Source organism: Mustela nivalis (assembly GCF_964662115.1).
Source record: "Mustela nivalis genome assembly, chromosome: 10".
In the NCBI taxonomy this organism is placed as follows: Eukaryota; Metazoa; Chordata; class Mammalia; order Carnivora; family Mustelidae; genus Mustela; species Mustela nivalis.
This window is the reverse complement of record NC_139029.1, coordinates 75224077-75296165: the sequence shown is the minus strand read 5'-3', so window position 1 is coordinate 75296165 and position 72089 is coordinate 75224077. Positions and strand designations below refer to the sequence as shown.

General features: G+C 39.9%; 1 protein-coding gene across 4 annotated transcripts; it reads right to left on the bottom strand.

The window, feature by feature from the left end:
* Window positions 1-28400: 28400 nt before the first annotated feature.
* On the bottom strand, window positions 28401-56158 carry CDC7 (cell division cycle 7). Of its 4 annotated transcripts, none has more exons than XM_082688661.1 (12): window positions 56023-56158; window positions 55115-55309; window positions 45945-46028; window positions 43253-43388; window positions 39901-39994; window positions 39673-39815; window positions 38547-38799; window positions 37836-37931; window positions 36874-37052; window positions 35958-36040; window positions 33176-33325; window positions 28401-30149 (listed from the first exon to the last, which is right to left on the bottom strand). In XM_082688661.1, exons 2-12 carry the CDS (start codon window positions 55227-55229, stop codon window positions 29758-29760), a joined length of 1725 nt encoding a protein of 574 aa, XP_082544787.1. In that variant the 5' UTR covers window positions 55230-55309; window positions 56023-56158; the 3' UTR covers window positions 28401-29757. The 4 variants fall into 4 exon arrangements, with proteins under 4 accessions (XP_082544787.1, XP_082544788.1, XP_082544789.1 ...); XM_082688662.1 differs by having other exon boundaries at window positions 55115-55292; window positions 56023-56120; XM_082688663.1 differs by lacking the exon at window positions 37836-37931 and having other exon boundaries at window positions 56023-56142.
* Between the last annotated feature and the right edge of the window lie 15931 nt (window positions 56159-72089).

The window sequence follows — 72089 nt, the reverse complement described above, 5'->3', positions numbered from 1 at the left end:
ATTGGGGAGAGACGGCACAATTTGACAGTGGAGCTTCTAGAGAGAAAAGATTTTGTTAAAACACTTGGAATTTGAAAGCTCTTTTTGCCTTGTAATGAGTCCTTTGAAATATAATCTCTTTGAGGCCCTATGGGGTTTCGGAGGAAACATGCAGCTTTGAGGGGAAATGCTCTCTCTCTCCCCCCCTTGGTCCCACAAGCACACATTTCTCAACCCAGCACTCTGGCTGGATCGCTCTGCTTCCTGATGCAGTAATCAGATATTTTGGTGAAGGAAATGTTAAAGCCTAAACATGCTGTAGTGAAGAAGGTGGGATTTTTTTCCTCGCATGTAACTCAAGGGCACATTTTTCTCAAAAAACCAGGTATTACCTTTTGGCTTCTGACGAGATGTCCAACCCATAACTGTGAAAGAGCCCACAGTCTCTACCCTTGGGAGAGGTTACCATCGAGAGTGAAGGAGAGGCAGTCAGCCAAATAATTTACACATGTGGCAATTACAGTAAACTTTTATTACCGTTGTCAGTACATTCGACACATTTATTGCATTTGCTGAGCCCAGTGCCTGGGGACACAAAGGCAAATACTAAAATTTATCAAATCTATGCCATATAAATACAGTCACACCATTACTCTCCCCTATATGGGGACTCACCAAGAAAGAACAAAACACTGCCAATTGTAATATAAATGCATCTTGATTCCAGAGATGCTAAGAAGTTGAAAATCTACATTTCAGAATGAATGAGATGCAGGAATCCCTTCCAGATTCACTCAGTAGACAGCTTAGGAAACAATCTCAAGGCAAGGAAAGAAGTACCATCAGGTTGAAACAATGTGCTAAGTTAGTCCAGAGCCAGGAACTGAGAGGCAAGGTAGGTAGGCTTCACAGAGGAGGTGACATTTAAACAAAGTCTTAATGAAAGAGTAAGGATTTGCAAGTATAGAAGACAGGCCTATTTAGACTGAGGAAACTGTGTGTGGATTGCAAATATATGTCTCAATTTAAGGCTCACAGGAATATGTTAGGTTTTATTGTTACTTTTATGGAGGTGGAAACAGACACAGCTTTAGTAATTTGCCCATTTCTCAGCTGGTGATCAAGAAATGCCAGGTATTGCTCTTATTTTTTTTTTGTTTATTTGACAGAGAGAGCAAGAAAGAGAGAAAGAGAGAGCGAGCAAGCAGGGAGAGCAGCAGTCAGAGGGAGTGGTAGTCTCTCTGCTGAGCAGGGAGCCTGAGGCGGGGCTCAGCTATGACCTGAGCTGAAGGTAGACGTTTAACTGATTGAGCCACCCAGGTTCCACACTAGCTGTTGCTCTTATTTTGTTCCGGTCATGTGTGGATAGCTGTGCTATCCAATATGGTAACAACTAGCCATATGGTCTATTGAACCACATGTGGTCACATGAATTGTGACTGGTCCACATTGAGATGTACTATAGATATAAAATACATGCCAGATTTTAAAGACTTATATACCAAAAAAGATGTAAAATATCTCAGTAATATTTTTATATTAATTACATGTTAAAAATGACAACATTTTGGGATATTTGGTTAGTGAATATTAGTATCAACTTTTCACTTTTTTAAAAAAGATTTTATTTATTTATTTGACAAAGAGAGATCACAAGTAGGCAGAGAGGCAGGCAGAGAGAGAGGGGGAAGCAGGCTCCCTACTGAGCAGAGAGCCTGATTGGGGCTCAATCCCAGGACCCTGAGATCATGATTTGAGCCCAAGGCAGAGGCTTAACCCCCTGAACTACCCAGGCGCCCCATATTTTCACTTTCTTGAAATCAGCTTCTCAGAAAAAATTTTGAAATTCTATGTGTAGATCATATTACAGTTCTGTCAGTCAACACTGTTCTAGAGCAGTCTGCTCAAAGTGGTGTGGTGAGCAAAGGAACACAGCTGTGCCACGTTCACGAGCCCCCCACTGCTGGATTCTGCTCCCCATGCCTCACATACTGGTCAGGCAGCCAGTCCCGGGCTCCACAGCTGGAATGGCCGACCTAGGCTTTGAATCCAAACAGCCATGCCCAGAGCCTGCTTTTGAGCTTCAGAAATGTGAGCTGTTGGTGACTTTGAATGCAAGGGGGTGGGGTGGGATTGTTACCGTGTGAGTATGACTCTCTTGGGGGAGTAGGTACATGCATGTTTCGAGAAGGCCTCTGAGGATCGGGAGGAATGCTGGGAATTTCTGGCACCAGCCACAAGGTCTCCAGGAAATAGCTTCAGGTCTCTAGGAAACAGGCCTGACCCAGGCTTCTGGAAGAGCTGGACACCTGGTAAGACCCGGGTCTTACCTGGAGGGCAACCAGGCTTTGGCCAGTACTTGTGAGCCTCCGCCTGAGCTGAACAAGGATCCCAGCTCCACACCCAGGACCCTCACATCTCCATAGCCGTGGCCCTGCTCGGCCATCTCCCCACCTGGCAATGGCAGCATCCTACTTGTCCTGTCCGCCCCCCGCCCCCTCCCAGGGTCAAGGCAGTGTTGCACACATGCTCAGTGCCTTCTTGGAATGGAACAGAATCAAATCACGTTCAGCCAACAGAAGGAGACCGGTGACGACCTCCTCACAGTCCAACTCTACTCTGCAGGTCACCAGGGAGGCTGGTGGCTGCTGCTCTTGGCCTGTCTGTTAAAAGGCAGGACTACAAGAGGAAACAGGCAGCAGTTAACTGTTTAATCTCTGAAGTGATTGTTAAAGAAGCAAATCTGCAAGGAAAAAAAACAACAACAAAAACCTCAACAGCATGATTCAGTGACGGGGCACATTCCAAGGGACACACATACACGGGTTTTACTCACAGGCTCTTAATCCCTGAAACTCAATCCCTCTCCCTCACAGGTGTCACAGGCTCTGATGTCCTGGGGTCGGAGGCCCCATTAGGGGACCGTTTCTGTGACACCCGTTTCTGTGACCGTTTCTCCACCTGATTCATGTGCTTCTTAAAGTAGCCTCCTAGAGTGAAGCAAGTGTGGGGATATTTTCACTGGTCCTCAAGTCTTGTCTCATGAACTAACCATGTGTGACAACTTTTCCCACTTCCGCGTGGTTTGATGTTTCCCTTCAGACCAACTACTGATGGTCAGTACTTTGGATTAGACCTTGTAGTTAGTTCTTGGGCCTCCCCTATGGCTGCCAGAAGCTGACAGCAATGACCCAGTGCCAGGGGGCACTTTAAGATGCAGTAGGGCCTGCCCCGGCCCTGAAAAGGAGCCCTGAGTCAGGCCTGAGAGCCAGGGTGTGCTGCTGCATCTGTGGAATTGTCCACCGCAATTGTTCTTGCAACAGCCAAGTAGTATTGACCCTTATTCCAAAAAGGAAAAATTTGACCCTCAGGACCCCAAGCACCCTGTCCACCCCAGGAGCCTATCCCATCCATCACCTGAAAGATTGTTTTGCATTAGAATTTCAGTTCTTTTACTACAATGTCTGGCCAAGATTCAGCACCTTGAAGCCAGACAACTCAATGGGGTGAATCTCTCCATTTTCTTCCTGATTGTAAAGTTGTGCACTAAATTCTGGAGTATGTGCCATTTCAAGAAGGGAGTCTGTCTTCTGCTCAAAAAAAGCAGGGGATCTGCCCGTGCCGTCAGTGTGGAAGAGCTGTGTAGTGGAATGACTTGCTTCTCTGGTAGTGTTCTCTTTCCTCTCCTTCCTCCCCTCCTCTGGAGAAAACGTATCATAAGGTCTGGGAGGGTTCAGTGTCCTGCGGAGCTGCTGTGGCTCCTTCCTTCTGAGGGCAATAAGGCCCCCTGGAGACCCTCACCATGACCAATCTAAGAGATGTTGGGTAGCCCCGGATGCTGGACATGAGGAATGCCGAGGACCTTTTGTGTTGCAAACGTGGGCAAGGAAAATTTGCTGGACCTACAGTGGTGTGGTCTCTGGGGATGGAACATTGACTGAAGTTTGGGGTCCGCAGGATTGGACAGGCTGATACAATCTAACACAGCCCTTTGTGTGACTGGATCTTTGAGGAAAGTTCCATAAAGGACTGAAGGTTGGCAGTAAGAGCTGCGATTCTGGGAACTTATGCTGAGTTGAGCACGAGACAGAGAATCATCTTCTCCACTCTCTTCAGTGGCCCTTGTAAAGCCCTAGCCCAGCTTCACCTGAAGGCTCTGAGTGGGCATCTCACACAGGCAGGTGGCAGTGACCAGGAACGATCCCCCACTGGGCTGGAGAAGTCCGGCAGACCCTTCTGTTGGGATTCTGTGAGCCTTTGTGATTTTGGACAAGTTATGGGGTGGGAGACAACCCCAAGACAAAGATGCTAGACTTTCTGCTCATTCCACAGTCTGTTAAACCACGGGAATTTAAGTGTCTTGCTTTGTATGAAAAACTAACCATGACAGTATTTGCCCCCAGGTTTGTAAGCAGTCATCTGGTCGTCGCACAGAGGATATATGTATTCATGAACAGTGTGGAAGCAAAGAGGCTTTCAGCCCCAGTTCCAGATTGAAAGGTGGTGAACAGGCTGACCCCAAGCTTCTGTCTTGATGGTTCGGAGACTCACTGGGTCAAATGCAAAAGGCAGAAGCCACTTAATAGTTTGTGTTTATAATGAGAAGGAGAAATGATCAGTCTGGGGAAGATGGTGCTAAAACAAAACAAAATGAGAGCCCAAGTGCTGAGACAGGTTTGCCCATAGTCATTCTGCTTTTAGTAAAGATTGCCATAGTATCTATTCTTTGCCATGTCCTGTGCTAGGTACTAGAAAAAAAAAAGTGATAAAGCAGCCATTGTCCTTGCCTTCTGGTGCAGAGGTGGAGAAATACAGTAATCTGATAATCAACTTAAATAAGTAGCACTGGGGATGAATTATTGTCTATTTCCAGGCTGATTTATTTTCAGCTAAGAGATGGGATAGATGAGATTCCATATACACAGCTGGAGACTGGAAAGAGTTAAGCCCTACATGGGGCCTTGCTGAAGCTCTCCCAGGAGAAAAGAGGGGCCCATTTATCAGTCCTTGGGCAATGGGTTGGTTCTTCCTCTACTGTCATTTAAGAGAATGTGTGTTCCCTCCAGCATCCTGGCTGGCCTGGAAGGTCACTGCAGCCTCAGGGTGCCACAAATGCAGGATTGTTCACTTTCTTTGGCTGGGGAACTGGGCTGGGGACCAAACTGGCCTGCAAACTCAGGTTTTCCCATTTCATTTCAAGAGTGGCCAACTTCAGGGCCTTAAAAACAGGTTTATGGTAATACTAGGAGTGATGGTGAAGGGAGCCAAAGTCAAAGCCATCACCAGGCCATGATGCCTTCAGAATAATTTCCCAATTTTGAAACAACTAGAGTGATTGCCAGAGTAATTCAGACGGGAGGAGAGATGGAATGATTTTGGCTTGCGAGGTTGTATGTTGAAATAATATGAAATAGTAAAAAGAATTTTCTAAGGTCCCTTAAAACTACTCTATTTTTGAATAGTGTGGTTTTGGTTTCTTGTTATAATTCTTGACCATACTGTGAATTAATTTTCTGTTAATTAGGTAATCGATTCAACAAATATTCATTGTAGTTCATTCTTTCACTAGCTATAAGACCTTATGTTACAATCTATCCATCCCTTCTTTCATCCAACCAACAAATACTTATTTAGTGCCTGTTGCAAGTCAGACTTCATGCTACCCTCAAAGAGGGGAACCTAACCTAACCTACCTCTTGGGAGAGGAGCTGGGTACAGTAGGGGAGACTTTGCTATAGCAAAGGTCATGCTCATGGTTCACAAATCTCATGCCATTCACCTCTCCCCAAGCACACAGGAAAACTACATTTCCCAGACATCCTTAAGTAGTCCTTATTAGGTTAGGACCATGTGACTAGATTCTACCTATTAAGAAAGAGTAGAAATGATGTATGCTGCTCTTGGCACAGTTCCTTGTACAACTGTCTAGGGTCTCACATTCCCTTCTGTGGTAAATCTAGATGGCATCAGTGTAAGATGCAAGGGATGTGGAACCCTGAGTCACCACCTGGAGGAGAGCCACAAAGGACTGTAGTGTGGAATTTATTTGTTATAACCCAGCCTCACCCTTCTTTTTCCTATTTTTTTTTAAGATTTTATTTTTATTTATGACCAAGATAGAGAGAGAGGGAGCACAAGCATGGGAGAGCTGGAGAGGGAGAAGCAGGCCGGGAGCTGGATATGGGGCTTGATCTCAGGACGCCGGGATCATGACCTGAGCCAAAGGCAGATGCGGGACCAACTGAGCCACCCAGGAGCCCCCAGCCTCACTTTTCTTAACTTATGCCTACTTTCTAAATGTAAGGATGTCAAACTCAACACTGAAAGGAAAGATGAAAATATCTTGGCTATGTCAGGTAACATGACCACTTTTAATCATCTTTTTCTAGCTAGAAAAAAAGAACATTTAAAAAAGCCGACTTACCACACAAAATATCTTGATCTTCATAGCAAAGTCTTGAATGAAGCCCAGGTTTCCTTTTTTTTTTTTTTTAATTTTTTAGTTTTTATAAACATATGTTATATTTTTATCCCCAGGTTTACACACTTCACAGCACTCACCAAAGCACATACCTTCCCCAATGTCCATAACCCCACTCCCCTTTTCCCAACGAAGCCCAGGTTTCTAACTGAAAAACTGGGTATAGTAGTTGCATTCATTAAGATTATAGAAATTTCCTGAAAAATTCTAATTCACTCTTAAAAGAGTTTTAATACAACTGAACAAGGTAACATGTTAGCTTAAAGAATCACTTCCTCATCATAAAAATGGATCATCGAGGTCTTGGCCATTTGGAGTTTACAATTTAATGAGGTAGAATGGAGGAGAGCAGAGAGAGAATACCAAGTTCATTTAAGTGCTAGAGGCTGAACCTGGATTTCTTTCCCCTTCCAGAAAGCCTGTTCTTGTCACTTGCTTCCTCCTGACAGCTTGATAGAAAGCAGTCACCCAGTTGTTCTCTACTGAATCCCCCATTCTAATTCTCTCTGTAGAGCTCCTTACCATCTGACAGTTTTCTTGTTTATGAATTTTGTCTATTATCGGCTGTCTCGGCTCATTAGAATCGGGAAAAAATATGTTGTTCAATCTTATCTCCAGCATGGTAAACAATGGTTAGCACATAGTAGGAGCTCCATACACATTTAATGAATAAGTGAATGACATGTGGCCAAACAGGAATAAACAAGCAAATGTTTTGTTTTAAAACAGATTTGCAAATGGACTCAATGGCCAAGTTTGGAACATGTCCCCAGTGAGAACCGTGAGGTGGCCTAATTTATCATTTTGTAGCAAAGAAAAGCCAATGTCAAGTGACATCAATATCTTATCTCTTTTGAAATTAAATCTTCTTAGAAGATGCTCAGGAACAACTCCATTCCTGAGAATTCCTTATTGACAAAGTCTCAGAGATGTAAATAGCTTTGAATTTAATGTTATTTCTATACATTAAACCTCTTTTTTGCAACATGTCTTAGATAATTCAATGCCTAAGACGCAATCTTCTTTGCTGTAGATGCTGAAAGAAGTAAGAACTTGCTTTCAAAAGAGGCATGCATTCTTGAATGTGGGTCTCCTCTATCTGACCTAACTGCTTGGGACCCTGAGGCATGGGCATTTCAGATTTGAGTTATCAGGAAATCATGAGAACACGTAACAGATCTGTTCTATGACCTAATATAGTCTTCTGACAATCAACTAAAATCTGTTTTGAAAGTCATGTCCAATGAGTGTAAAGACTAAAAGGATGTGGTTGCAATCTTTAAGCTAGAAGCTATAGTCAGAAAATGGGTCAAGAAAAACAATTGCCCAACCAAACCTGCATGGAACTGGACCTCCAAGGACTAGCTTCACTGGTTCACCAGACAAGGTAGACTCCTCAGGAAGCCGCATAGGTGGGCTCATCTCAAACCAAGCTAACCAACCAAGCAGTAAAGAGGAGTCTGCATAGTAACAGCTTTAGTAACAGAACAACTAACTTTTACTGAGTGCTTACTGTGTGGCAGGCACTCCACAAGTATTTCACCTACAGTATTCCATTTAACTCCTCATGATTTATGCCAGTGAGGGAGGGGTTAAGTAATGTCTATTTATAGGCCCAGAAACAGATTAATTAACTTGTCCAAGTGCAGACAGATTTTCCTGACTCTCAAATTCAAGGATTTACCAATAACCTCTCCAAATCTCCGATGTCAGCATTCATCGTAATTGTCATAAAAGATGGAACACTTCTATAGTGGAAGAAAACAAAAAGTAAGCAAGCAAACATGGGCTCTGAAAACATCTAGATATTTTCATTTCAGTCTTCTTGTAACAAAGTGGATCAAAAGGTGCAACTCAGGAGACAGTTTGTGGTGTGGTAGAAAGAGAAAAGTAGGTCAAAGCCTCTGTGTCCTGCCTCATTCCCATGTGAGCCATTGGTATGACTCCAGATCCCCACTATTCTGCTCTCTGTCTCTGTTTCCTAGTCTGTAAAACAGGTCTAATCTGTACCCTGCATTTCCCAGTCCTGAGAAGCTTTCTGAGAGGCCTAACAAAGGGAAGGATTCTCATTTAGGTTGTCTAAACAGTTTCGATCTATTTTAGTCTCCAGAATTTTTTTTTTTTTTCACTATCCACTAACTAGATGGGAAAAAGAAATGTCACAGTAGAATCACAATATGATCAAATCTCATCTTCACTACAGGGAACTTAATTCATTCTTTGTGGCCTATCCTATGCCTTTTCCCTTTAGAGGAATAGAAAAGGGAAGGTCTTTTGCTCTCCTGAGTAGGCAGCAGGAGATAGCTTGGAAGAGGAGGTAGACACTGGCTACTCACTTCAGAGCCATCTTGGGGAGGAAGCCAGCAGAGTGTGGCAGCCTTTGAAACACCAGTGGAGTGGGGATTGTGCCATATCCATTTACTTACATTCTTTCAACATTTTTATTATCTGCTGTGTAAATTAGGAAGCTTCAGGCAGATATTTCTTTGGCCTTTTCTCAGGCAGAAGTCTTGAACCAACTCCATATACACGATACTCAGACAAGATGGAAAGGACCTTGGTCTGGCTGTCCATCCTTAAGAGGCTGAGGTAAGGCCCGCTGGGGGGCTGGGGATGGGGAGAAGGATGTGTGAATGAGGGAGCCTGCAATCCCCAGAGGTGCTGAGGGACCTCAGAGCTGAACCTGAGGAACAAGCTCTAGGAATAATCCCTCCAAAAAGCCATCAAGTTGGAAAGAAATATGTCAATCTGTCAAGGACCCACAGGGCACTCTTCTCTGTTAGTTCCGAGGGCGAGCCCTGCGGCAGCAACAAGCCCACATCCTGCCTTCCGTACTATGACGGTCCAAAGGCATACGGTGCCTGGGCTTTTGGAGACCTTCCCACGGTTGTCATTTTGATCACTCGTGCCCAGCAGTAAAATAACACCCAATTAATGAGCTGCCAACTGCAAACTGTTTCCACCAACTTCCTCCCTCCCTGTCCCAATTCCCACCTATCCCGGAGTGGCTCAGTGCCTTGATTTTCCACACACTTCAGAGAGGGTCAAGTGAAAGGCACATCCAGGGCTTCTGGGGAGATAGGAAGGGCTGGGAAAGTGTTGCCTTGCAGCAAGACAAAGCTGGATGAACAACTGAGTCTTTGCCTCGTTGACAAAGGAGAATGAGGGACGAGTGCCAGACTAACTTGAACTGACTGAAGAAAAGTAACTTTTGTAATTCACGGCCCTCTGCGTGCTATGAAAATGCTGGCAAGCCAGTGAGACAGGCATGTAGTTTGCAGGCAGAAAGAGCATGAACCATGAGACAATTCTGCATTCCAGGGTCAAGGCTGGGGCCAAGGGCATCAGGAGAGCCTCTGGGAGGCAGGGACTGCAGGGGGATGGGCTTGGCTACCCCTGCTGGCCTCAGGGTCAATAGCTCCCAGCACCAACTGCTGGGCTTTAAGGCGGCACCACCCACTGCTATGTTCATAGCATAGTGATCCAGGATGGACATTGAAAGGTTCTGGGGGGAGTCAAGGAGAGCTGGAAGGTTGCTCTGGAGGGGCGGGGGGGGGGGGGCACAAAGAACAAGTCAGGGGTAGTAGGAGGGGGAATCCAGTTAGTCTCTATTAGTCTCTCTATTGTTGGTCAATAAGGCATTACTGGACTTAGCATGACAATAGGATTTTGCTCCCCTGCTTAACTAACTGATGAGCTTTAAGGTATAGATGGTGAGTAACTTAGCAGTGACAAAGTATATACTGAATACTTGCCCCCACAGCCACTCCAAGAACCTCAAAGAGGAAGTTGGTGGCCAAAATTGAATTTCTCATCAGTTTTGGTGGTTGGATCTAAGCTAGAGATCATGGTTTAGAACAAACAAATGTAAAGTTCCTTACATCAAAGTGGTCTGGGGAAAATCCATACTGATTACACAGCACAAACTTGCTGTGAATTGGGTGGGCAGTTGAGTACACCTGTGGAGAGGTTAAGAGCTCCCCAGGGGTCAGTGCCACCAGGACAACTTTTGTGGAAGAGGGAGAAAGAACTGGAGTTAAGTGCTGATGGAGAGGCAGGCTGTGGACAGACAGAGGAAAGTGGGAAGGCATTCTAGGAGGGAGGGGAGCAAAACCGAAGACCAGGAGATAAACATGGTGAGTTTATGGTGCTTTAGAGGGATTAGGCTGTTTGGATTTAGCAGGTGTTCTCAAGAGCATGAGAGAAGAAAGTGCAGGCAGTTGGAGTTTAGAGAGCTCATTGCAGGACCTCACAGTGACTAGAATGGTCTCAGCTGTCAGGGCCTTCTCCTAAGGCTCATCCTTAGCTCCTTTTAGGGTTTTGGGGATCTTTCATCAGAATTCCAAGCACTTCAGTTGATTTTTAATTCCCTTTTGCTGAACCCCATGGAAGGGGGCCAAGAAAGCAGGTGCTACACAGAGGTACTAAAACTGGTGCTGAGAGGAAACTTTGAGAGAGAAATAGGAGTGTTTTGTGAGTTTCAAAAGTCTTTTAGGCATGGAGCCAATAAGGCAGGAGGAGATGCTGAGGGGACACCCTAAGAAAGCAGAAAAGCTTTGGGCACAGGACTGGTTGTGAGGCAGGAATCTGGACTTTAAGACAGGGAGGCAGGGGTTGAGGAGAAGAGAAATGACAAGAGTCTCGGGCAACTACTAGAAAGTTGCTGTACTGAGATGCTGGGTATCTGCAGTACCTCCTCATTTTCTGGAAGAGCCATCGGGGAGTCCCTTCAAAAAGAAATCATCCAGGATCTGTAAAAAGGGCAGGACAGAAAAAGGCAAGAATGATTGTGGTCACTACTTCAAGTCAACTTTAAGCAGGAGATCCTAGTCAGTACAACTGAGCAAGAAAAAGACATTAAGAACTGTACATACAGATTGGAGAAGAAGAAGTAAAACTGTTCTTACTTGCAGGTGACATGCTTTTGTATGTAGAAAGGCTTAAAGAATCTACAAAGTCTATTAGAACTAATAAGCAAGTTTAATAGAATTGCAGGATACACTATTGACAAATGACCAAATGATGAAAATTTAAAAATTCCATTCACAATAGCATAAAGAGAAAAAAATATCTAGCAACAACTTTAATAAAAGCATAAGACCTATACACTAAGAACCTCAAAATATTGCAGAAAGTAAGGAAGACTGAGGCAAATGTAGAGATATACTATGTTCATGAATTGAAAGATTCAATGTTGTTCAGATATTGTCCCCAAAACTGTTCCAGACATGATGTATAGTTTCAACACAATCCCATATCAAAATCTTAGCAGCTTTTTTCCCCTGTAGATTTTGACAAGCTGATCCTAAAATTTATATGAAAATGCAGAGGATTTAGAGAAATCACAATAATGTTGAAAAAGAAGAACAAAGTTGGAGGTTTATTTTAAAGTTATAGTAATCAAGACAGTGTAGTATTGACCTAAAGATAGGCGTATAGATCAATGGGACAGAATAGAGTTCAGAAGTAAACCCTTACATTTATGGTCAGGTGATTTTGATCTAAAGAAGTCAAGGCAATTCAACAGTCTTTTCAATAAGTGATGCTGAAACAATTAGATATCCATAACAAGAACTTAAATCTTTGCCCCACACCATATACAAAAATTAACTCAAAATAAATCATAAAGCTGCATGTAAAACTCTAAAACTTGTAGCAGAAAACGTAAGAGAAAGCCTTTGTGAACATGGATTAGGGGTTAGATGATCCTTAAAGGAAAAATATGGATGAATTAGACTTAATCAAAATTAAAAACTTCAGCTTTTCAGGAGGTACCATTGAAAAAAATGAAAAGACAAGCCAGACAATAGGAGAAAACATTTGCAAAACATGTATCTGATAAAGGACTTTTGTGCAAAATACAGAAATAATGCTTACAATAAGAAGATAAATTGATTTTTTTTAATGTGCAAAAGATTTGAACAGGCACTTCACCAAAGCAGATTTACAAATGGTCAATAAACATATGAAAACATGCTCAATGAAATAAGTCAATCAGAGAAAGACAATTATCATATGATTTCCCTGATATAAGGAAGTTGAGAGGCAAAGTGGGATGTGTGGGGATTTGGGAAGGAAAAAATGAAGCAAGATGGGATCGGAGGGAGACAAACCATAAGAGACTCTTAATCTCTCAAAAAAGCAGGGTTGGGGGGGTGACTAGGGAGAGGGTAGTTGGGTTATGGACATTGGGGAGGGTATGTGCTATGGTGAATGCTGTGAAGTGTGTAAACCTGGCGATTCACAGACCTGTACCCCTGGGGCTCATAATACATTATATGTTAATAAAAATTAAAAAAAAAAAAAAAACACCCATGCTCAACATCAGTCACAAAGAAATGCAAATTGAAAGTGCAATGAGGCTCCTACCTGCACTAGAATGGCTAAGGTATCAGATAGACAGTATCAGTTAAATTGACCAGGATGTGGAGAAACTGGAACTCTCATACATGGCTTTTGGAAGCATAAAAGAGTACAGCTAGTTTGGATAACAGTTTCTAAAATGTTTCTATGTTTCTAAACATTTCTAAACTGTTTCTAAAATGTTAAATTTTCTAAATTGTTTCTAAGCTGTTTCTAAAATGTTAAATATGTTTCCCAGATGACCCAGCCATTCCACTCCTAAGTATCTACCCAAGAGAAATGAAGACATATATCCACACAAACACATGAAAAAATATCATGGCTACATCATAACAACCCCTGAAGGGTAGCAGAATATGCCACCCCAAAATATACTTCTTTAGCATAAGGATTATTTAAAGAAACATCAGACACAGAAGAAGCTCTGAAAGCAGAAAATTTATCCTTTTGTAAGGGAAATTTATATTTTTGAAAGAAATCTCCATTTGTAAGGATGTCTCCTCTTCTTTACCAGGAAGGGAAGGATGATCATAAATCATAAGGGAACCTTATCAAAAGAGAAGGCACTGACCTAAAAATGCATTATAAACCTTACCCTGTTCCATCATGCTTTTTCTAATAACCTCCCCTAACTGGCCTCCACCCTCATACTCTTTCCCCACACACAATTTTCCTCTTACTTTAACCAAAAAAATGGTATTCCAGCTGGAGCTTTAGCCCACCTCAAGGAATTACCCATTATTCCCTGGGTGTCTCCCATGTATACTTGAGGTATACATGTTAATAAATTTCTGTTTGTTTTTTTCATTTTTAAAAAGATTTTATTTATTTATTTGACAGAGAGAGAGAGAGCATGAGTATGTAGAGCAGCAGGGAGAGGGAGAAGCAGACTCCCCCCTGAGCAGAGAGCCCCGAGGTGGACTCAATCCCAGGACCCTGGGGTCATGACCTGAGCCGAAGGCAGATGCTCAGCCAACTGAGCCAACCAGGTGCCCTCTTTGGCTTTTTTCTTGTTAATCTGTTTTTTATTACAGGGGTCTTGGCCAAGTAGTCAGAAAAGCAGAGAGAAAATGGTTTTTCCTTTCTTACAATCCAAACTGGAAATAATCAAATGTCCATCGACTAGTATGTAAATAAACAAAACCTGGTTTATCCGTATGAGGGGATAAATAAAAAAGAATGAACTATTGATGCATGCAAAACCTGGATGAACTATAAAGACATGCATAGTAGAAAAAGCCACTCAGAAGCCTACATTTTTGTATGATTTTGTTTAGGTGGAATTTTTAGGGAAAATGTGAGTCGAGTTAGAGATGACAGTGAACTGGTGGGATGGAAGCATTCTAAAACTGGATTATTATGGTAATAGTGATCACACAACTGTTTAAATTTACTTAAATAATCAAGCTGTACGCATGTGATGGGTGATTTTTGGAGTATGTAAATTATACTTCATTAAAGCTGTTAAAACAGGGGCACATGGGTGGCTCAGTTGATTAAGCCACTGACTCTTCATTTTGGCTTAGGTTGTGATTTCAGGGTCGTGAGATTGGGGGTCGTGGGCCCCACATTGGGCTCCACACTCAGTAGGGAGTCTGCTTGAGTTACTCTCTCCCTATGTGTGTGTGTGCGTGCACGCGCACACACACACACATTTTCTCTCTCTCTCTCTCACACACACACACAAAATAAATAAATCTTTTTTAAAAAATCCCACACTTAGGCAAGTTCTTCTGCACCTTGTTTTTGTACCTATTAAATTGAGTCGGGGGGAGGGAGAGTTGTTAAACCAAAGGACAGGGAGGCTCCTAGAGAGGTCTTTGGGAAGGGTGTGTGTGTGTGTGTGTGTGTGTGTGTGTGTGTGTGTGTTACAGGAAGAAAGCAAACACCTATGGGAGGTAGTTATGCAGTGAAGTGCAGTGGAAAACACAGGCTCTGGAACCTGACTGCTGGGTCTGAATCTGCCATCTACCACTCACTATCTGGACGGACTTGAGCCAAATTTCGTAACTTGGGAGCTTCCGTGAAGAGGGGCTAATAGTAAATACTAAAGTAGTTGTGAGCATTGAAGGCAATGGTTGTAAAGTGCTTAGGCCAGAGTCTGATAACATAGTAGGTACTTACTGAGAGAAATTTCTTTCTTTCTTTCTTTCTTTCTTTCTTTCTTTCTTTCTTTCTTTCTTTTTTTTCTGAGAGAAATTTCAAAACCAATTAGTTCTACAGAAAATTCAGGGCTTTGTTGGAGCTGTGAAATTATGGGCTCTCCGGGCACATTATAGCAGAATTACAAGCCTCTCACTGACCTGATTTAGCAGCCTTATTAATGGAGAAGCCTGGGACCTGGGCCCAAAAGCCTTGGTTTCCAGTACTGTTTGAACCACAATCACACCATGTAACTATAAGGGGGGTTCTTAAACTCTCTAAGTTCCCAAGACATGTTCACTTACCAAAGAGGGTTGCTAGGATGCTCCGAAGTCAGAGCTTACTGCCAGCATTGAAGGTGTATGTAATGATAACTAATGATAGCACAGAGCACAGAGTTGGGGCGGGAGCTGGAGATCAGTGCGAAAGGAACAGTCTGGCCAAGGTCGCTGTGCCTGTGCACTGGGATATGTGAACATCAGCCTAGCAGGAGGCCATGGAAATTTTCACAAACCAAAATTGGCATTTGGAGCTGAACTGAAAAGCTGTGAACACAGGATGTTGCTGAAAATGGTGCTGGGCAGGGCCGCTACCTGAGGTTTTGGCAGGCTTCACCCCCTGCCAGTTGATTGCAGAAGGATGTTGGACCATCAGGAAATAGGGCTTTGAAATGATCCCACAGGAAGTGTGAATAACAACAGAAGCAACAAACAAAGTCAGCTAGGCCAGGTCTGAGGGGGTGGGGGGCATTGGGTTGGGAGACAAGTGAGGTCTCACTTTCTTCAATACCAGAGGAACTTTTAAGGAGGAGCCCATCTGGGATTCAAAGATGGCTTTGTGACCGATTCCTCCACTCCCTGTCCCCTCCTTCATTCACTCTAAGTGAATGTGACCGATTCCTCCACTCCCTCTCCCTTGCTCCATTCACTCTGCTCTGGAGGAGCAGAGGGAAATGTAGCCACTTGAGGGGACAACTCATTTCTGGCTCAGGATCCTGGAGGTCCTCCATGTAACAGTTTGTAAAGGACACCTGCTGTATTTTTGGATGCCCAGCACTCACTCCTATTCTTTTTTGGTAAGATCATGTGGGTTCTTTTTTGGGGAATTTCCTCTCCCCATGATGTACAATCTTGGCGGAACTGTCAATACAGGTATGCTGCCCTCCTCTGGCCATTTAAAGTCTCCCTCGTGGATTCTAAATTAAGCTGAGTTAGGGTAGGAAGGGAACCAAGTCTGTTGGAGAGGATCTGACTTCGGACTCTTACTCAACTTTTATTTATACCTTCCTCTGCCCCGGTTTGTTAACTTTTTCTCCTATTTTGTGAGCCCCTGAGATCATCCCAATAAATTCTGTTTTGCTTAGCTGTGGTCTATTTCCATTTCCGAGAATAGACATAGAGCATTGTGGTGGCTCTTGCTTGGGGCATTCTTCATGGAGGACATGCCCAGGAGAAGAAAGAGCCCAGTCCTGGTCATCTGCTATCAGCCATCCCAATCCAACTCTAACCATGTGGCCACAGGCAAGCTACTAAATCCATCTGAACCTTAGCTTCTTCTGCAGAATGGAAGTACTATTACTTTGTAGAACTATTAGGATTAAATGTATTTATTCACTCATTCATTTAATATTTACTTATAGCCACCATTTTCCTTACACTCTGTGAGTATCCAGAATAGAGAAGTGAACAAGACAGACATAATACAGTCCTCGTCTTCAGGGAACACACACTTCTAATGGGAAGAGAGACAGTGAACTTGGGTTTACAAGTCTGATGATATTATATATGGTACAAGGCACTACTGGAGTGGTTGATCAGGGGATTCAAAGAATCCAGTAGAGGCCACATATGGAAGGGCCTTAGTAAATGTGACTTCCTTTCCCCTTTCTCTCTCCCGTTTTCTTCTTCATCACCATAACTTCACCACTGAGTGATCTTCACCATGTTCTCACAGTGGAATTAGGACACTCTAGAGAAGTCATGATTGGATTCTGCCTGTAGACACTTCCGTGTCTGTAGCAGAAGCTGAAAGCCACTCAACCCAAAAGATGGGCTTACCCAGGCATAAAGGGAGGCTGAGGTTAGAAAAATGGGGGAGGTGGGCGTCTGGGTGGCTCAGTGGGTTAAACCTCTGCCTTCAGCTCAGGTCATGATCTCAGGGTCCTGGGATGGAGTCCCGCATCGGACTCTCTGCTCAGCAGTGAGCCTGCTTCCTTCTCTTTCTCTCTCTCCCTGCCTCTCTGCCTACTTGTGATCTCTCTCTGTCAAAAAAAATAAATTAAAAAATCCTAAAAAAAAAAAAGAAAAGGAAAAAAGAAAAGAAAAGAAAAATGGGGGAGAGAATCGGAAGGCACTTACTTACACCATTAGGATTGACTGTTTCTGAGGCCAACAAAATCTGGTAGGAGTCAAGGTGGAAGAAACCTGTGCCTAATGGTAACACGGACAAGACAAGAGCAGGCAACTGCCCTGTTGTACTAAGTACCTACTTTCCAGAATCACAAAATCTCAAATTCATACATTTGTTAGAAATGATTCATAAAATATTAACATGAGGAAAGACCTTAAGGAATATCTAGAAAACCCTTTCTTTGTCAAATGAGGAAGCCGGTGCTCACAGATATTTAATCTGTTATCTCTGTCCTGAGTGTGTAACCTTGTGACACCTTTGCTAAGCAGGGAAACATACTGGCTCCGTGTTCATGCAGACAAGTCTGGTGGATGTGACTTCTGACAAATAGTCTAGGTTAACCTCCCAAAGGGTAGGGGCCAAGGGAACGAGGTCCTGGGCTATGGGTTGGGGAAGCACAAAGACAATTAAGACACAAGTCCATGAAGGTTCTTCTGACAAAGCTGGGGAGTTGAGATACCCACAGTGTCAAATAATCACACAAAGCAACAATACATGGGAACTGCCTGCTGGCTATAGTCACACAGATGTTCCGGAACCATTCTCCTCTCGACATCTGTGAAACCCTTCTCAACATTTCTCCCCACTTTTCTCCCACGTCTCCTACTGAGAGTGCCTTCGGACACCCGTATCTATTAATAGTGATACTATCCTCCAATCACAAAGGCTTGAAATACTGGAGTTAGCTTTTCCTCCTTCTTTCTCCTCCTCCCAACATCCGGAAAGTCACCAGGTTCTGTTGATCTGATCCTTAAATTCTACCTCGTCCTGCACAAAGACATCAAAATAGTATTTCTAATAACTATGGCCCATTTCAAAGTCCTTTAGAGTGCTGTAGAAGAATTTGTAGAATGAAACCCAACCTCCTTCGCTTATAATGTCTGTGGTGCCTCATGATCGAGTCCCACCTCCCATTTCCTCTCTCAAATCTCCTATAGGGATGTCCCAGCCATGGCTTTTTTGCTTTGGGGGTGTTTTTTGTATTGTGATTCTTTGACTTCTGGGCTTTGCTGACCCTGGAGGGACTGCCCCTCCCAGGGCTAGCCAATTCCTAGAGATAGGAAGCAACTAGCCCCAGAGGGCACCTTTCAAAGTCCAGCGAGGGGCACCTGGCTGGCTGGAGCGTGAGACTCTTGATGTTCGAATCCCACACTGGATGGGATTCAAAGTAAAACAAAGCAGGGTACTTGGCTGGCTCAGTCACTAGAGCATGCAATGCTTGATTTTGGGGTCCTGAGTTCAAGCTCCACATTAGGCATAGAACTTACTTAAAAAAAAAAAAAAAAGGCGAACCAACCAATCCAGAGCCCACACCCTAACTACCTCCTCTCTCTGTCTGTCACCCTCAAGGCGACTAGTCCCCCACCTGAAACACCCCGGGGCCAGCCCCTAGGCCCCTGAGCCTACTAAAATGATTCCAACTAGCCCGCTCTAAACTTGCTCACCCTGTCTTGCACATTCCTTCCCAAGGAAACCACAGTAAAGGCTCTAGCCCACGTTTTGGCCCTCTCCTCCTGCTTGCTGACCGACCTCGGCCTCGAGGTGTCCCCACACAGCCCCCCGTGGTGTGGTGTGGTGTGCCCTAGCTCCTGGGATTGTGAGTTTAACTATCTTTTCAAAGGCAGTCTTCTCCTAATTTTAGGTTGTCCTTGTCATACCTAAATAATAATAATAATAAAAAAACTTATACTTTAACACAAGGAGTCTGAAACTCCAGGGGAGCTCTCTGCTTCCCAGACTCCTCGTGCTTTCCTACCTACCCGTGTTTGCCTGTACTAGTTGTCGCTCTCAGAATGAGAACTACTGAGACACTCGCCAGCTCACCTGGCTGTGAAGGGCAGCTATTCCTGCCCCCTGCCATTCCTCTGCCATTCCTGCAGCTTACAGCTCCCTCCATACGTGAGTGTGTTCTCCCCAGCAGTGGCCTGATCACTGGGGAGATAAAGCTGAAGGTGTGACTTGTTCTATAACACACAGCAAGTAGAAGGCAGTGGCAGGCCTCAGAGCCCAGCAGGCTTTCTCTGTGCCCTTTTCCACCACTGCATTGGCTCAGGTCCTTTGAGTATGTGTCGCAGGAACTAACTGCGGCCTACATGTGCACAAAAGGGACTTCCTGGAAGGATGCTGGGGCAGCTTGTATAACAGAAGGAGCTGAAGGACCGGACTCCAGATGAAGTGTGGACACGAGTGGTCCTGGGGATGGAAGTCTGAATCTTCTTGCAAGATCCCAGTCCTCAGTAGGACTTAGCTCAATCCCTTACAGTTTCAAATATTTGGAAGTAAAAACTTGAGGGACCCTACATGGTCAGGTATAAACCCTGGATTAATTGTGGGGGTGTGTTTGGGAGGGGGTGGGGTAACAACACTGATATGATCACTGGGGAACCACTCCTACGTATTGGAGAGTTCCCCAAAGGAAAAGGGAGCTGTTGAGATTTGAGCATATACCCCAAACTGAGTCTCCTACAGCCATCTTTCTAGTATTTTAAACACAAAGTCTCTCAAATCAGAGTGGGTAATGGAAAACTTGGATGAAAACAGCTCCAAATCCAGTTCACAGTTCTCACCTGCTCAGTGTAAAGCACTATGTGAGACCCTGCTAGGCAGGGGAAGGATGAGGTTGGCTGTGAAAATCAGTGAGATGTGGCTCAAGGATAAGATAGGCATATAAATCCGGACAATGCCAAGCAGGATAAAGCCGTGACAATACAAGGCTCTAAAAGAGGGAGAAAGTCCTGGAAGATTTTGCAATATGGAGAGATTCCCTAAAATTTATATCCAGAGGAAAGCCAGAAAACTCAAGTTCAGATTTTCCTTCCTATTGCAACTTTATCACCTGCTGGAGAAACTGTACATGACTCCACGTGGAAAGAAACAGTGTTCTTATTTCCCCCTACTTCAGTCCAGCCGCCAATCCAAACATCTGCCACCCCTGAGACGGGCACTTGGGGAAGGGTCAGGTTCGGGGGGCTCGGGTGCCCCTGCCAAGCCTCGCTCTGATGGCCTGGATAAACATGGTGTCTGGGAAGGAGAAGAGATTGCCAGAGGAGTCCTGCCTAGACTCCTAGGAGGATTTCAGATGTTTGTTCCATCAGGGAGACACCTCAGAAAACCTGTGGGCACAGATAGGGAGAAAGCCCTCTAGCATTCTTACTGCTAAGGTTCAGGACAGAGTCCTCTGCTGGTAACATCTCTGTACAAGGAGACTTTGCCACAACACTTCATAACTCAAGACCCACGGGCCCAAGGCCACACTCTTGCAACATATTTGGATCCCTCGCACATTGTGGTGGTGAGAGAGTGAGAAGAATGTAAACATCTTGGTCCCATCGGGTTCATCCAAACAACCTGGCTTTATTGAGAGCACCAGGTGCCCCTCATGACTCCCCGGGGTCAGGGGAAATCAGTTGAGGACCTGCTGCGGGGCGGGGAGCGCCCTGGCTTCCTGGCTCACTCCCAGGCCGTTGGCTTGTCTTCAGTTGGTGGCTGTAGGAGGCCGGGCCGTGGGGACGCCCAGGAAGGGAAGGCCCGAGAAGCAGGTGAGTGGGGAGCCCGAGGCGGAAGAGGGGTGCCTGTTTGGGGGCAGGGGGCATTGTTTAGCGCACCTATCATGCTGATGCTGATGTGGGGGAGAGGAGGCGAAACAGAATGGGTAAGGGGGCTGGGGAGTGTCTTGGGGTGTCTGCAGGCACCGCTGCATTTTCTCCCACTTGGGGACTGACTGAGGGAGAGAAGCCTCCAGCACTGGTCCTATATCCGACATCTCCTCACCCTTAATCCACACATAAGCTTCATCTCTCCAACATGGCTTTCTTTCAGCCAGGTGTTCGGTCTCCCCCGCCTCCCGAGGGGTCAGAAGGCTTAGAACACCTCTTTGTTCAGAGGCTGACAATAAACATACAGAGGCCCTCCTTGGGGGGGGGGGGGGAGTCTCATATAAATAGTAGCCCAGCTACCGTGTCTCCTCGGCTTCACGAAGTTCCTCAGAAAACAATTTGCTTCACTGTAGCATACTGGGTACATATGTGTATATTGAAGTTATATATGCTCACTTTCCAAAAAACACTGATTGAGGCCTCACTATATGTAGGCACTGAAGATACAGTGGTGCATAAAATCGGCAGTTCTTGTCATGAAGTTTATAATCTAGTAGATAATACAAGAGATTGATGATCTATGCTGTAAGTGCCACAAAGAAATGACCAGAGCTACAGGGTGCTGTGGGAGAAGTCATTCCTTACCATAGGTGGGTTGTTTTTAGCGCTTTTGAAAACTTAATATATATTATATTTTATATACTATACATAAATATACATAAAAAATATATATATATATTTCGGAGGTAAAGGTCAGTGACGCATCAGTTGCATATAACACCCAGTGCTCGTAGACATCACCCAGTTACCCCATCCCCCCACCACCCTCACCTCTAGCAACCCTGTTCGTTTCCTATAATTCAGAGTCTCTTAAGGTTTGTCTTCTGCTCTGGTTTCATCTTTTAGTTTTTCCTCTCTTCCCCGATGACCTTCTGTTTTGTTTCTTAAATTCCACACATGAGTGAGTACCATACCGTTGTGACAGTCTCCTTGTCCAAAGCACTATTGTAGAGGAAGAAATGATAAGTAAATTGGGAGGCCTGTTCGAGGAGGCAATATTGGAACAGGATACAAACGATGAGGAGGGTCAGAGGATCAAGGAGGAAGGGTTGGAGGCACTGAACTCAAAAAGAGAGGTCAAGGCTTCCTAAAGGTAGTGATGTCTGAGCTGAGCCCTGAAGGATGAACAGGAGATACTCAGGTGACCAAGGCCAGGGTGTAGTGAAGTAGTCCAGACAAAGGAAGGAGGATATGAAAAAGCCCAGGAGAGAAAGAGTACAACATATGAGAAATTTGTGCCTGGAAAAGGTGAGGGTATGGTAGGTGATCACTAGCCAACCATCCCCCATCCCCCCAACCTCATTCCCCTTTGCCTGGCAGAATTTTTTTTTTTTTTTAATTATATAAGGGCCATTATTTTTGTGTATGTTCTTTTCTGTTTTAATAGCCTTACTGATACACTAGTCCAAACATGTCTGGACAGCTGTTAGAACATGCCAAACAAACTCCTGCCATCTGGTGGATAGAACATCATTAGGTACAGAAAATAGGTTTTACTGGTGTCAGGCTTACAGCATTCCAGATTATGACAATTTTCCACTCAGTGGTTTAAAAGTCCTAATAGGAGCTTTAAAAAAAATGGTTGAGGAAGAAATACTTAAGAATAGTCTTAGGCCAGGGATGCCTGAGTGGCTCAGTTGGTTAAGCAGCTGCCTTCGGCTCAGATCATGATCCCAGCGTCCTGGGATCGAGTCCCACATCGGGCTCCTTGCTCTGCAGGGAGCCTGCTTCTCCCTCTGACTCTGCCTTCCACTCTGTCTGCCTGTGCTCGCTCTCACTCTCTCACAAATAAATAAATAAAATCTTAAAAAAAAAAAAAAAAAGAATAGTCTTAGGCCAGAGCCCCATGTGGTGTGGCAAATGTAAGAGGAAGGAGGGAAGGAAACCACTGTGTCAACATTACACTTAGCATGCTCTCACTTACTCCATCAAATGATGAGGTAGGTATATAAACCCCATTTTATAGCTAAGCAAACCAAGGCTCAAAGTACAGGGAAGAGCCAGCCTTGGCTGACTCCTTTGTTATGCTGTCTCTAGACATGGTATTTTTAATTTTTTTTTATTTTTAACTGGTAACAGGTGAGTAAAGGGGCTTTGGTTCCCAGCTGTTACATCTATGCTTCTAACCTCAATGAAAATAGTTAAGGCCCTATTTGGTGTTTAAAAGATGTTGGAAGACTGTCCATTTTACTCAGTAATATATTCATCAGTTGGTTCACAAAGCAGAAGAGAGGCTCAAATGCCATGTTAATGCAGACATGTTTTTAAAGCTAAAAAACTAGAATGCATGTCTAACATTTTCACATTATTCTAGTTGAGAGACATTCTTAAAAATGCAATTTAGAGGCAGAAATTTTGGAATTCACAGAACACATTCAAGGACTGATGTTTTTGGACCTGAAGTGGTCTTGGGAAAATCTGAGATGAACAGGGTCCTACAAGTATGAAAACGAATCACTTTAGCAAAGTATAATCAAGTGCATATATAATGCTTTTCCGTAGTACTTGATGCATACTTACAAGTCCTTAAAACAAATTGATTTGATTGTACGGCGCCTGGTACATTGTAGGAGTAAAAACACAACTGTAATAATTATGAAATTTTTGCTCACTTTCCTCTTATATAAGGATGTGAAAGGTTATTACAGACAGAATGTCCACCAGCTGTTCTGTCTCCACTGAGGTCAAAGCAATGGGAATGGAACATCAGCAAAGTGGAGTGGAGGGAAATTAGAATTGATACAGCTAGGACGGGGTGGGAAGTTGGGAAATCAGTACAATCTTGTAGATGTTTAAAAATAAAAGGGCTGGGGCACCTGGGTGGCTCAGTGGGTTAAGTCTCTGCCTTCGGCTCAGGTCATGATCTCAGGGTCCTGGGATCAAGCCCCACATCGGGCGCTCTGCTCAGCAGGGAGCCTGCTTCTCCCTCTCCCATTACCTACCTCTTGGCCTACTTGTGATCTGTCAAATAAATAAGGTCTTAAAAAAATAAAAAAAAATAAAGATAAAAAAAATAAATACGAATAAAAATAAAAGGGCTGGGTGCCCATGTGGCTCAGTCAGTTAAGCATCTGACTCTTGATTTTGGCTCAGGTCATGATCTCGGGGTCCTGGGATTCCAGCCCTGTATAGGGCTCAGCGGGGTATCTCTTTCTCCCCTTCCTTCCCCTGCTAATGCTCTCTCTGTGTCTCCCTCAAATAAATAAGTAAAATCTTTTTTTTTTTTTCTTTTAAGATTTTATTATTTATTTGACAGAGACACAGAGAGAGGGAACACAAGCAGGGGGAGTGGGAGAGGGAGAAGCAGGCTTCCCACTGAGCAGGGAGCCTGATGTGGGGCCCAATCCCAGGACCCAGGGATCATGACCTGAGCCAAAGGCAGACCCTTAATGGCTGAGCCACCCAGGTGCCCCTAAATAACTAAAATCTTTTAAAAAGAACAAAAGGGGCTGTCCTTAGGCTGGGACTGGTGGGTTTGGAAATACCTCCTGGTGTCAGGTTCCTAGTCGACTCAGTTTTGACGGTGTACTTGATTCCTTAATGTGTTAAGAAATGTGGGAGAGGACATAAAGCAGTCTACCTTCCAGAAATTTGTCATCTGGGTATAGGAAGTCAAGGAAATGATCATTTGGATTGCTCAGGAGAGGTTTTGTAGAGGGAGGAATGTAACTTCAGACAGCCTACTAAGAATGCATTTGGGATACACAGAGAGGAGGGAGAGGCATTGCAGATTATGGCAACTAAAAGTTCAAAGACCCCTTTAGGGCCCTTTGGAACCTAAAACCTGATATCAAAATATTGCTTTCATTCAAATTACATATTTGTTGGAGGTGGGCACAGTCTACTGATAAGAGATTATGTAAAAAGGAATGAGGCATTTCATTTTTATATAATTCCCTATCAAATAAATTGTACCAAATTTAGGAAAATAGGCACCTGTATTAAGAGAGGTTTTTGGCATCCTATCTTGCCAGAAAAGCAAATTAAATATAACTTGAATATATTCAATTAACAAATATTTATTGAACACTTGCTCAATAAATGCCAGGCCTGGTTGTCACACTGGATGGGGACAAATAAGAAATACTTCCTGAAAACACACAACTTAGAGATATAAGATGGTGGTGGTTACACATAAAAGTGATGAGTTTTGATTTCATACTGATTCAACATCACCTTATAAAAACTATGTACACACATTTCATATGGCCATTTATCTGTGGAGTTTCAAAATAAGAAATTAAAATAAGAGGACACTCACAGAACACCATTCATTTCACAATTTTACCTTGGGGCAAAAGTGTAAAGGAACATTGCTAATACTTGTCCAAAGATACTCGTGTGTATACACACACACACACACACACACACACACACACGGGTTGGTTTTGTTTTTAATCAGGATAGGATGTAGGAAGACCAGCAACATGCCAGAAGAAATAAACTTCTACTGGGTAAAAAAGTAATAAAGCATCCAGAAAAACTTGGAGGTGGCTAGATTCCTCACCCCCCCCTGCTCCTTTTGCTTATGGACAGAGCTAAAATAACAAAGTGAGGCTACACAGCCATACATCTGCTTCTGATTTACTGTCTTAATCTTGTCCGAGTTGGATTCATTTCTAATCTTCAGAGATGTTACAAAAGGAATTTATACAAACGAAGAATACATAATAAGCACCTATAAAAACACATCATCAGTAGAATGTAGGTAAGGAATATATGCAAAAATTCTGATTAGAAAGAAATTACCAGGTGCTGGGTTGCCTGGGTGGCTCAGACAGTTGAGCGACCAACTTCTATTTTGACTTAGGTCATGATCTAAGGGTAGTGAGATGGAGCCCCTCCTCCCCCCAATCTAGCTCTATGCTCAGCATGGAGTCCGCTTGGGTTTCTTGGTCTCTGCCCACCATCCCCCAGTCCCTGCTCATGCATGGTCTCTAAATCTTAAGTCAAGTAGCTCTTCCATTTTTTAATGTTTGCCACTTACTCCCAGCCAATAGGTTACTACTGATTTCAGGACCTCAAAAGCCCATCATCCCTTGGTTCATCTTGGTTTCCTAATAGAGGGAGTGACACTTGCCTTCTCTAAATCTAGAATTAGAGATGAATCTAGAAGTTATTCTCTATTTTCCTTCATAAGATAGTATTAAATTTCCTAGTGCCTAACTATTACTTTCCTTGAATTGCTTTGGTAAGGTCCAAGATGGAAGCCACTTAAGAGCTGGGATGGTGTGTTGAATTTAAAAGGGCATTTTGGGAGAAGGGGGTGGGATTATGGACATTGGGGAGGGTATGTGCTTTGGTGAGTGCTGTGAAGTGTGTAAACCTGGTGATTCACAGACCTGTACCCCTGGGGATAAAAATATATGTTTATAAAAAATAAAAAATTAATTTAAAAAAAGGGCATTTTGAACATGGTGCATGCTTTAATCAGAATTATAAACCATTTACAACTGTTTTCTAGTCATCTTCCTTGCCTTGTAAAAGCTATGTACACACACCAATAAGATTTTCACTTAGCCTTTTGAATTCTTTATCAAAACTTTTTAAAAAGTTTTGTCAGACATTATTTTAACTTTTTAAAAGCCACTCAAAATCATGGTCAAGGGCAATTTATTCTTTTAATTCATTTTCTTCTATTGGGAAAAAAAATTTAGCAGGTTATATTAAGCTTGAACTATTTTGCCATCACTTTTCTGACTTCATTTTTATAATTTTCTCTCCCAATCTGCAATTGCTTTCCTAAGATCAGAGCTTTTTCATTTCAGATATCTAAAATGCCATTATCTAGTAAATACTTGGCTTAGCACTGAACTTTGTGGTTACTTTGTTGAAAATCTTGCTGTAATTTGACACAGCATTAACTACTTCTGATTACTTATCTACTATATGGGTGATAACATCCACCTTTCAAGAAAGGAAGACAGCTCAAACAAAATGTGACAAGACTAGGAAATGGCAACCTCAGTTCTAAGAACAGAGGAAAAAATCTGAATGGGGAGTTGACATTTCTGCTTAGTGTTAGGTAGTGTTCTTTAAAGGCCACAGACAGCATGCACAACACAGGGCAGAAACAATACATCTGCAGACCCTGGCAGACAGCATTACCCGCCAAATTTGGCCAGTTTCTCAAGATAAATAACTTTTCAGTGACGTGCAGGGCTGAAATTACATAAACAGCAGAAATAACTAAGACCTAAGCCTACATGTCTTGTGGGTTTCAAGATTTTACGCAATCAATATTCTGACATCTGTAACACTATTTTATTCCTAAAATGCTGATGCCAGAAACATGAGATTAACATCACTTGATGACTTTTGTTCAGATTTTGAAACAAACTAAGTTTAATTCTTTGGAATAATCATTCTTGAACCACGTTTTTATTTAGGTCATTAAGACAACCATAATCATTTCCATATAAGGAAAAGTTTCATTAAAAACGCTACAGAGCTGCAGCCTGTTTCGAAAACCAATACTTGTAGCTTGTTATATTAATAGTCCTAAATGTCTAAGGCTTATTAAATGAAAACACCCTTAACAGTTTTATCTCAAGAGTCTGAGCAGTAAGAATTTTAAAAAGCTGACAATAAAAAGTAGCTGAATATTCTGGGAACTTCCATCATAATCGGAAATGGCATTAACTAGCTACTTTCTTAATTGTTCCCTAAAAATGACTATTTTGACTAATTAAAATCTTTTAGGCTGATATATGCCATTTTTAAATGCTGTTCAGAAGGCTGAAAAGCTTGAAGAATATGCGTATGGAAACTCCTTTCTATCTATATAGCTCCCAACATTCTCTAGTGGGATTGAAATTGCCTGAGAACTAATTGACAACACTGGATGGCTTTTAAAACACTGGCTCCCTTTACCTCCCACTTCCCTTTGCATATCAGCCAAGTTCTCTTCTAATAGAATATTGGTATTAATAAAAAGTTGAAAGAACTACCCTGAATATTAAACTTTCTTAGAAAACATCTCCTGCCCTGCACTTTTAACAGTTCAATTTTTCTTCCTGTTAATTTTCTTAGAATATATGTTAACTTGTTTGTGAAATCACACAAAGAAAAAAAACCTTTTTTTTGGTTAAGACTTCATTATGATTACTCAGATGACTCACTGCTTTACAATGTTACAAATTTCCTACAAATGAATGAACACCTTTTCTGTAACAAAAATCTACTTCCATCTTTCACGTATTAGTTGAGCCAGGTCAATTTTTGTTAATCTACTGCCTATTTGCTGGAGAGAGCATTCATCAATCTCAGAAGGAAAATATTTCCTTTCCTAATTTTTTTTTTTTAAAGGGTAGTCCTCCTTTTTTTTTTTTAAAAGAGGATTTTTCAAATGAGTCGTTAGACATAAAAAATATAAAAGAATAACTTTATTAAACATACAAATTCAAGAATATTCAAATTTTGTTTTTAAAGATACAGTATGAGAAGACCGAGCACATCAGCAGTAATGGTTTATGTATATACTATACTTACCAAATAGGGTAGGTAGACATTACTGACTTGAATGCATAAAATAACAAAATGTATGTTCTAGATCCCTAGAACATTTCTATACTCTGTATCTCTACTAAATGGGAAACTTCTCAGCAGATCCATACCCCAGACTTACTTCCCACAGAAAGAATTTGATATATTGTCAATGATATCTATCATTTTGGAACGTAGTAATACATAAGCCTCCATCTCTGGCCCTCTTCTATTACGCCCACTTAATTCTCTTCCCAACACACTCAAGATTCTAGTAACCAATGTTCTCTGAACAGAACCAATTTAGTTGTATAGGATGCAGAGATCCTGATGACACGACGCAGAGGAAAAAATCTCCAATAATATTCTCAAGGCTGTATTTACTTTTCCTTTTAACAGTTACCTAGTTACACCTAAGACGGTGAGAAAAAGAAAAGCATTTTGGACTATCAGTATTCACTTTGGCTCTGCAGCTTCCCTTTAAACAACCACTGTGCGCAGTGAGTTCCCAACTGTAAACATGTGCAATATTTAACAGAGCACCCAGAAACTTTGTGGAAAGCACCATGTTATTTCCAAGGAGAACGTGTTAGGTAAGAAAGAGAAGGTGGTAAAATCAAGAGAAACCATTAAGAAAAAACATGTCAATTCGCACACAAAAAAATGCTTTAACAAAGTACTTTTAAAAATGGATAAATTAAATTCAGTTTTAACTGATATTACCCCCAACATCTTTTCATTGTTTTAGTGTTCGTAAGTGTAACATATGCCTTTAGAAGAGGGAATGATCTCCTTTACCTACAGAATGGTTAGAGCACCAGCACCAGGTTGAGTTTTCTAAAAGTACACAAAGCTCACAGTTTAAAGAAACCAATAGTCTTTTGACTCCTTTAGTCCTGATCACATCCTTTAATTTTAAGACTTACACCTCAAACTACTATATAGTAGGATAAAACAGCTTCTTTTTCTGTATATGGCAGTGACAGGTAATTAGGGAAGCTAAAGATCTGATTCTACTTGGGTAGATCTAAGTCAAAGATCATATAGTTAGCCTGAAGAACTACCCCATGCATTTTAGGTAATCTTAATCCATATTTTAGAGTCTGCCAAAGAGCAAATACTAAGATTTTAAAATACTCATCCTGCCCTGGTCTCTAATCAAGAAGTTATAGCTGTTACAAAGAACTCTTTTTCACCCTGTCTCATAATACACAACAGGAAACATTATAAGAAGAACGAGAATCACAAACTCATATCTTTAAAAAAAGGATGCAACAAAGCCTCTTCTGCTGTTATTCTTGAAGCTGGATTTAGATCGAGTAGTTTATCAAGCAGGTCATAAGCTTCATCAGGTACCTCATTCCAGCCTTGTAAATTGGTATCTGTATTCAGACTACCCCCACAGCCATTACTGTCCCCTTTATACAACAAATTTTCTGAGTGTTGTGCTTGAGGTGTTTGTGTAAGTTGAGAAGCTTTATGGTCAGTTGTCTCTGAAAAAGCTGGGTCACAAGACACAGGCCCTTGTATATCACTTGTTAATCTGGGAGTGTTAGAATCGATACCTCTGAGCTTCTCACAGAGTTTTCTCAAGTCTTGTGCTGGGACTTCCTTGCTACACAGTATTAATTTACCTAAAAAAGAAAAAAAAATATGTATTTTATATTAGTTGAACATATCAGAAGTCTCTCTCATAAGAATCATGCAAGCTCCATAATGCACTTTGTGGATATATTCAAACTGTGTGTCAGAGCACCACATGCTAATATTTAAGCTGTGTTTTGTACAGCATAGTTGATGGTCAAATCATAAAGTGGGACATAGCAAGTAGAAAGCAGTGACTTACTAAGCTACGGAAGGACTCACCTGACTGCCCATCTCTTGAGCTTTACCACATCCTCCTCTCATTTGTCATCAGCTGTAGCTCCCATTCCCTCTCCTCCTTCCAAACTTCTAAATGCCTCTGGCTACATGGTTCCTATCTTTGCCTGGGATTCCCTGCACTCCCCCATGTGCCTAGGATACTCCAACTTTTTTTAATCATCATTCAGCTTAAGAATTACCTCTGTGAGGCCTGATACTCAGAGTTGAACATTCTAAACTTGTTATACCTGTGAAAATTTCTACTTTTACTTTCACCGGCCTATATTATAACTGTAGGTGTGTTTCACCTACTAAACTATAAGTTCTCTGAAGATAGGGATTATTTAATTTACCTTTGAATCCCCAAAGCCTAGACAGTGTCTGGTACATAGGAAGATCTCAATTAATGTCTGCTGGACTAGACAAAAAAGCATTACTCAGCCTCTCATGTCATTGTTCAGATATCACAACCTTACAGATGCTGTCCTTGACCAATCTCTGAAATAGCTGAGCCCTCTTCTCTTCCTTTCCTTTTTTATTTTTCTCAATACTGCTCATTTGACAGATTCGTCTCTCCCACTAGAATTTAAGCTCTAGATTCAATGACAGTATTTGGGCCACATAAAGTCCTGATCATGTTTTTGAAATAAGCAAACCAGATCTCAGTTTTTAAAAATGTGAATATTTTTCAAACAATTTCCTGACAGATTTATCAGACATGGGCAAAAACAAGCACACAAATAGGCAGTAGTGTATTATCTTGGCCTTCTATTTCCTTAGTAATGTAAGGGCACCTGGGTGGCTCAGTGGGTTAAGATCTGATTTCAGCTCAGGTCATGATCTTAGGGTCCTGGGATTAAGCCCTGTGTGGGGCTCCCTGTTCAACTGGGAGTCTGTTTGAAATTCTCTCCCTCTGCCCCTCCCCCGACTCTCTCTCAAATCTTTAAGAAATATATTTTGTTATAGACTATGTGTCAGGCATTTATTTTAGCTCAAGGTTTTTCTTCTGAATTTCTTTCACAAAACTCAACAAGTCCTTGATGACAATCCACAATGGGGCCACCTCTTGGAGCTGAAGACAGTGAGGTAGTTTATGCATAATAGAAGCAAAAGTACTCCCACTGCTAATCCCAAGCAAGTCATTTCTTTGGGTGCTAAAGGCTAATTGTGACTACTGAAGTTTTGAGTCCTCCTGTATTCAGCCTAAAGCTATGGTAAGTTATGACTGAAAAAGCTGCGGCAGTTCTACCAATAAAACTGAGACAAGTACTACATGGCATATTATTTTTCTAACATGAGGACAAGCATTACAATGATAAATCTTTAAAAGCCCTTGCCTGCTATCCTGACACTTACCCTGGAATGTTTTTGTATCACACGTTGTGCTTCCGTTATTGATCCTCATTATAATCTTGACTACAGAGAGGGGAGATTTAAGCTCTTCAACAAAATGTTTTGGTGTTCACGCTGATAAACTTCATGTTTATAAAGTTCTCATGAAGTTATTCAATAGTAGATGAAAGTTTTTCTCAATAAGTTGACAATAAACATGTGTAAGAATGTGTAAGAATATAATTTCCATGGTCTCAATTTTGCCTTCCATTTATGGTCACTCTTCCTTTATATATGTGTAGTATTTCACACTGTTACCTCAGATAAAATTTTCTTATAGTAGGTGCAAGAAAGCTACAGGTTGTAGATTGACTTTGCTGCAGAAACACTTTTTCATAAGCCTCTACCATGAAGCTTTCTTCACAACCACCACCAAGTTTTTCTGATGGGATCAGACCATAGCAATGGTGTCTAAGTAAGAGGCAATCATCTTAGAAGTTGTTCTTGGTCAAAATCGCTTGTTTTTTCAGACAAGCCTGGACCTTCCTATGTATCATATTTTCTGAATCTTATTTTCCAGGAAGGAGTGGGGTGAGATAGGCATATTTTTTTTTTTTTAAGTTTCTCAGATAATTCTGATCTGGACCCTTGATGGAAGACCTGCTGATCCTGGGGCTGGGCACAAAGCAGCCCAGCTACTTTTGAAGTGAGCTGCCTAAAATTTTGTATATATAGAAGATATATCTTGTGGTAGCATGTTGACTCAATCACAGCCACCCACTTTGGAAAACATTAACTGTCCTTGTACATGGAGAATAAATATAAGGTGAGCATTTGAGTTCAAGTCACAGAACAAGGCTGAGATAATTCTCAGGTGCCCTATGAAGTACACTGCATATCCCTGTCTTTGGAAGTGTAAGAACTTGGATAGCTAAGGAGACGACTTCCCATTGTCCAGTATAGGCTTACAATAATAACTCCATAATAACTGCTCATTTTTCTTCATTGTTACCCTAACCCTAATGAACCTAACAACTGACACATTTTATTATCTTCTCTACTATGGTTCTTATTAAATTTCCTTGTTAGTATAGACTAAGATCACTTAAGTCAGGCCCAAGAACACCTGATGCTTAATAAATATATAATAAACAAATTAAAACATACTACTAAAAATATGTATATAATAAAGTCAAACCATAACCACAGGGAGTTATTCCATACTGTTTTAAGATTATAAAGTTGAATTTTAAATATTTAAGTAGCACTTTGTGCTTGTAAGATTAAATGATTATATAGAAGAAAAGTGATGAATTATTTTTTTACACAACGCAATTAATTTTAAAGCAACATAAATTTTGTGCAAACACAGAATACGTTTATTTGTAAAGAGAATTTCATAATAATTTGATTTATAGGAGATAATAAAGGCATCTGTTTTGTTCTAGAATATAAAACTGCTTACCAAAAGTTTTAGCAGCTTGGATAGTTTCCCTGGATCCACGAATTGTCATAATTTGAGCCAAAGCAGTTAAATCATCACTTGCTTTATAAAATGGATATCGCCCACTAAGCAAAGAAAGGAATATGACACCTGCAGACCACATGTCAATTGCTGTAACAGAAAACAAACTTTAAAAAAAAAATCCCAAATCTGTAATTTTATCACCAGTAGTCAGTTTATATCAATGTTACATCCTTAGTTCTCAACTTTTGCTGTGCAAATTATCTTGAGCCTTACAAAAATTCTGATTCCCTGGCCCACTCAGAAACTCTGATTTAATTGTTCTGGAGTAGGGCTCACGCATCAGTATTTTTTAAGTGCTTCAGATGCTATAGTGTGCTACCAGGACTGAGAAACCCTGGTCCAATTTCCTTAATACAAAATATAATGTATTCTCTCTTGAGCAACATGTTAATAAGTTTAAAGGATATTTCATCATTAGAAAACAATAAGTAGATATGTATTTTATAAGATCAAAAGAAACCCAAAATAGCTATGTAGGAAAAATCTGGATGCTCCTCAAGAATTACATACTTTAATCTTTAGAATTCTGGCAGTTAATATTAAGACCAGCCCAGGCTCATGTTGGGAAACTGTTTCTTTTAGGGACATCTTCTCTCCTAATTGTTGACCTTCTAGTATCACCAAGTTATTTGTTCTCTATTCCCTTGGCTGCCTTGGCTGTTTGATCACCTGCCTTTCTTTGTTTCTTCTCCACCTCTGCCTCCTCCTCCAGCTTTCTCTCCAGGCCTTAAGGCTGAGGTTCCCCAGAGTTCCAATCTCTTCTTCCCCTGTATTCTCTCCCTGACTGGCTCCATCTGCCTCATGGCTTTAACTGTTTTTTCTGACTGATGACACTCAACTGTCCTACAATTCCATGAGCTTGACTTTTATTCTGTTGGACATTTCTGAGTCTCACAAATATCTGAAGCCAATTATGCCCCAATCCACCTTATCTTTCCTTGTAAACTGTTACTTATTTATTCTCCACCTTTGTTATTGATACCCATTCAAGTCCCCTAAGCTACATATCTGATAAACATCCTGGGTGCTTTTTCCTTCACCACCCCAAACCCAAATCCCACATCCAATTATCTACCAAGTTCTACCTTTCCAATCCTTAACCTTTCTTTTCATTCCTATTAATGATGCTCTCATTCAGGCTTTCAGTATCTCTTACTTGAACCACTGTTAAGCCACCACTCTCCAAAACCTATCCTCTCTGTACACCTGCCAGAATGATCCAGTTAGAATATAATTAATACCATGTCTTTCCCTTGAATAATTTCCCAACACTTATAGTCCAAGCTGTTTAACATGTGTGATTTGACTTGTCCCCCAATTATTAGGTTTATTTCTCACCATTCTTTCACTTCTATCTTACATTCTAGCAACACTAAACTTACTGTTTCCTATATGACTAGACCTGTTTCTTGAGATCCTCTGCTCATATATCATTGCTAACCACCCACTCCAATTTACATCTCTTCTCAGAGGTTCCCTCTTCTATAAAATTTCCTTCCATATTCCCTTCAGACAGGAATAGTTAGGTATTCCTCAAATACCTTGTATAATTTATAACTGTCCTCTACAAGTTATTATTGAGAGTAAGCAGCTACTTCAGTCCTTTTTGTATCAGTAGCAAGTGTAGAATACACCACAATAGTTGAATGTATTTCTTTAAAGTCCATGAGCTAAGCCAGTGACAGCATTCATTTACTCAAGAATTTTCCTGGGTTTTGGCTCAATGGTAACTTTTGTAGATTATAAACCTTTTCCTTTTTCAAAACTTTAAGGCTACTGTACTACTTTTGCAATAACAAAAAATAATTTTAATAATTAATAATTTTAATTAAGTAACACACATTCAAGTATATCACAGAAGACTTTTGGGGTATTGGGACAAACAGATAAAATGCAGCCAAGTCTCAAGTTAGCAAAGACTACTAAACACAATTTTTCTTCCAAAACAAAATTCCTGGCAAAAATCATCTTATAGAACCTAGATGTCCATCAAAAGATGAATGGATAAAGAAAATGTGGTACACACACACACACACACACACACACACACACTGGAATACTATGCAGCCATCAAAAGAAATGAAATCTTGCCATTTGTGACGACATGGATGGAGCTAGAGGATATTATGCTTAGCGAAATAAGTCAGTCGGAGAAAGACAATTATCACATGATCTCCCTGATAGGAGGAAGTGGAGATGCAACGTTGGGGGTTTGGGGGTAGGGAAAGAAAAAATGAAACAAGATGGGATCGGGAGGGAGACAAACCAGAAGAGATTCTTAATCTCAAAAAACAAACTGAGGGTTGCTGGGGGGCGGGGGGTAGGGAGAAGGTGGTGGGGTTATGGACATTGGGGAGGGTATGTGCTATGGTGAGTGCTGTGAAGTGTGTAAACCTGGCGATTCACAGACCTGTACCCCTGGGGCTAATAATACATAAAAAAATTTTTAAAAATTATTTAAAAAAATCATCTTGTAAACAGACAAGCAAGATGTAATCTATAGGAAAAAATGTTATCAAGAAAAAGAAAAAAACCACAACACTAAGAGTAGAAATTTTCATTAACAGCATGATCTCAAAAATGGGACTATCACACTGTTAGAACCACTTATATAATTTATTAAAAGCAGAAAAATATTAGTATTAGTAAAACAAAGATCATAAAATATACCTGGGATAACCAATTCTTAATGGGGTTCTTCATTTCTAGTGCAACATACCTGTAGTTTGGTTGGGGCACTTTGTCAAAACCTCTGGTGCTCTGAATCCTGGTGTTCCTGCCCTAGGGGCAACCTGTTGCCGCCTTATGATGATGAAATAAGATTTTTCTAGTTATATTACAAGTTTAATTATTTAAGACCAAAAAGTAACATTTATTTATGTTACAGTAAATTCTGCCTTGATATCTATGCAAATAAAAGTTACTTATAAAGCAAATAATAATTCAGTGTGATGAAAATCCTAGGTTTTATTTCTACCTCTCCCCTCTACCCCACAAATTATCAGGTCTTATTCCAAAAAAATTTTAAGGTAACTTCCAGGTATAAAAATAGGTAGTAGATGATAAGGACCATAACAGGAAAACATAATACAACAGAATTGAATATAACAAAATTCAGAGGTATAAAAATTCATTTGGAGTGATATCAGAAATCTAAGTTTCTGATATACTTACTCTCTTATATACTTGGGTTAGCAGAGGTTCATGACAGCTCATGAAAACTTTGAAAGGAAGAAAGGAATTTATGGGGTTAAGAGTAGGAAGTGGGAGTGAGAGAGACACTCTATTTAGTTCTGGTTATTTCTACATGGGAATAAGGAAAGAAAACAGAAGATTAAATCAGCAAGGTTCCAAAAGGTTCCCATTTTTTTTGGTCCCTAAGGTTCCAAAAAACTACCCCTGCTCCCACCAAAAATTATTGTGCCTATAAGAGCAAATGTGTTTTTCAAAGAGCATATAAATGTCAAATGAACAATATATGAAAATCGTTATCGTTTGCTCTTCAAGGTACCTCTTCTGATCAGTGTCTGTGTTGTTCCTTTCCTCACACTAAATCAATTGCCCACCAAAATCAATGCGGTTTCTACTCCTATCTGATAGCATGCTGATTTGATAGCACCATCGAAACACATTACCTTGAAAGGCAAATACTGCAAACTTTATCTGTTGCATAACAGTCACAGGTCAGGTTAGCTGGGCAAGAACTGGCAGTTTTCCTGATCACACCACTATTCGTAACTTTTGTAGAAACAGCCTTCTTTTTTGTTGCTAACTTTCTAGATAGTACATCCGCAGTCTTTGACTGCTTCATAAGCTGTAAAAGAAAAGTTGTATTTCCTATTTTCATGATACTTAACATGATACCTTCAAATGCCAGTATAATAAAACATAACAGTAGAAACATAACTTTCAGAACTGCCAAATGGGCTGTTGGATTTTAAGTTAACAGTTATCTATTAAAGTATTTAAGATCTTTTTAGGTTTTCCTGTTGAATAAACACATTAAAATTTACTAAATAGTCCTTAATTGATAATTACTTGACTTATACTTTATCACAACTTTTCCTGATGTTATTACAAAAGTATAACACAGTTAGGTTCTAGTGTCTAACTCCATTTCAGAACTATAAACTGCACAATTACATTGGCTAAAATCAGAGTTTTAATTTGTTGCTCATGCTATCTATCTGTTACAGGATATCTTAAGTCAATTTAAAACCATTTAACACTGATTACAATTTAGTAAACTTTACAAACGTTTTTATGCTATTAACTATGTGTCAGAAAAGTGTTATTTATTAGGAGCTCACGTTCTAGCCAATGAGAGAAAAGGCCTAATATTCTAAATTTTCCTTTAGAAAAGAGTAACATCAGTAACAACAACCAAAAATGATAAAAAATTTCACCAGAAAAGTTCAGGGAAAAAAATGGAGAAAATAAAAGTGTTGACAAGATGCTCAAAGCAGTAATACTGTCTGCCACAGCAAAGCTCTATTTTTTAAAAACTTAGTGATAAATAAATACTAATCTACTAATCCCTAAATTCTCTTTAGTGTACGACTGACTGATGATTGCACTATTAAGCTATATTACTTACTTTCACTGCAGGGCTCTCATGTGAAATGGAGCTGTGTATATTGAAATTTCTTTCTCCAAAAACAGAGCGCTGGACAGAAAGGCCTACAGATCCCTCCTACAATACCAACAAAAACAAGGAAAATAAGGATTATATCTGTAACACTTTCTGCCAGCTGTACTCTGCCAGTTTTGAAAGAGTTAAGTGACATGAAACAAAAACAGCTGCATCCAAGTCATTCTCAGGCACCAAAACACTTCTGTGAAAGGAGAAAATAGTCTAGACAGAATTTTTAACACCCATACAATGTTATCATAATCCACAAATATAAGAACTAAAAAATTTAAAAACCACCTGCATGGATGTTACATTTTTGCTGTGCAGCTAAAATGGAGATAGACACTTCAGAATTTGTCCCCTATAACTAACGTTTTCTTTTAAAAAGGATAATTAATCTGAACTTTATAACATGCAGGGAGAATTTGTTATTTTCCATATTTGTTACATAACGTAATGACAGAGACATTATAAATCTACCAAGTAATTTCAGTTTTGAAATGGTAAAACAATCCATTATAAATCTGAGTGGAATCTAATCAATTTAATATGTAACAAATGTAAAAATAATTTTTTTGATTGCAAGTATTGTCTTGGTATTATATCTCCCTCTGTTGGATGAAGAAGTACATTTCTAAAACCTTATTAGTATTTGAGAAATAAAAGAGGCAGAACCTTTCCATCTTTTCCTTGTTTAATCTGACTTTGTGCATTTGTGTAGGGCCTTTTAACAGAAGTTTTCATGGTGGGCTGCTGATTCAATTCCTTAGGTGCTGCTGGGCCACTCAATGAAATCTTGTTTCCTGTGATTATATGGCATTTATTTTGTGAACAACCTTCCTGCTGAGCTTCAGACTGGACAAATTTAAGAAGCTCTATTTTTGTATCATGGGTTCCTTGAGCCAAACCAAAGTCTACCAACGCGTACCTAAGACAAAAGTAAGCATTTTTACTTTTTTGTAACAATCAAAGCTTAATAACATCATATAATACACTCAATTCATATTTATACAAAAAGTTAATTCTTTACAGGATCAATTAAGAATTTATAACAATCTTGAAAAAAAAGAAAAATGAGTTTATCAACAAGCTAATGATTTAGCAGTTAACTAGGCTTGAAAATTAAGGAATGATATATACCATACACACAAAAAAATCTTTCTCCTCTTTTTCCAATGGCCTATGCTAACAAGGCAGATAAGGACTACAGGACAAAAGCCCAATCCTTTGTTTCCTTACGATGGCAGAGATGACATCACAGTAGATAATGTTTAATTAAATAAACTTTAAAAAATGAACTAAAATCTTGGATTTAAAATTTGATTTAATTAAAGAAAGTTAAAGAGAAAACTCAGAAGTATAAAATTCAAGAAAAGAAGTTCTATTTCTATACTTCCTACCATACTCAGTATGACCCATTGTATACTGAACAGTATTAAAGTTAGGTCTTCAGCTTATAATGCCTCTATCAGTGTAAACACACACACACACACACACACACACACACACACACACACAAACAACTTTAGTATTGAAACAGGAAATTAGCTATCATTGGGCAATCTTTCTAAGTTTCTTTTTGTTAAGTGCTATTTCTACTGAACCATGCTGTATCTAATATACACTGCTTTACCAATACAATTTTATCTTTTCTTTCACTGTATTTCCATTCCCCAACCACAATGAAAAATTGAAACAAACAAACAAAATCTGTGCATGCAGTATATTCTGTACCTCCAAGATGAACCATAGCACAAATTCATTCAAGCGTAATTATTTTCTGGTAACTTTTCATACTTACTTTTTCAGGCGCCTATTATATAAAAAATTGCTGGGTTTAACATCACGGTGAACAATACCAAACTGATGAATCCGTTTCAAAGCTTTAAAGAGATTAAACATATATTCCCGTACTTCTTGAAAGGAAAGAGAATTCAAAATGTCCTAAGATAAAGTTATGGATAAGGTCATAAAATTGTTTTCAATTCAATACTCAGCCAATAAAAATTCAGTTAGTATTAAAACCTACCAAAAAGGACTCATGCTCCAGATATGGCATAGCAATAACCACATGATCATTTTTCCTAAAGCAGTATTTAACTCCCATGACATTGTCTTGCCCCCTAGTGGAAAGATGCATAATGAACTTTAGAGGAAAGGTCAAATGAATTGAAATTTTATGCTCAGTTTCCTTAAATATGAAGTTTTAGCAATGTATAAATAATGCTAGAAAACTACTTAAAACATGTTTAACTGACTAATACAAGCTAAAAAAAAAAGCACTAGTAATGAAGTTATTATAATTCAGACATGAGATAAGTATAGTTTTAATTGGGGAAGTAATACAATGAGGACAACATGAATAATAAGAATACATTAACAAGCCTTAGTAGCCAATAAAATGATAATAGTAATAAGTTAATTAAAATATAGCTAGTATTTATTGAGCATTCACTATATGTCAAGCATTGATCTAAGTAAGCACTTCACATTTAACAACTAATTCACTTAATCCTCACAACAGCTCTATCACCTTTTGTAGAGATAAGGAAATTGAGGGATAGGGAGGTTCAGGAACTTCCAAAGGACACTAAACTAGGAAGCCATAGAGACAGCATTTGAATCTGGACAGTCTGCTCTAGATCTATACTCTTAACTGCTATGCTATATTGTATCATAAAAGATGAGGAAAATAGGATAAAGTTGACTTCCATGGTTCTGAGCCCTAAGAGTGAGACAACATGGATACCAACAGAATATACGGAAAAATCAGGAAAAGAAGCATTGAAAAACAAGACATCATTTTGATAAAAATTTCTAGATACGAAATCACATCTTTTTTGAGAATTGCGAGGTCAGTGACAGTACTTGTGGAGAAGTGATACCTAAAGCTCTGAAAATAATCTGAGAGAAGAGAAAATTCGAGTCTTGGAAAAGTCTCAAGTTAGAGGGTAAACCAAGGAAGGGGCAGAAAGCCCACAAAGGAATGTCATCCAGATGAGGAGTTTTAAATGAAGTAGTAATCAGTATGAAGGTCATGAGAATAAGGACTGAGGGAAGTCTTTTAGTTTGGCAGAAGAGGAATTAACTGGTAATTTTTTCAGAGAGCAATTTAAGTGGAAGGGAAGAGGCCAAATAGGACTTAAGAGAAAATAGGATACAATGGATGCAGAACATAAAATTTGCCTGAAATATGTGGCAAAGAAAAGAAGAAAAACCAGTGTGGGAGCTAGAAAAGAAGCAAGATCAGATAAAGACCTTTTTTTAGCATGCACTTTTTTGAAGTACATGGAAAGGAAAAATGGTAGAGAAAATATTTAAAATATGGAAAAAGGAACAATTTTATTCAAGTGACTAGAACGGATGTAATTATGCTTTAGAGAGACCATCTCATCCTCCTATTTTCTCTAATAAAGGGAGGGGTGAAACAAAGAAATTGGCTTGTCCATTCATCCAAAAAAATATTTAGTGGGCACAGTCATTTGGCAGACACTATGTCAGATATTAGGAATGGGAAGTTGAATTAAAATGAACATTTCTGCCCTCATGGAGTTTATTATCTAATGAACAGTAACATAATAAAATAACATAAGACAGATTACAAGGTTTTTGAAAGAGATCAAAAGATGCTGTGACAATAACATATAAGTGAATCTGATTTAATTCAGAAGACATCTTTGTTTTTCTGTTTAAGTAGGCTGCAGGCCTAGAGTGGAGCTCAATGCAAGGCCTGAACTCAGGACCCTTGAGATCAAGACCTGAGGAGAAATCAAGAGTCAGATGCTTAATTGAGCCACTTGGATGCCCCTCAGAAGACATCTTTGAAGTGGTGCCACTCGCTCAGATCAGAAAGAAGAGAGGTCAGCATGCAAAAACTGGGAGAGGTCTTACTGGGGGACAGTATGGACAGTGACACTAAAAGAAGAAGGCTTGAGACAAATTTGAGGAAGTCAAGAAACTAGAGCACAGAGAGGGAGGTGGGAAAGTGGTATGTGATAAGGCTGAATTTTTGTTTTTGGTTTTTGTTTTGCTTTTTTTTTTTTTAAGGAAAACCACTGAAGGATTTTAAGTGATGGAACTAACAGTATATGGTTTATATACATAATAAAAATTTTTATATTTAAAGATCACTCTGCTGTTTTCTAACAATGGGATTCAGAGGGAAAGAAAGAAGCAGGCTATTTTAGCAATCTAGGCTTGGTCTGAGATAGTGGTTCAGAGGACAGGAAAATATGGATGGGTTTTTATAGATATATTTTGGAGGTAAAATGGCCAAGACCAAATGATGGATTCGGAGATGAGCTGATGAAAACAGACTGTTCCAACAGGGGTTTTGGGGTAGCCAAAGGAATATTAAAATTTAGTTTACAGAATATTAGGTTTGAGATATTTATTAGGTACTCAAGTGGATATGTCAAATCAGGTGGGTATATACAAAACTGCAGGTAAGAGGTCTGAGGCAAGATATATACTTATGGGAATCATTACCATACTCTTAAAGCCACATGGAAATACAAACTACCTAGAGAAGGGTCCAGAGCAAGAAAGCCCAAGAGCAGGCACTCCAACATTTAGATGTCAGGTAGAGAGGAAGAACTGGCAAAAGGATATTGAAAATGAAAAGCCAAATAAAGCAGGAAGAAAAACAAGGAGCATGTGGCAGTACAGAAGTCAAATAAAATATGTTAAACATTACCTACATTCATGTCAATAGAAAAAGAAAACTGCCAAAAAGGAAGTCATGGTTGACTCTATCTAAAGTAACTTCAGGTTAGCACAGAGGACAGCAGACACTGTGAGTAGTGAAGGTAGGGTGTGAAAGTGAAAACAGTGTATGTAGTCATTTTTGGGAAGTCTGGCTGAGGGGGGAAGCAAAGACATGACGGAAGCAGCTGGAAGAGGGATGGCAGTACAGGGGCATAGGAGATACTAGATCATGTACCTTTGTTGATAGGAATGACCTAGAAGAGAGAAATCAATGAGAAAGACATGCCAGATGTTTCTGTTCAAAATAAAAGTATGAAATGAGGCTTTAGATATAAAAATTTATATTATGTATATAAATCATAAACAGAGGAGATATGAAATATGAATTCCCTATATTTTAAAAAATATCTAGACCATGGCTTATGATTTGACAGGAAGATTAGAAAAAGTGGTAAGAGAATAGGAAATCAAGCTGAGCCTCAAGGGTAATCCACTCTAAAAATACAATTTAATTAACCATCCCAACGTTAGAGGAAAAATGCTACCAAACTGGAAACACTTGATTGAAAGATGTTCAACTCATGGGTAATCTCATCATCTCTACTAGATATCCCTTTAAAAATCTGAAAAATTATATACAGCCAGTTCAATTAAAATATCTTTAAGTTACATACCCAGCCACTGTGAGGCACTGAAGTTCAGCTGCAATTCTTATAGGATGACTTGTTGGAATTAAGTGTTTTAGAGCAATTTTCTCTTCAGGTCCTATTTGTAACTGTGCTGTAGCCAAATAAACAGAGCTAAAAGTGCCTGTAAAACAATTTATTAAATTTTTCAATATTTGGTTTTGATGCTAAAATAGATTTTAAAAACTGTTTGGAACCCAGAAAACTATCCTAATCTATTCATTAATATATTTAATGATATTAAACATTTAGAGTAACAACATTTATAAATACAACTAACTTTCAATTTTTAATAAATTCTTAACTGTGCTCAGTTCTTTATAGGGTATATTAATTTACCAAAGATCTATAGTAAATCTGTTTGCCTGGGTTTAAAAAAAAATATTCTCATGGTCACAATCCAAGGTAATGAGTATTTTTCTATAATACTGTCACTTGAAATTATTTTCTTACAACAAGTCTGTTAGAAGCAGAAATGTTAATAGTCTTCGGGGGAAAAACCCTACAACACCTAGGCTTTTAAATTCAGCATTAAACTAAGCAGAAAACATAAAAGAGTTGGTGGCCAGTTAAATTTGAGAAATACTGAGTTAAAACAAACTGATATACTTGTTTACTACAAAAATTTCCAGAGCTTTTTTTTTTTTTAAAGATTTTATTTGTTTATTTGGCAGACAGAGATCACAAGTAGGCAAAGAAGCAGGCAGGGTGGGTTGGGAAGCAGGCTCCCTGCTGAGCAAAGAGCCAGATGCGGGGCTCGATCCCACAACCCCGAGATCATGACCCGAGCCGAAGGCAGAGGCTTTAACCCACTGAGCCACCCAGGCGCCCCCAGAGCTTTAAATGTGTTTTAAGGGGTGCCTAGGTGGCTCAGTGGTTTGGGCTGCTGCCTTCGGCTTGAGTCATGATCTCAGGGTCCTGGGATCGAGCCCCGCATCGTTCTCCCTGCTCCGTAGGAAACCTGCTTCCCTCTCTCTCTCTCTCTCTCCCTGCCTGCCTCTCTGCCTACTTGTGATCTCTGTCTGTCAAATAAATAAATAAAATCTTTTAAATAAATAAATTAAATAAATAAATAAATGTGTTTTAAATACATCATGAATAACCAAAAGGGAGCTTATATATACATTTTCCAACTTATTTAGCCTTGGAACACCCTCCTTCCATTCCCCCTCCAAGAATAGCTATCAGTTTGTTAAGAGGACACCAGCGGATTCCAGAACAGAGTTTTTTGTTTTTGTTTTTAAAGATTCTACTTATTTGAGAAAGAAAAAGCATAAGCAGGGGGAGCAGCTGGCAGAGAGAGGGAGAAGAAGGTTCTCCACTGAGCTCAATGCGGGGCTCCATCTTGGGACTCTGGGATCATGACCTGAGCCGAAGGCAGATGCATAACCACCTGAGCCACCCAGACAACGCTGGAACAGTTTTTTGAACACTAAGTCAGAACACACTGGGATTCAGTACCAGATCAGACTCTCATTGGGGAGTCTGCTTCTCCCTCTTCCTCAGCCCCTCCCCTCTGCTCATGCTCTTTCTCTCTCAAATAAATAAAATATATATTTTTTTAATTTCTAAAAAAAAAAAAAAAAAAAAAAAAATAAGGAAAAGATGTAAAGCTCTACTTCTTACATCACAAATCATCTCCTCTTCTAATTCTTCTGCCCCCAATGACCCAGCCCTTTCTTGTCTGACACTTTGCATTGTGAAAAGCAAACAAGTAAACGGAAGGTTTTTTGTTTTTAACTATTTAAGTATTTCTCAATATAGCCACCAAAACCTTCTATTATCTTTTACTTTCTCATTCACTTCACATCTGATAAATTCACCCTTCATTCAGTCAACAGGACTACAAGTCTCTCAAGGACATTTATGTTAATACTGACCCTTTTTTTTTTCTTTATTTGGTGGGGGGAGGGGAGGAAAAGAGAGAATTTCAAGCAGACTCCCCACTGAACATGGAGCCCGATGCAGGGCTCAATCCCTCAACCCTGAGATCATCATGACCTGATCCAAAACCAACAGTTGGACACAACAAACTAAGCCACTGAGGCACCCCATACTGATTATTGTATAAATATCATACTACTTTATTTTCATCTATTTTGCCACCTTAGGTTTCATACATGTTTCAATGTAGGGTTCAACCAAACTATAATGGAGAAAAGGAAAAAGAGCTGACTTCCCTTGATTGAATTCCTCCATATGAATTTATAATTTCTCATTTTTAATAATTATTGATATATTAGTATATTGATACTTTTAATGGTATAACAGCAAAAAGATTAAAATAGGACTGTTCATTTTACTGTAAATACTTACTCTTTCACACTTTCTAGGGAAAAAGAAACCTGATATCATAATTAGTAATAAGACCATGGTCTTAAAAGTTTAAAAAGCATATATTTTTCAGGGGTGCCTGGGTGACTCAGTGGGTTAAGCCTCTGCCTTCAGCTCAGGTCATGATCTCAGGGTCCTGGGATTGAGGCCTGCGTCAGGCTCTCTGCTCAGGAGGGAGCCTGCTCCCCCCTGCCCCGCCTACTTGTGATTTTTCTATCAAATAAATAAAATCTTTGGGGAAAAAAAACATATACTTTTCTATAGGAAATACTAATGAAAAATCAAGATTATGCAAAGGAAAATGTAAGGAAAAGAAACTTATAAATAAAGTAGATCTCTATATTACCTTCTCCAATTTTGTCCTTAATCTTAAACAGATTACCAAGCTGTGGTACAGCTTCATAAAGCTTCTCAATATCTTTTTTAACACCTATCACGGAAGAAGAATTTGTAGTTATAATTAATGAGAGTATATTTTATACTTTTAAGTCAAAATAAACTCAATGAAATAAATTCTAAAACAAAATTAAATTACAAATTAAAAAGCTATGATAAATCTCAAAATCATGATAAAAATATTTAAAACCCTGTTAGATTACTATCACACACACACCTCTTGAACAAATAGATAAAACTGATAAGTCCCAGAATCACACACACCAAATTTGTATTAGTCTTGAATTACATACTAGCAGATACATTGTCACTGCACAGAGTACAACACAATAAAGAAGCTAAATTAAAAAAATAAACAATCTGTTTTGCGATCACTAGATGGCATGACAAAGACACAATGCAATCTTCTTGAAAACTATTTCTCTCCCCCAAAGACACAAAATGTTACACACTTGGGAAAGTTTTATATATTGAATATTCACAGTGTATCTTCAGAGAGAAATATCCACTAAAGCTCTCAGGAAATGTTGGAAATATTTTTAAAGAACTATCCCAATATCAATAGTATCCTCTATCCTTGAGAGCAAAGACAATACATGGCTACTTTTAAATAAAAGCTCTTTACAAAAACATACATGGTTAAAATAAGGACAGGCAGTAATACCAGTTGTGATAAACTATGGATATAAAAGAAAACTACATACTTAAGAGTCATAGGATTTTATTACAATATCTAAGCCAACCATCAGCTACCTTTTCAGTTATAATAATAATCTGAATAGTGTACATAATGGTTTAACACATTTTCAAACCATTTTCACATATATTGTATTTTTAGAGCTTCAAAATAGCACTGAGAACAGGAATTATCCTGATTTTCAGATAAGAAAACCCTACTCAGGGAAGTGAAATCATCTGGCCATATAACAAACACTATAAAAATGCTCAGCGATGTGTAAAAAAAATTTGGTGCAACCCTCTTCACTAGGAGCTCAGTCTACTGGAAAGAACAGATTTTAAAAGCTCACTCTGGGGGCGCCTGGGTGGCTCAGTGGGTTAAGCCACTGCCTTCGGCTCAGGTCATGATCTCAGGGTCCTGGGATCGAGTCCCGCATCGGGCTCTCTGCTCAGCAGGGAGCCTGCTTCCTCCTCTCTCTCTCTGCCTGCCTCTCTGCCTACTTGTGATCCCTCTCTCTGTCGGATAAATAAATAAAATCTTTAAAAAAAAAAAAAAGCTCACTCTGAATATAAGACAGTAATTGTAATAATAGAGGAATACAATATATTACTAGTTAGAAGGAAGGGGAGGGGAACGAATGCATCTGAAGGTATCAGGAAGCTCCATGTGACAGTTAAGCTATGCTTTGAAGCACTCACCAAGTGAAAAAAGTGGATGAGGCATTTTAGGACCATGTATGCAAGAAACTATGTATGTAAAGATATGGATTATTTTGAGGGGAGAGGTGGATAAGGCAAGTAATGACATTCAGTGTGGCTACAGCAGGGAAAAACAGAGAATGCAAGTGAAGCCATGGAAAATTTTTAAGCAGGAAGATGGTAAGTAGAGGACAAATTTGAGGGGGAGGAAGAACAAGAAGAGCTTTTAGAAACTAGGGGTACCTGGATGGCTCAGTTAAGTGGCTGCATTTGGCTTAGGTCATGATCCAGGTTCCTGGGATCAAGTCCCAGCTGGGCTCCCTGCTCAGTGGGGATTCTGCTTCTCCCTTTCCCAGCGCCACTCTCTTGTGTGAGTACGTGTATGACATGCACAAACTCACTCTCTCTCTCAAAAGAATTTTAAAAAAATACAGCTGGAACTATTTAACAGGCCAAAAAGATTTAGTCTAGTATTCTTTCCACTATATCAATCCATATAAGAATTATTTCCCATCTACTTCATAGGTGAAGTGGAGAAGCTTCATGGGTTTCCAATATAAGAGGCAAGAATATACCCACAATTACATGTATCCGTTTTGGAGATGGGAGGCCTAAATTAAAATCCTGGCTCCAATATTTAACAGGCAATATGACCTTCCTTGAGCATACAGCTGACCACTTTGAGCCTTAGTCTCCTTATCTACAGAAAAGGGGTAATAACTGTACCCATGCTAATGAGATACTGTGAGGATCAGATGAAATAATATACATAAGAGAAACTTTTAACACGATGCCTGGCACATAGTAAATATTAAATAAAAGACAGTGGTAATCTTATTGTTGTAATTATTGTTGTTGTTTTTTTTTAAAGATTTTTATTTACTTATTTGACAGACAGAGATCACAAGTAGGCAGAGAGGCAGGCAGAGAGAGGAGGAAGCAGGCTCCCTGCTGAGCAGAGAGCCCTATGCCAGACTCAATCCCAGGACCCTGGGATCATGACCTGAGCTGAAGGCAGAGGCTTTAACCCACTGAGCCACCCAGGCGTCCCTGTAATTATTGTTATTAACATTATTTCTTTAGCACTTTTTTAAAAAAGATTTTATTTATTTGACATCACAAGTAGGCAGAGATCTTTAGCACTTTTGCTTTTATTATTCCCTCTACTTGAAATCTTCTCCCCATATAATTTCATGTGACTGGCTCAATGGTCAGTCTTCTCTGATATCCTATTTAAAATAACATTCCTCTTATTACTCACATTACCCGGCTTATTGTCTTTAGAGTACTTATCCAGTATAAAATCATCCTGCTTGCTAGAATATAACAAGAATATAAGCTCCATCAGTAGCTCCCTATTTGTGTAATTTACCATAGTACATTCAGCTCCTAGTTAGAAGTGCCTGGCATGTTTGTTCAATGAATGAATTATTACTATCATTATGGGCATTTAGAGATAACTGTAGGGGGGAAAAAAACAGTACCGAAAGTTGGGAAGTTACAAAAGAGTGAAGCCAAAGACAGTAGCAGCTACTTCACTATCAGCTACAAAACTACTTCACTCTAAAAACCAAAACCAAGGCCTGGGGGGAAAATACAGCTTTCTAGCAGTCATAGTTGCCACAGTCAATTACAATCTTTCCTAATGAGTGTCAATTCCAACCAGCTTCAAATTCCAGTGTTAGAGGAAAGGTACCAGGAAAGATACTAAAATGATATGTTCAATTTTATATATTTCCTTGATTTCGAAACACAATTTTTAAAACTGAAAAAATCCGGATGCAACCTACAGTTGTCAGCCAGCATCAACAGAACAGGTATCAATACCTTAAAGAAAATCCAAGAAATCACAAAGGAGCATTCACATTTAACCCTTAAGCACGAATGGTCATGGGGAGAAGTGGTAAAGGTGGTGAAGTAGAAAGCAAACGTAGGCCAACTCCACATAAGTGGGCTCTTACGAGTCCATTAACAATGGCTTTTTAAAAAAATAAACTCTTCAAAGAAATTCTGCAACACTAATGTACAGAGGACAATATTGTGAGGGGGGAAAATAGGATGTTAGTGAGTCTGAGTACTAAAATTGATTCAGAAGAGAAAGATATGAAATGTTTCCCTTTTTAATTATGTACCAGAGATACACAGTTATTTGTCTCATTAGATCTAAAAGAACTCTTTCAAAAAGTATAAAATAAAAAATTCTAGGTGATAAGAAAAGCATTGAATCAGTATAACCGACAGCATTTCTGAGCAGTATATTAAAAGGTATATCTGACAATCAATGATATTTATATATTATGAAATATGTTAAGAAGCCTATTTGTAGGGGTGCCTGGGTGACTCAGTCAGTTGGGCATCTGCCTTTGGCTTGGGTCATGATCCCAGGCTCCTAGGTTTGGGGTTTGCTTCTCCCTCTCCTTCTCTCTCTGCCCCTCCCCCTGCGCTCTCTCTCTCTCAAATAAATAAAATCTTAAAAAAAAAAGAGGCCTGTTTCTAATCTTCTTATTACTAAGCATATTAAAGTGTGTGCATGTTTTGTTGTTTGTGTATATATGATTGGTAACACCAAAACCTTTGAAGTAGTATGATACAGAGTTGTGCTGTCTACTAGTTTCATGTGACTTTAAATTTAAGCTAAAATTTTAAAAATTAAAAATTTCCTCACTCTAGCCACAGGTGACAACAGGCATTTCCATTATCACAAAAGATACTACTGGCGTGCTGATATAGAAGAAAGCCTAAATTCAACTCTTATACTAAACCACATTAATGTCCAGTTTCTGAACCTGCAAATCAAAGAGGTCAGATTAGACAAACTTTACTTCCAAGTCTATGAGTTCCATATTTTGGAACTTCCTTCTGTTGCAGCTTGAGCTGGCACTCAGTAGTAGAGATGCTGGTTCATTATTAGAAATCAACAGAGAGGGAAGCCTGAGTGGCTCAGTTGTTAAGCATCTGCCTTCAGCTCAGGTCATGATCCTAGAGTCATGGGCATGATGGGCATGATCCCAGGGTACTGAGAATGAGCACAACATTGGGCTCCCTGCTTGGTGGGAAGCCTGCGTCTCCCTCTCCCACCCTCCCTGCTTGTGTTCTCTCTCTCTCTCTCTCTCTCTCTCTCTGTCAATATATAAGTCTAAAAAATCTTTAAAAAAATAATCAGAGAGGGGCACCTGGGTGGCTCAGTGGGTTAAAGCCTCTGCCTTCAGCTCAGGTCATGATCCCAGGGTCCTGGGATCGAGCCCCACGTCGGGCTCTCTGCTCAGTGGGGAGCCTGCTTCCTCCTCTCTTTCTCTGCCTGCCTCTCTGTCTACTTGTAATCTCTGCCTGTCAAATAAATAAATAAAATCTTTAAAAAAAAATCAGCAGAGAAAAATATAAGGAACTACTGTAATGCACAAGCCACTCACTTGCATACCACTTCCATACCACGCACTACTAATTAGCTGTGTACTCACCTATCGTTACAAAATTCAAAATATACTTAGTTTCCTGTCACCACACAACAGTAAAACTTTCTGACAACCAAACCGAATGCAAAATTCCCAATTCTAAAGTGGACTTGAGGGTAAACAGCAGAAGAGAGCATTAGTGTTAAACAGTGGAAAATACTACTAAAGGCAGAGATGAATGAATATATACTTTGAGGATTACCGTAAGACTGAAAAGTCTACAAGCCAAAAAATTAAATGCCTATATTTTAAACATAAAGGCCTAGCCTCTGTTTTGAATTTCCTTTTTTTTTTTAAAGATTTTATTTACTTATTTGACAGATAGAGATCACAAGTAGGCAGAGAGAAAGGAGGAAGCAGGCTCCCCGCTTAGCAGAGAGCCCGACGTGGGGCTCGAGGCCATGACCCTGAGATCATGACCTGAGCCAAAGGCAGAGGCTTTAACCCACTGAGCCACCCAGGCGCCCGAATTTCTTTTTTTTTTAAGATTTTATTTATTTGACACAGAGAGATCACAAGTAGGCAGAGCAATAGGCAGAGAGGGGGGAAGCAGGCTCCCTCCTGAGCAAAGCGCCCGATGCAGGGCTTGATTCCAGGATTCTGAGATCATGACCTGAGCTGAAGGCAGAGGCCCAACCCACTAAGCCACCCAGGTGCCCCCTGTTTTAGAATTTTTAGTAAAAATTTTTTTCCTGCTACTTAATATATCCAAGTGGCTTTAATACAGCCACTATACTCACTGTTTTCATCATTGCTGGCCTGTATTATCTATTTGTAACACAGAGTGATCCTGTGAGAGCTAAGTCACCATGTCACTATTTTGCTCAAACTCACGAATAGCTTCATAACTTGCTTCATATAAAAGCCAAGGAATATCTCCTCTCCTCATACCTCTCTGCCATCACTTCCACTATCCTCCAGCTTCCACTCACAAGGACCTCCTTGCTCCTCCTAAATGCTAGACACACTCCCACCTCAGGGCCTTCTCTCTTGCTGTCTCCTCTGCCAGGAATGCTCTCCCCCAGATATCTACATAGCTCACTTTTTTTTTTTTTTTTTTTTACCACCTTTAAGTCTTAGTTCAAATGTCTTCTCTGACAAATTACACTTATTAAAATCACAATCTCCAACTCCAACATTCCCTATCTCCACTTCCCTTCTTATTTTCTTTATAATGTTAACCACTTTTGAATATTTCTTTTATTGTCTATCTTTCCCCTAGACTGAGGGCATTGATTTTTGTTATGCATTGATTTATACCAGCACCTTAGAAAGTAATTGCATGTAATAAACATTTAATATTCCTCATATAAATGAAATGTTTTAAATTACTTACCAAGGAGTAAAACTGACACACTAGGAATATATGTGATGCCTATTCTGGAGCTTCAGGTAATCCCTGACTTACATCTCTTAAACTAGGAAGATCATTTTAGGAACTAGGAAGATCAATTTAATCCAAACTGAGGCAGTCTTGAGAGTGAAAAGGGCCACTAATAATAATGACAGTGTGACAACAGGCATAAACTGGATCTGTCCCAGGCAAATCATATGGCAACTACAACCTATTTTAGTAGTATGAGCTAAGAGCATCCACATAACACACCAAATGCATGCCTTATGGTACAGCTCCACAATACAGAGGAAAATAAACATTTGATACAATATTATGCCCAGTACTTTGTTCTTTGCAGCATTTTTCTTAATAGGTAAAAATGGAAAACAATCCAAAACTTCAACTAAAAAGGTAATTAAATCATAGCATACTACACAATGAAACATCAGGCAGACAATTTAAATCAAGCTATAGATTTAGTAACGTAAGAAATGTTCAAGTTATATATTCCTAAGTAAAAAATAAAGATTAGAAATAAGTTGGTTACAGTCCTAATTTATTTTTTTCTTAAATATACCTCCGTATGCACAGAAAGACTAAAGGATTGTAATAAAATGTCTACAGTGGCAATATCTGTACAGTGGGATATGATTTCCTTATTTTGGCCTTCTCTACTTTCTAAATTTTCTTCAATAAGCTATAAAATCTTTTATCAAAAAAAAAAAGCTATAAAAAGCTGACAAAATCCCAAAACAAGGGATCATGTTAATTCATCCATTACACTATGTATTTTACTTTATATCCTTGCATTAAGCCATTCACTGGGGGCACATGGGTGGCTCTGGGGCACCTGGGCACCTTTCTTCGGCTCAGGTCAGGATCTAGGGTCCTGGGATAGAACCACGAGTCTGGCTCCCTGCTCAGTGGGGAGTCTGCTTCTCACTCTGTCCCTCCCCTGCTTATGCCCTCTCTTTCAGATGAATAAATAACATCTTTAAAAGAAAATAAACCACTTATTCAAGTATTTTCAAACACCTACTATGTGCTAGACACTATCAGGTTCTGGGACTACAAAGATACATAAAAAGTTCCCACTTTTTCAAAAGTTATTCCATCAAGGGAAAGTAAATCATATTAGATCATGAGACAGTTATGGGCCTGGATCTCATCAGCTTTATTCCTGACTGAAGTTGTTTTTGATATAACCTTAGCTTTTACTGAGTCATTAGAAAAAAGGTACGACTAAAATTTCAGCATGTCTTATGAATTATCAAAGGTACTGCTTATAAGGTTAAATGTTTTGATACATAAAAGCCACAAAACTTTAGAAATTTAGAACATAATTCATCTTTCTTTATTTCCCAGATTTTCAGAGTATTAGAACAGTAGCTTTCACTTGAACATAATACTAGAACCAAGTCGGATTCATCTGTTCACACACTCTGTCTAATGTACAACATATACCAGGAGCTGCTTAAGATACTGCCTTCGAGGAGCTTACAGTATAACTAAACAGAAAAAACACAGAATGCTAAAAAAATACAAAAATTATAATACAATGACTCTATTGCATTATATGTCCAATGACAAGAGAGGAAAGCTGAATTGTGAAGAACAGGAAAAATGGAAGAGAGACAGCATTCATGAAAGTGGATGAAGTGGCATTTTTTTTTTAATTTTATTTTGATTTATTTGACAGAGAGACCACAAGTAGACAGAGAGGCAGGCAGAGAGAGGAGGAAACAGGCTCCCTGCCAAGCAAAGAGCCCGATGCGGGGCTCGATCCCAGGACCCTGAGATCATGACCCGAGCCGAAGGCAGAGGCTTTAACCCATTGAGCCACTCAAGCGCCCCTGAAGTGGCATTTTAAGATTATTCTAGTAGCAGTGTACCAGATGAACTGGAGAATGGAAAAGAAGTGAAAGCAGGCAATTTAGATAAGAAACCTCACTGCAATTCAGGAGCAAAGTATAAGGGAACGACTCACTGTGGTGGATGTGGGAATGGAAAGAAGCAATGCCATATATATTGAAAGAAGATAAAGCTGGGTAACCAGATATGGGGAGCAAATACAAATCACACAGGTAACTGGAGTAATAGTGGCTTTCATCACCAAAAACAGGGACATCAGAAAAGGTACTCATTTTGACACCAAAGAAGTGTTTAGTTTCAGTCAAAAAGCAAAAGCAACTGATGTCATTTCTTCTAGGGTACTGTTAAGGTCTATTTTGTAGTGGGTTAAGTATATATCAAGAATAGAAAGTCAAAGCTAGTATCTTTGGGACAAGCATTAAATATGCTTAAAACTTAAAAAGATGGAAAAGAAGATTTCACTATCTTTAAGGAAAAAGAAAAATGGTCACCTGGAACTCCCCTATTTAACAAGTATTTATTAAATGCCTATTATGTTCCAGGCACTACTAAAGCAGGAATGAAGGTGCATATTTTAGTGTACAAAATCAAGTATTGTTTGTTCCCCTCCTCCTCACTTCAGGGTTTGGATCAGGGTCAGACAACACTTCATAATGTACACAGAGAAACAGTGCTTTACTATTGCTAAACCATTTATTTTTGTCAGTGAATTCTCCTTTTCAATCCTTTAACTGAAAAATCCCTCCAATGTTGACTTCTAAATCCAAGTTTAATGCAATATGGTGAGTAGAGATAAGAACACATGCCTAGGAGAAAAAAATTCTAGTCTGGGGATCAACAAACTGTGTTCTTGGATGATCACCAATATTCAGACCGTAGCAACTTCATCTGTAAAATGACAAAGATGGTCTATAATCCTAAACAGCGATCCAGTCCTAAATCTAGATCTTAGGATGTTTTGCTGATTTATAAAATGCTCCCCTATAAATATACAACTCACTTTACCATTCAGGAAGTTCTCTTTGAAAAAATAATCGAAATCACAGAACTGTTGCCTGCACATCTTTGGAATTAAACACATACCTGGTAGTTTAAAATTCTGCTCTTGTTTTTTTAACGAGCCATCAGCCTGAACCTGGTCACGCTGGAGAGAAAAAGCCATTGGTTCATCCATCTCAATCCCCAAAGACGCCTCCATCACAAAACAACTGGGATGCAAAATGCCAGCTAAGGGGTCATGTCCACAGAGGGAACAAAGCAGCTGTGAAAATTAGAATACTGGAGAAGATGAGAAGTTTAAATCACCCACTGAACCGAGCACTAAAAAAATGCCACTGTCCCCAAGGGGCAAACATTTAAAAGTGCACCATATGTTTAAATACCCAAAGGTGGGAAACCTGCGGGCCACTTCTCAGGATTCCATTCGCTTCACTTTCACCTTCCAGAAACACGACCAGAGGGAACAAGGGGAAAGCGTCCGAGTCAGGGGAGACGCCTCGGCGGCCGGCGGTGGAGGAAAGGGTGCTGGTGGGAATTGGGGCGGCTGCCAGTCCCGGCACAAGCCAGGCGGAGAATGGGGGAGCAGGGACGGGTTGGGCTAGGCCTTGTGGGGAGAGCGGTTTGACCTGAGGGAGGAAATCGTTGGACAACTCAAAGGGAGCGCCAGGCGGCTCGTCCAAGGCCCCACGCAAGCTGATGGAGAACTGGTCCGATACAGGCCACGAGCGCCGGGCAAAGAAAAAGAAAAGGGAATGAATGGGATCCTTGTAGGAGCACCGGCCGCGAGCTCAGCGGGTAAGGACCTTCCTCCCTCAGACTCGAGAGCGAACGGGATACTTAGTGCGCAGGCGCAGGACTTTCCCGCCGTGGGTCAGCGGGATCCGAAAGGGGTGGGGGCTTTACTGCGCTGCTACAAGACCGAAGTCACAACCCAGAATTCGTTTCTAATCCCTCACAATCCCGCGCCATGGAACAAACCGTCGGAAACTCACAGTTTAAGGGAATACGACTTCTGTGGCTCCCCAGGTGCCTGGGTCGCCTCCTCCAAGAGCTCCCCACCTAGAGAGTCTGCCAAACGCGCCTGCGCAACACTTCCCGCCTGGCCGCTTCTCGTTGCTCATGCGCACTGTAAAATCCTCGGAGTCGCGGAATCTGCTCCTGGGAGCTTGCGCAAGAGGGCTAGGTATCTTCCTCTAGGCGGTGGTTGGCTAAAAGAGCGGTTACAGAAATAAAGCCCGGGGATAATTCTTTGCTTAAAAAAAAAATAGTAAACCGTAAGGTTAAGGATCCAGCACTATCTTCAGGAAAGATAATTCAGACACAGAAGGGTCTCAGGTTCTAGAAGTTCTAGCGTATCCTGATGTACCGTGGCATCTCAAGACACTGGGCACTCTATGGATAAAAGATGGTCACTTTCCTGACCACCTGCTTTCCCCTTCTTTTTGCTGAGTGCCCCACTAAATTAAAACAAACAAAAAATGCAACTGCTGGTTGTTTATGATTTTGTTGCTGAAATGAGCCATTTCAGCGACATTCAAACATTCATTCATATTGAGCCCATGGCTGTGAGGCAGGTTTCTAGAGGCTGGGGTTACACCTGTGAACACCACAGAAAAACATCAACCCTATATGAAGCAAAATTCCAGTAAGGAGAGGACAATAAAGAACAAATGAACACATTTCTTCCAGATATTGATTAGTGCTTTGAAGTAAATAAAGTGGAAGGATGTGTTAGTGACTAGAAAAGAAGGACCACGATGGGAGCCAATAGGGAAAGAGACTGCCAGGTAAGGGATAGAGCTAGTGCAGGGATAGGAATGAACTTAGTATGTTGGGGGAGGTGGTAAGGGAGGGGGGTGTAAATTCACAGAAAATCAACATCTGACAAAGCCACTCTATGACCATGATAAATCAAGACAAAAATTAAAGTTATTTTTGTAATTATATCTGTAACTATATCTGAACGTAGGCAAAATATAATCATTGTCTGAGCCACAAAAATGAGCAAACATTTTCCTATCCTGGCTAATATGAATGAATGCTCCTGCTTTACCAATTATACTTACAGCCTCAGCCCAGTCGATAATACTCAATCCTTCTAGATAATACTTATTAAAATATCCAATTATAAAATTAGTCTTGCCTCCTACAGCTTCCAATGCAGAGCAAAGTCCTTCTTCCTTAAATCCTTCCCTAAATCACCTAAGAAGTCCAAATTTATAACACCCTCTTACTAAGATGTCCAAGGTTCTCCATGGTGTGTATTTTCACCTACTTAAAACAATAAACCCAGCTTGTTCAATTACAGTTTTATTCCCAATTGTCTTTGGTCAGTAGACATTGACAATAATCAAGTTTGAGAGGCGTATTAGATATACAAATGATAGCATCAAGTAAACAGATGGATATATTGGTCTGAGTCTAGGCTAGAGACATATAATTGGTAGTTAAGAGTTTATACATGAAACCAAAAACCTTGGGACTACTTGAGATTATCTAGGCAGACTATAGACAGGGAAGAGAGCTACGAGAACCTCCAACATTTCAAAGTTGGGGAGAAGAAGAAGCTAGCTAGAGACTGAGAAGGAACAACCTGGGAGGTAAGAAGTTGATGTCACAGAAGTCAAGAGAAGGAAGTTTTACAGTTGAAAGGAAGTGGTCAACTATAGCAAATGCTTTATAGAAGTCATGTAGTGAGGACACAAAAATGACCGATGAATTTGGCAACATAGCAATCATTAGAGTCTCTGGCAAGAATAGTTTCAGGGTGGGAGGCAGAAAGACTGAAGTATACTGAAGAACAAAAGATAAACAAGTATGGACAAGTCTTAAGGTTTTGTTTCTTTGTCTGATTTCTTGGAGTTTTGTTTTTTGTTTTTTTTTTTTTTTTTGGTGGGGCAGAGGTCGAGGGTTAAAGATCAGAAAAATAGGATGATGGCTACAGTGGGTTAAATAGAACGAGGTAAGTTTTTTGTTAATGTTGTGTTGGCAGATAAATGCTTATATTATGGTACATATATTATGGTAGTACAGAGAGAAATTGTTAATGTTCGAGAAAAAGGGAATACTTAAAGGAATGAAATTATAGGGGAGAATGAAAGAATGGATCCAAAGCATAAGGGTACCTTTGAATAGAACATAGAAAAAAAAAAAAAGAACCTAGATTCCCATCCTTTTAATAGGAGGGAAAAACAGAAGATGAATTCAGATGCAGATGGTTTGTGTATGGGTGGGAAGATAGTGTAGTTCCTACCAGATCACATGCATTTTCTTAATAAAATAAGATGAAGTCTTCAGCTGAGGGTGAGGCAAAAAGGGGATAAGAGGATGGAGGGGTAAGAAGACCAGAGATTATTTTGAGAGGGAGAAGGTGAACTGTGTAAGGACTGTGATATTGCCAGCTGGACTGAATGCCTATTTTCAATTTAAACTCAGTCCAGATGGCATAGTGGTATGATTTTCACAATTAATCTTCAGTCAAGACATGGAAAAGAATAGTTAGATTTAGCTGAGGATGAATATCACACAGAGGAGCAAGTGAGAGTATTTGTAAGGAAGTGATTGTAATGATGAATCGTGGAATCTTTGGGAGGCAAGAAGGAAGGAAAGGTTATAGGAAGGTGATAGATACTGTTATGTAGATTGACAGATTGATATATAGATAAAAAGTACTGGGAACCATGGGTTGGCACTCTCTCTGTAATCTAAGAATTGGTGTAATTGAAGTATAAGCTTGAACTAAGGGATAGAGCTAGTAGATGGTGCACAGAATAGTGAAATAACAGCATTGGAGAAAACAGAGGTAATAGCATTGGAGAGGGGAGTTAATTTTGCTGGAGAAAAAGCTATATTTTGATGGAAAAAGATTGTATTATCCTGAGTCCAAAACCCATGCTCAGGCCAGGGATATATCAGTTATTCTGCCTAATCCACTTTCTCCCCAAGCAGTAAGTAATATCCCCTCCTCTGGGTTCCATTAGTATTTTATGCATGTTGCCATTTCAGCACACAGACATAGGAAAGACATGAAGAATCTGGGCCCTACAACAGATCTAAAGAATCGGAATCTTCATTAAAACAGGCTCCCCAGGTTATTTGTATGATCTCTAAAGCCTCAGAAGCGCTGTTCTAGAACACTGGTTCCCAACATTGCGAGCACATTAGAATCACGGGAGAAGCTGTTAAAATTCTGAAGCCCAGACTATACCTCAGATCAATTACATCATAATTTCTGGGGGTGGGATCCAAACATCAAATTTCTTTAAAGTTCCCCCATTTGACTCCAATGTGCAACAGGGTGAAAACCACTGATTTATATTGGTCACCTTAATCTGTAAAGCTTGTTATCATAATCCCTGCCAAAGTTATTTCCCCTCATTTTATTTTTAAAAAATTTTTTTTAATTTTGTTTATTTATTTGACAGACAGAGATCACAAGTAGGCAGAGAGGCAGGCAGAGAGAGGGAGAGAGGGAAGCAGGCTCCCCGCTGAGCGGAGAGCCCGACCTGGGGCTCGATCCCAGGACCCTGAGATCATGACCTGAGCTGAAGGCAGAAGCCTAACCCACTGAGCTGCCCAGGCGCCCCTCCCCTCATTTTAATCATACAGTTACCTCTGTGATCTTTAACCTCTCCTTTATATCTTTTACACCGTACACAGGAATTACTTATTTGCAAGATGGTTATCTTGTGTCTCAATTTGTTTACAAGCTTTATGTTAGGTGTGTAGCCTGCATGAGTTCGTCAATATCTGAGTGAGAGACACTCAATCTCTATTTCGAAAATGTAAGAAGGACAACATGCTTGCTTGATTTGCTGGAGGGAATAAGTTAGAGTGAGATAAGACAGGTAAAGCATCTAGCCAAGTAAACCCACGTTAGCTCATTTAATTTATATTTGGTATTTTTTCCTCTTCCTCTATGTCCTATCCCCAGTGCTGTCCAAAAAGTAGAGACACAATAAATAGCTATGGAATTAATGAACAATTAGAGTTTAGGTTTATTTTTTAATTTTTTGCTTTTTTTAGAGAGGGAGAGAGAAAGAGAGTGGAGAGGGAGGGGCAGAGGCAGAGGGAGAGAGGGAATCTTAAGCAGGCTCCATACTCAGCACAGAGCCCAATGCAGGGCTTGATCTCACAACTCTGGGATCATGACCTGAGCCAAAATCAAGAACTGGACACTTGACTGAGGTATTTTTATCTCCAGGAGAAAACAGAATGATTTAATGATTTAATGATTGTTGAATTTTAGTTACAAAATTCAGTTTAATAATACAAACGGGCAGGCATATAATTGACAATTAATTATTAAGTAAAAATTTAATAATTGTTGACCTGTGGTTTGAATTAATAGTTGTTACTTAGGGATGTAGATAATTATGTAACACAAAGTTTTCTTTCGGGTCAGACCAATACCTTCACTATTTTTCCTTCACAGCGTGTTTATTCAGCCTGCATAGGTGTGTGTGTGCGTGTGTCTATCTCATTTTTATCTTTTGTGTGTATCTCTGCATCCTCTAAAGTTTGAAGATTCCATTTCTTCAGATATCCCAGCTCAGGATCTGTCCCTTGCCTAATTCATGGTTGACTCCTTATGGATCACCTACAAGTAAACTATTGCTGTTTGGTTTTCTAATGAACTGTTGAACAATTTAGTTCCTTATTAAATATACTTTCATGTTCTCTGAAGTACACTGCTCTTCTGTGCATCTCATGTTCCAACTTGACTGCAGTCTTGTGGAGAAGGACCTTGTCTTCTAAGGATCTCCTTTATGCTTCACAGCACTTAATTCCATACTCGCCACATGGTAAGTGTTTTACTAATGTTTTCTGCAGTCATCATATGTGTACTGAGTTTTTAAAGTTTTTATTTTAATTCCAGTTAACATACAGTGTTATATTAGTTTACAGTGTATAATATATGTACTGAGTTTTTGATCCTTTGTAAAAGAGCTCCTATTCTGAGGAAGGGAGTTTGTTTATCCAGTAGTAATATAAGGATAGTCAGAAGAAAGGCAGGGACTAGCCCCTCTCTGCAACCTTCTCCGCCCCCACCCTTCTATAAGAAGAAACCACCCTTAAAGGGAGTTTACACCCCCTAGCTGGAAACCACCCCACACACCCTTTCCCACAGGATAGGTAAATGATAACAACTTGGTTGAGTGATAGGCACATGGAGCGTTCGTTTGTCGGATTAAAACAGCCCATCAATAAGCCCATAAAAACCCCTAGAAACTACGGGACAACCCTCTTGGGTCCCCTCCCTCTTCAGGAGCTTTGTACTGTCGCCTGATACTATTGCTCATTAAACTCTGCTTTGCTGCCCACCACTCTTCATCTGGTTTACCTCTTCATTCTTTGAAGCAGCATGATCAAGAATTGTGAGCACTGTTGGGAGAAGGGGGGTGGGGTTATGGACATTGGGGAAGGTATGTGCTATGGTGAGTGCTGTAAAGTGCGTAAACCTGGAGATTCACAGACCTGTACCCCTGGGGATAAAAATATATTATATGTTTATAAAAAATTAAAAATTAAAAAAAAAAGTATCATGAGCACTAAAGGAAAAGAAATCCTGTAACAGTAGATTGTTTTCTTTCCTCCACTTCCACAGGAGACAGTTAAGAATTACCAAGAAGGAGAAACGGGGTTGGTGACTGAGACTGAAAAGAAGCAGAAGCAGAAAACATTGGAATAGGAATCTGAAAATAGTTTTATTTCAAAGGCATGAGAAAGCTCTGTAACGATTTTAGACAACTGATAACAGAAGAGGATTTTTTTTTTAAGACCTTTTTGATGGGGGGGGAGTGGGGAACACAAGCGGGGGAGTGGGAGAGGGAGAAGCAGACTTCCCACCAAGCAGGGAGCCCGATGCTGGGCCGGATCCCACCCTGGGACCAGGACCTGAGCTGAAGGCAGACACGTAATGACTGAGCCACCTAGGCACCCTGCAACAGGGTTTTTTACATAGATCCTTCTATGGTTCTAAACTTTATTACAGAAAAGACAATGACTATGTAAAATAACTTCTGAATTCTTCATCTTCAAAGATAAGAGCTAGGGAATGCAAATGGGAAGTAAGAAAGAATGTGGATAGAAAAGGGAATTAACCTATGAAACTACAGACTACGGTGCTGGATTTAATCTTATTATTCTAGATGTCCTGTAAAAAAAGTTGAAAAAGTAAATGGGGAAGGGGTTCTTCAGAGGGTCCTTCAGAGAGGAACAACCATGTTGGTAGGTTCTATCCACTGGAAGGGGAGGTGGAAGACTTGAGTGGAGAAATGTCTGAGCACTGTTTGTAGGAAGACAGCTTTCCAGGCCTGGCAAGATGCCCGTCCCTGTTAACAGGAGCAGGGAGGGACCAGGTGGGCTGTACAATGGGACAATGGGTACCTCATCACTAAGAGGTGGTCGGTCTCCCTAGTGCTTTGGTGCTCCATAAGATACCCCGCGGATCTTTGCATAATTCCTACCAGGCTTAGAGGGGGATGCAAAGAATGAATTTCCTACCATCTCAGCAGAATGATGTCTCAGAGGCAAATTAAATTGGATTCAGATAAATAAATGCAAGTTTTTTGAACGGCTGAGTTGGAAGTTGAACTTGCTTCATAAGTTCACACAATAGCAGGTAAGCCAGGACTTAGAATTCTGCTCTTCATGTCCCAAAGCTTGTGCATTTCTTATTGGAGGAGTGAGCAAGTTAGAGGGACAATTAAGCCATTGTCTACCTGGGCAGTAGCATGGGGTAACATATGGCCCCAAGTCCTGTTATGTTTATCCAGTTGTGTTAAAAAATCTTTCCCTGTCAGCAGACCTCTTCTCATCCTCTACCCCTTAACACAGCTCCCTCTCAAAACCTTTTATTCCCGAGTGCTAAGTAAAGCAGAAGTTTTTATTTGATAAATAAGGAATCATTCAGAGCTGTCCTCCAAGGTGGCTAAGAGTGAATTCTATGGTGCCAGAGTTACACAGTCTGAAAAAAGGAATAAACTTATTGGGAAAAGTTATTAGCTAATGATGAGCAAGAGAAGCTACAGGCCTCTTGCTACTAGTGAGATTGTGGATCTGTGCTGCTGCAAAGGTTATCCTGACTTCTTATTGTTTACATTTCTCATAGGGAACACATGGGGACAAACTTAGTGGAATTCAGACTACTTGGGCATCAGGCAATCTGTGTGTACACAGATGCTAAGTGATGACAGACAACTTATCTGGGAAAACCTGGTACCCAGCAGGTGGACATCTTGAGGCTGGTGAAAATTTGAGTTGGGTGCAACCTCTCCCTCTAGGAAAAGTAGGGAGTCCCTCTCAGTTGTGTGGTCAAGTCAGAGTAAGTTCCCAGCACAACATACAACATTCATAGAACTCTGTTCATCTTTCTTTCTCCTCTTTCTACTGACAGGAAAAGTTATTGGAAGTGTTATCCCCTTCCCATTTTATTTATTTGTTTGCTTGTTTGTTTGTTTGTTTGTTTACCTCTACTATTAAGCGGAGGCACTCAGGACGTCCTCAAAGATAGATAACCTAGGATAAAGATAAAACAAATACACAGCTTTTGAATATGAACAGAAATTTTCTTTCAGTGTGATAGCTATAGATTTAATGTTTCTGGAAGACCCCCTTTCACATGTTGATTTTGAAACCTAATCCCTATTGTGATGGTATAAAGAGGTGGTGCCTTTGAGAGTTGATTAGATCCCGAGAGTGAGAGCTACAGTTGGAATTATTGTTCTTATATAAAGACCTCACAGAGCTCCCTCCTCCCTTCTGCCAGGTGAGGGCACAACAAAACCAGGAAAATGTTCTCATCTGTCTGGTCCTTGGTCTTGGACTTGCCAGCCTCTAGAAATGTGAGAAATAAATGTCTGTTGTTCAAGCCACCAATCCACAGTAGCTTTGTTATAGCAGCCTCAATGGACTAAGACAAATAGGTACATAAAATAAACCTCCATATTATAAAATTCTACACATTCACTGTGAAATATACGTTGGATAAAACACTTAGCATTTCATGGGGAAATACTATTTCAAAAATAAAACTATAGGGCCCCTGGGTGGCTCAGTCAGTTGAGTATCTGCCTTCGGCTCAGGTCACGATCCCAGGGTTCCGGGACCAACCCTTGCATGGGGCTCCCTCCTTAGTGGGGAGTCTGCTTCTGCCTGTGTGTCTCCCCTCTGCTATGTTCTCTCTCTGGCTCTCTCTCAAATCAATAAATAAAATCTTTTAAAAAATAAAACTATAAATGATTTAAAAGTTAAAAAACTGTCTATGAGTCAAGCCTGAAACTGCAGTGGAACAGCAAGGATTTTTGAAATATTTAAATGAATGAACTGAATTTCAGTTTCTCTAGTAATGAAAGAGGGGAAAATGACTGCCTTGCAGGAATTAACACCACATATTAAATAATGCATTTAAAGCTCTTGGTAGAGCTCGTAGAAGACACCTAACCTTTTAGCTAATTTATTAATTCAGTAAATACCTTCTCATACTTGTACTTAGCCAATAGAATAGGTCCTGCCATATAGAGAGACTAAGAAGAGGACTCCTCTTATAAGGGGCTTGAAGTCTATCTAGGGGCTGAAAGGGGGCAGTTTTCATATTCATCCTTCATGGCCTGACTTTGAGCTCTTCTTTCTCAAGGAAACCTCACCAGATGAACAGGTTAGTTCTCTAGGTGTATGTTTCCATAGCATCCTATGCTCTTTCTTTTATCAATTTGTTACAGTTACTTGTTAATGTTGCTCTTCCTCATTGGACTTGTTATCTCTCATCTAGGGATGAGGCCAGTTTTGAACATGTGCTCTGAAGCTGGGCTGTCAGGGAGACCATGGGCAACTGAACTTCTCTGGGATTCACTTGCTTCATTTATACAATGGTGGTAGTACGAGTACCTGCTTCACAAAGTTGTTGCTCAGGTAAATAAATGAACAAATGTATGTTGTTTAGAACAGTGTCTGGCAGATGGTAAACTGTATGTGGGTATTAGCCAGGGAGACAGAGGTGATAATGAGATTCCCTAGCATAGTACTTGACATGTATTAAGTAGGTCAGTAAATATTTGCCGAATGTTATTGAATTTTGTCAAATGAATGAATGAGCAAAATGGAGTAAGTGCACAGAAGAATGAGTTATTAACTGATTTGGAGAACTTTTTCTGGGAAAATTGAAGCCCAAACTGAGTTTTGAAAAATTAATGAGTTTACCACCAGGTGAATAGGGAGAAGGAAGAGGCATTTTCTTAGCCATTGAAAGAGAACTGAAACAGACAAATGTGTTCAGGGAACTATAAGTTGTTTAGTGTTATTTCAGCACAAATAGAAAAAGATTAGGGGGAGATGAGCTAGAGAGTAGAAATGGACCTCATAACCAACCTTCTTGGGTGCTATTCTCAAAATGGGTAATAGCAAGATAATAAAGGTGTTAAACAAGGCTAAGAAAAATATAAACCGAGTTTTATTAAGATCCCTTTGGGGAGAGTGTAGAAAATAAACTATATGAGAAAGAGGCTGTAATTGGGGGACCTATTCAATAAATGTTTAGAGTCAGCAGGAGCAAGAACTTGAAATAGATCTGAAATGGTCTCTTTTTGGAAAAGCTTCATTTTTTGTGTGTCTCCTCCTTCATGAGGCTTTATGCTGCATTTAAGTCATGTCTATTTTGTTTGTGTTTATATCTCCTTGAGGGATGTTGAAAAGAGAGCAAGTCTCTAGTTTGTTTATGAACTAAAATGTGTACAAGAAAGCAAAAGTAGCAACCCTGTTCTCATCATTGCTGACTTGACAGCAAGAAGGTTGTTTCTAGTGTTGCCAATGTCTCCTTTGCAGGAGAAAACGGTTGAAGCAATATTAACTAAGTCAACTATTCTAATGAGTGAATATAGGAACAAATTAGCCAATGAAAAATACTTCCCTTCTTTCTGTGTAGCCATTTTTGGAGGAGATAGAACAGTGAGTGCTGGGTCCTTTTGGGAGTAGGGGTAGGGAAGGGGACAGCCTGAGCCTGGATACAGAAGATGCTTCCTGTGTGTGTCCTGCTTTGTCTGGGTGATGGATTGAGCCTTGATTCTGCCTTTTGGGATGCCCCACTGAAGATGAGAGTTAGTAGCCATCAAAGTCATTGATCCAAGAAGTCACTGACAAGGCACTTGCCTCCAGACATACCTCTATTTGAGAAAATAGCCCAAACAAGAGAATAAGCTGCTCTGGAGTCAATGGTTATGAGAATTCGGGGCAGATATGCCCTGTATGTACAAGGTGTGGGGTCCCATGAGTCTGACAGCTGGAGGCACTACTTCCTTTATGGCCTGCTTCTCCTCTAATTAGTAGGCCTATTTGTTTTGTTTTGTTTTTTAATGGAGAAGGAAGAAAGTCATTGTTAAAGAAAGATTTATTTATTTTTTTATTTTAGAGAGAAAGTGAGAAAGAGCCTGGGCAGGGCACAGGGAGAGACAGAGGGAGAGGAAGAGAAAATCTTACAGAGACTGTGTGCTGAGTGTGGAGGTGGCATCCCATGTGGGGCTCAATCTCATAACCCTAACATCAAGACTTGAGCTGAAACCAACAGTCAGAGGTTTAAAACCCACTGTGCCCCCCAGGAACCCCTAGGCCTATTTGTTTTTAAGAACAGGGAAATACAAATCAAAACCACAATGAGATATCACCTCATACCAGTCAGAATGGCTAAAATTAACAAGTCAGGAAACAACAGGTGTTGGCAAGGATGCGTAGAAAGGGGACCCCTCCTACACTGTTGGTGGGAATGCAAGCTGGTGCAACCACTCTGGAAATCAGCATGGAGGTTTCTCAAAAAGTTGAAAATAGAGCTATCCTATGATCCAGCAATTGCACTACTGAGTATTTACCCCAAATATACAAATGTAGTGATCCAAAGGGGCATGTGTACCCCAATGTTGACAGCAGCAATGTCCACAATAGCCAAACTATGGAAAGAGCCTAGAGATCCATCAACAGATGAATGGATAAAGAAAGTGTGGTGTAGATATACAATGAGATATTATGCAGCCATCAAAAAACACTGAAATCTTGCCATTTGCAATTCCATAGATGGGACTAAAGGGAATTATACTAAGCAAAATAAGTCAGTCAGAGAAAGACAATTATCATATGATCTCACGGATATGAGAAATTTGAGAAAAAAGACAGAGGATCATAGGGGAAAGGAGGGAAAAATGAAGCAAAATGAAACCAGAGAGGGAGACAAACCACAAGAGACTCTTAATCTCAGGAAACAAACTGAGGGTTGCTGGAGGGGAGAGGAGTGGGAGGGATGAGGTGGCTGGGCGATGGACATTGGGGGAGTATGTGCTACGGTGAGTGCTGTGAATTGTGTAAGACTGATGAATCACAGACCTATACCTTTGAAAAAAATAATGCATTATATGTTAAAAAAAAAAAAAAAGGAAAAAGAGCCTGTGCCAAGGAGTTGCTGGGTGGTATAGTTGGAAAGTGTCTGATTTTTAATTTGTTCAAGTCATGATTTCAGGGACACAAGACCAAGTCCTGTGTTTGGCTCAGTCAGTGCTCAGCATGGAGTCTACTTGAGATTCTCTGTCCCTCTCCCTCTTCCTCTGCCCCTCCCACTACAAGCATACACATGCTCTCTTGTTCTCTCCCTCTCCTCACTCTAAAATAAATAAATGTTTAAAAAAAAAAAAAAAAGAACCTGGTGCCAGGTGCCTTTGTGGCTCAGTTTGGGCATCTGACTCTTTTTTTTTTTTCCCTATAAGATGAGGAAATTTTATTTGCTTTTTTAGATTTTTTACTTTTTTTTTTTTTAATAAACATGTAATGTATTATTAGCCCCAGGGGTACAGGTCTGTGAATTGCCAGGTTTACACACTTCACAGCACTCACCATAGCACATACCCTCCCCAATGTCCATAGCCCCACCATCCTCTCCCGACCCCCCACCCCCTAGCAACACTCAGTGTGTTTTGTGAGATTAAGAGTCTCTTATGGTTTGTCTCCCTCCTGATCCCATCTTGTTTCATTTATTCTTTTCCTACCCTCGAAACCCCCCACGTTGCATCTCCACTTCCTTATATCATGGAGATCATATGATAGTTGTCTTTCTCCAATTGACTTATTTCGCTAAGCATAATACCCTCTAGTTCCATCCATGTTGTCGCAAATAGCAAGATTTCATTTCTTTGGATGGCTGCATAGTATTCCATTGTGTATATATACCACCTCTTCTTTATCCATTCATCTGTTGATGGACATCTAGGTTCTTTCCATAGTTTGGCTATTGTGGACATTGCTGCTATAAATATTCAGTGCACGTGCCCCTTAGGATTACTATGTTTGTATCTTTACAGTAAATACCCAGGACTGCAATTGCTCTATTTTCAACTTTTTTAGGAACCTCCATGCTGTTTTCCAGAGTGGCTGCAACAGCTTGCATTCCCACCAATAGTTTAGGAGGGTTCCCCTTTCTCCATCCTCACCAGCATCTCTCATTTCCTGACTTGTTAATTTTAGCCATTCTGACTGGTGTGAGGTGGTATCTTCTTGTGTAAAGATTTTATTAATTTGACAGAGAGAGATCACAGCAGACAGAGAGGCAGGCAGAGAGAGAGAGAGGGAAGCAGGCTCCCTGCTGAGCAGAGAGCCCAATGCGGGACTCGATTCCAGGACCCTGAGATCATGACCTGAGCCGAAGGCAGCGGCTTAACCCGCTGAGCCACTCAGGCGCCCCTCTTATTGTGGTTTTGGTTTGTATTTCCGTGATGCTGAGTGGTGTGGAGCATTTTCTCATGTGTCTGTTGGCCATCTGGATGTCTTCTTTGTAGAAATGTCTGTTCCTGTCTTCTTGGACATCTGACTCTTGATCTCAGCTCCGGTCTTGATCTCAGGGTCCTGAATTCAAGCCCAGTGTTGGGCTTCACACTGGGCATGGAGCCAAAAAAAAGAAAAGAAGAAGCTGGTGAATAGTGGAGAGAGAATTGGGATAAATGATTCGAAACTGTACCCCTTTCTTCAGGGCATGGTTGTAGTTGAGGTGGGTAGATAGTAACTAAGCTTAGTCTTGCATTAAAATAGTGAGGAAAATGGGCATTTTCCTCTGGCATTGAGGGACATAATTATAGTGATCAAAGTGCAGGACTTCCTTCCCATTCAGGCATCCAGAACAGAAATTAGGAGAGTTTGGGGACGCCTGGGTGCCTCAGTCAGTTGAGTGTCCAACTCTTGATTTTGACGCAGGTCATGGTCTCAGGATCATGAGATCAAGCCCTGAGTGGGGCTGTGTGCTCAGTCTGAAGAGTCTGCTTGAGATTCTCTCCTTCTCCCTCTGCCTCTCCCCCTGCTCATGCACCCCACCAAATAAATAAATAAATAAATAAATAAATATCTTTTTTAAAAAAAGAAATTAAGAAAGTTCAATTCTTGGAGGGAAACCTCCAAGAATTCCTTCTCAACCCCATTTTCTGTATGCTTGAATTATTGATATGATTGATATAATGAGTGCTGTCATAAGCACTGAATTAAGAACTTGCATATGTTATCTTATTAATTCTTTAATTATTGAACCTATTTTATGGACCAGAAAAATGAGCTTTAGAAACAGCTCGATTGCTGTCAGTAGGTGATAGAGCTGGAATTGGAATTTAGGATTCTTCGGCTACAAAGGTGTTGATGTATTTTAGTCGTCAACTGTATTTTTTAAAAACGTTTTTATTGCAGTGAAATACCCAAAAATCTTAACCATCTTACCCGTTTTTAAGTGTGCAGTTCAGTGGTATTAAGTACATTCCTATTGTCACTGAGCAACATTGCTATCCACCTTCAGAACTCTTTTCATTCTACAAAACTATAACTTTACACTCATGAAACAGTAAGTCACCATTCCTTACCTCCCCCCAGCTCCTGGCAATCTTCATTCTATTTTCTGTCTTTATGAATTTGACTATTTTAGATATCACGTATAAGCAGAATCATACAGTGTTTGTCTTTTTGTGCCCAACTTATTCCACTTAACTTAATATCCTCAAGGTTTATCCATGTTGTGTCATGGGTCAGAATTTTGTTTTGGTTGAGTAATATTAGATTGTGTGCTTACACCACATTTTGATTATTCATTCATCCATTGGTGGACACTTAGATTTCTTCTACATTTTAGTTATTGTGAATAATGCTACTACGAATGTGGGTATCCAAGTATCTCTTAGAGACCTTGTTTCAATTCCTTGAGGTATATACCCAGAAGTGGAATTACTGGATTATATGGTAATTCTATTTTTAATTTTTTGAGGAACTGCTATACAGTTTTCCACAGCAGTTGTCCCATTTTACATTCCAATCAACAGTACACAAGGGTTCGAATTTTTCTTCATTCTCATAACACTTGTCATTTTCTGTTTTGTTTTGTTTTGAAATAGGAGCCATTCTAGTTGATATGAGTTTGTAACTCATTGTGGTTTTGACTTGCATTTCCCTAATGATTAGTGAAGTTGAGCATCTTTCCAAGTGCTTGTTGATCACTTGTATTTCTTCTTTGAAGAAATGTCTATTCATGTCCTTTGCCCATTTTTTGAATTGGATGTTGTTGAAATTTAGGTATTCTCTATAAATTCTGGATGTTAATCCTTTATCAGCTATGACTTACAAATATTTTCTCCTATTCTGTGGGTTGCCTTATTACTCTGTGGATAGTGTCTTTTGATGCACAAAATTTTTTCATTTTCATAAAATCTAATTAGGCTATTTTTTCTTTTGTTGACTGTGCCTTTGTTGTTATATCCAAGAAATCATTGTCAAATCTAATGTTGTGAAGATATGCCTTTGTTTTCTCCTAAGAGACTTAGTTTTAGCTCTTATGTTTAGGATTTTGGCCCATTTGAATTAATTTTTGTATACAGTTTTAGATAAAAGCTCAACTTCATTCTTTCAAATGTGGTTATTCAGTCTTTCCAGTAGATGCCAACTATATAAATATAAATATATAAATGTAAATATATATATATATATGTGTATTTAAAGATTTTATTTATTTATTATTTTTTGAGAGAGAGAGAGAGAGAGAAAGAACAGGCTCATGAGCTGGGGAGGGTCAGAGGGAGACATGGGGCTCAACCACACCACCCTGAGATGATGACCCAAGCCGCATTCAAGAATCAAAGTCTCAACCAACTGAGCCACCCAGGCACCAAGACCTCAACTATTATTTTTAAAAAAGTATTGTTTAGGGCATCTGGGTGGCTCAGCTGGAAAACATCAGGCTCGATTTCCGCTCAGGTCATGAGATCAAGCCTGGTGCTGGGCTGCTCCGAGGGTGTGGAGCCTGCTTAAGATCTTCTCTCTCCCTCTGCTCCTCCCACCCTCCTCTCTCCCCACTTAAAAAAAAAAAAGTTTTGTTCAACATAGCTAGCACATAAATGGCTCAGGTTAAGTTAATTTTAAATTCAACTTGAAAGTACAAATAATTCCATACTTCATATTGGAAAGAATATACTGATTTTTGTCTTATTATTTTGTAGCACAATTTAAAGAGATGTAATTCTCTTAGGATTAGGATTTTGTTTTCTAAAGGAAGCAAAGCTGTTTAGTATAATATCTTTCTTGTTGTCTTGTCTGTCTGTTCATCTGTCCATCTTTGTGGTTAGTTGTAACCTGTGGGTAGTTGTAACCCAGTTTCAAAATTAAAAATATTTAGAGGTACCTGGCTGCCTCAGAGGAATGTATGACTCTTGAGCTTGAGGTCGTGAGTTTGAACCCCATGTTGGAGGTAGAGATTGCTTAAAAAAATAAAATCTTAAAAAATAAATAAATAAAAATAAAAATATGAAGAATGTGAAGCTCTGTAAGAAATATCTGGAAATCTAACAAGGAAGAAAAAACATTTATAGGATAAAATAAACATGCTGTACTTGAAGGTGACTGTGGCATACAAAGAAAAAACCATATTCTTCCTCTTAGAACATAGATTTCAAACACTCTGGAATAAATCTTGTCGCTATTACTAAATTCGGAGAATCATAGGACCAAATTCATATTTTTAAAATTCAAATGTAAACTTATGAAAGTTGAGTTTCATTTTGTTTTG

What these genes read in the sequence shown, in the direction of transcription:
- CDC7 (XM_082688661.1), bottom strand. Translation starts at nt 55,229, where the DNA reads ATGGAGGCGTCTTTGGGGATTGAGATGGATGAACCAATGGCTTTTTCT. An exon ending in TATAATAGGCGCCTGAAAAA is followed by an intron (nt 38,800 to 39,672) that starts GTAAGTATGAAA and finishes CTTTTGTCTTAG; the next exon opens with GTACGCGTTGGTAGACTTTG. An exon ending in ATGAGAGCCCTGCAGTGAAA is followed by an intron (nt 37,053 to 37,835) that starts GTAAGTAATATA and finishes TTTCTTTTACAG; the next exon opens with CTTATGAAGCAGTCAAAGAC.